Source organism: Rhinoderma darwinii, chromosome 12, assembly GCF_050947455.1.
Source record: "Rhinoderma darwinii isolate aRhiDar2 chromosome 12, aRhiDar2.hap1, whole genome shotgun sequence".
NCBI classification, from domain to species: domain Eukaryota; kingdom Metazoa; phylum Chordata; class Amphibia; order Anura; family Rhinodermatidae; genus Rhinoderma; species Rhinoderma darwinii.
The window spans coordinates 16,024,674-16,096,762 of record NC_134698.1 but is presented as its reverse complement, the minus strand read 5'-3'; the positions used below and the strand labels follow the sequence as shown (position 1 = coordinate 16,096,762).

Below are 72,089 nucleotides of genomic sequence, written 5' to 3'. Positions count from 1 at the left end.
AAGGCGGGGCTTAGTGTTAGCCAGTTTAAAAGGCTAATACTAACCCCATTATTACCCCGGTACCCACTGCTACAAGGGGTATCGGGAAGAGCTGGGTACAATCCGGTACCCGACCATCTGTAGTGACCAACGTAGCAGCAGCAGGCTAGCATTACCAGGGTGGGAAGGGACACGGTTTTTGGCCATTCCCAGCCTCATAATACCAGCCCGCAGCCGCCCCGGTACCTGACCATTGCTACAGATGGTCGGGTACTGGATTATACCCAGCTCTTGCTGATACCCCTGGTGGCGGTGGGTACCGGAGTAATAATGGGGGTTAGTTGCAGCCCTTTTACTGGATAGCACTAAGCCCCACCTTAGTCGTGTACCTCGTAAAACAGACAACTGCCATTACTAAGGTGCTAATAAAGTATTAAAGAACAGAGACATAACTCCCTGTTCACACAGATTTTAGCCGTGGAAACCGTGTTGGAATCGGCGCCATAAAACCTCTGAATTTGCCCCGCATTGATTTCAATGTGATGCAGAGGCGTCTTCTTCCCAGGCGAATTTGGCCACTCGCGGGAAAAAAAAGCGACGTCCTTTCTTGGCGCAGCTTCCGCCTCTGACCTTATGAATTAATTTATTAATGGGAGGCAGAAAAAACCTGCGGCGCTCGTTTCCAAGCGTTTTTCGTGGTGTTTTGTGTCCGTGGTCCTTGCATTAGATTCAATGGGCCCGGGCAAAAACCGCAGAGAAAAAAGCGCAGGCAGTTCAAAACCTACTTAAAAAATCCTGAGGGAATTCTGAGGCAGATTTTTTTTCTACCTGCAAAAAACGGCATAAACAGGGCCTAAGAATAGCGCGGTCTTGTCGCGTTTTTACAGCGTGGCCGAAAAGCACATCGAAAAAGGCATGCGTTTTTATGGCAATTTTTTGATGCGGTTTTCGGCCGCACGGCAAAAACGTGGCAGAACCGCACTGTGAATACACCTTTACAAAATATTTTTAATTGAAATAAAACACAACGCTCAGTAGCCGTTTTATTTAAAAAAAAAAAAAAAAAAAAACAGCGGAACCTGCAACTTTTTTTTTTTAGTAATATGAAAAATAAAAAAACGGACCTACGGCGACAGGACAGCAATCAGCCGACAAATAAGCAAACGCTCGTTCATTGTCTGATCGGATCTTTAAGGCGGCCAGAAAAATTATCGCTAGTTGGCAGTCGTGTAAACTGTAAATGTGCTGCGGACAACATGCAAAATATATGGGGACGAGCGATCACATTGACGACCGGTCCCCATACTTGCAATCATTGCTCTGTTTAAATGACGCAAAGAAGCACCGATCCACATTCTGTATTGTCAATTGGCGCTCGTGTAACAGGCAGAAATTCTGCCCATATAACATGACCTTTTTTGGTTTTTTTACATTATAGTCAAAGGGTGACGTAGGTAAATGTAGGGCTTTCCAGCGAGAAGAAATGTATGGCCTATCTTCAGGATAGACCATCAATATCGGATTAGTGGTGGTCCCTTCAAAACATCGACAGGGGTGCTGAGAATCGGACCCCCACCCATCAAATATTAATGGCCTCCTATCCTGAGGATAGGCCATCAATTTCTTCTTACTGGAAAACCCCTTTAACTCCTTTTTGGTAGATGAAAAAAAAAATGTTAAATAGATACACAAACGGATGCCTAAAAGTCTAAGGCCCCATGCACACGACCGTGCCCGCAATCACGGCCCGCGATTGCGGGCACGGCCGGCCGCTGACTGACAGCCGCATTTTCGGGCCGTGCTCCCATACAAAGTATGGGAGCACGGCCCGCAAAATGCGAAAGAACGGACATGTTCCATAATTCCCGGAACATTTCCACGGCACTGACACCCTTCCGTAGTGCTATGGAAAGGTGTCAGTGTTCAATGAAAGTCAATGGCTCCGTTTTTGCGGTCCGCAAAAACTGAGGTTTTTTGCTGTCGTGTGCATGGGGCCTTACATATACGGGGAAAAAAATGACGTGGAAGTATTAGGCCTCATGCACACGACCGTGGTGTTTTTCTGGTCCGCAAATTCCAGGACCGTGTTCCGTGGAATGTCATCCGCAGTTCATCCGTATGTAATCCGCAAAAATGCGGATGAAAAAAAAAAAAGGACTTTTAAACAGGATGCCAAAAGCTTGGTCAAACCCCCTTTAGAAGGTCACATGATCGCTCTGGAGCCATTTCCTGCTGCATTTTTCCTGATCTTTGCTTTGTGCGAGTTCAGTGAGATTGCGCTGCTGATATAGCTGTGCTCTCTGCTGCTCTCATGCACTCCAGACTTCACGACGACAGAAGTCATTCCCGGTCGTCGCCTAGCAACACTTCCGCAAATCCGCAAACTGCGGATGACACACGGCGGTGTATCCGCAATTTCCACGGGCCCATTGACTTCTATTGGCATGTCCGCACCGCATTTGCGGCCCATAATAAGACATGTCCGGAGTTTCTGCGGCACGGATGTGCGGACATGCGGAGAGCCGTGAAAACACGGATAATGGGTATGGCCACATAGAAATGAATGGGTCCGCAATTAACCCGTGGATTTGCGGTTGAATTGTGGACGCAAAAACACGGTCGTGTGCATGAGGCCTTAGAATGACATACTTTTGTCTAAGTTTGTAGCGTATCCATTAAACGTATATGCTACATGTAGACTCGAAACGTGATGTGAACAGGGCCTAACCCAAACATAAGGTTGGATAGTGTGACCCATTTCATATTTTAATACTTTTACATAGAGAGCCATAACTTTTTTTTATATTTTTTTTCATCGATTTTAGCGGGGTGAGGGCTTATTTTTTGTGGGAAGAGCTGTAAGTTTTATTTTGTAGTACATACGATTTTTTGATCACTTTATATTTAATTTTTTGAAGCGCTAAGATGACCAAAATTTTTTTTACACCGTTCACCTTGCGAGTTAAAGATAGGTATATTGTAATAGATCTGACTTTTACGGACGCAGCGATACCAATTACTTTTGTTTTTTACATTGGCTTGGGGAAAAATGGGAAAAGGTAATTTTTTTGTAACTTTATTTTTATATCTTTTTTACACTCCTGAAAATTCATCTAACCTCTTTTTTATTTTTATTTTTTTTAATTATTTTTTTTACACATTTTATTAGTTCTCCTAGGGGACTTGAACCAGCGGCCACTTTGTTACATGTTGAGTTACTGAAACAGCGTAACTGGCTGAGTTACGCTGTTTCCGTACCTCTCATAGTAGTGAATGGCAATTACAGAAGCAGCGTAGCATGTGAGCTACTCTGTTTCCGTAACTACTATTCAGTTCTATGAGCGTTACGGGAACAGCTTAGCTCCGCGAGTTACGCTGTTTCGGTAACTCGACATGTAATCAAGTGGCTGGGAGAGCACAAAAAGCTAGAACGGGGCTTAGGAAGGCCCGTTCTAGAGATAGGTGGGACCCGCATCTATCTGGCATTTATGACATATCTTGTGGATATGTCATAAATGTCCTTCATGGAAAACCCCTATAAATGCCGCGGTTGCTTTTGGCCGCAGCATTTAACTATTTAAAGGGGTTTGCCATTAAACACATGTATCCCCTATCCACAGGATAGGGGATACATGTGTGATCGCTGGGGGTCCGACCGCTGGGACCCCCAGCAATAAGGAGAACGGGGGACCGAAAGTCACCCAGAGCGCTACATGAGAAGCTTGGACTTCCAGGTTCTACGTCCGACTTATTTGTTCAGCAGCTCCATAGAGATCAATCAATCACGTATGCGCAGAAGAATCCCATTCATCTCTACGGAGCTGCCGGACACCGAACCCGGAAATCCAAGCTTCTCATGTAGCGCTCTGGGTGACTTTCGGTCCCCGTTCTCCTTATCGCTGGGGGTCCCACATATATCCCCTATGTTTTTATGGCACAACCCCTTTAAACGGTCAGGAACAGCGCAATCGCTGTTCCTGGCCGTTAGAGCACCGTGTCAGCTGTAAAACACCTGCAGGGTATCGAGCGGGCTCAGCGCGCGAGTCTGCTCCATACATCATCCCCCCCCCGCTCCATGTAGTGCTGGCACGTCATGGGTCGGGAAGGGGTTAAGCAATGAAGCGGTCAGGGGGCCCGGCGCAGCAGGCTTCCTTGACTGCGGACTAGAAGACTCAGGGACAATTTAGCAAGATTTATTCTTGCTAAAAAAACTGTGTCTTATAGTCCGAAAAATACGGTATAGAGTATTTATTTTGTCCAAAAATCGCCAACAAGCTGCTGATGATGGATCTTATAGTCTCTGTTTAACAGTTTGTGCTAGATTTGATATTTGATGTTTACAGAGCTAACTTTTTAGAGCTTCACTTAGATTAATATTCAGAATGTCATTCCTTTTTTTTTTTTTTTTTTAGCTTTTACAAATGGAAGAAGAACTAAAAGTTGCCCCAAGATCATTTCAAAACCAAATGATGAATAGGATGCGCACATATAAGAAAGTCCTTGCCGAGCTGCAGCGAGAAGCGAGAAATACTAATATTGGATTTACCCCAGATGACAGAAGGAAAGGGTTTTACAGCCTGGAAGACGAGCAGAAGGTGGGTTCTGTGATCGGGTTATATGTAGGTGGACGGGGTCCGGCTATATAGCAGTTATGGGCCTTTGCACCACATTATCTGGCCTGTTTTTATAGTTGTACCTCCCTTTGAAGTTTTACTAGAACCTACTTATTGTTTAATTCCAGCCCTGGGCAAAACCTTGTCTCCATGGCAACCGGATTTTGCTTTTTGCCTTTCATGCATTCAGTTGCTGTGTGTTTCCACCGGGTGCCAAATGCATGGAGCTGTACACTGTCACTGATCGCAGCAATTGGCTGCTTGTATATAGCTTCCTGCCAGCAGAGGGCCTCTTTGTGGGATCAATTGGGAGGTTGGTACCTTGGTGGGGGAAAGACAACTGGGAGGACAGATGGGCTGGGCACCATCCTGCTATGGCTACAGGAAGCGGGTCAGTCTGGGGGTCATCCTCCTGGAATTACAGCAAAAATGGGCTGCTGTGAAGTTATGAGTGGGGCCTATCGGCTGTGACTACTGGGAAAGTGGAGGGGGGGGGGGCGACTGTGACTCCTAGGAAAGTAAATAAGGCCCTACTGTGACTACTGGGAAAGAGCAGGGTGGGGCCTACTGTGACTACTGGGAAAGAGCAGGGTGGGGCCTGCTGTGACTACTGGGAAAGAGCAAGTTGGGGCCTACTGTGACTACTGGAAAAAGGGTAGGGTGGGGCCTACTGTGACTACTGGGAAAGGGTAGGGTGGGGCCTACTGTGACTACCGGGAAAGGGTAGGGTGGGGCCTACTGTGACTACCGGGAAAGGGTAGGGTGTGGCCTACTGTGACTACCGGGAAAGGGTAGGGTGTGGCCTACTGTGACTACCGGGAAAGGGTAGGGTGGGGCCTAATGTGACTACCAGGAAAGGGTAGGGTGTGGCCTACTGTGCCTACCGGGAAAGGGTAGGGTGGGGCCTACTGTGACTACCGGGAAAGGGTAGGGTGGGGCCTACTGTGACTACCGGGAAAGGGTAGGATGGGGCCTACTGTGACTACCGGGAAAGGGTAGGGTGGGGCCTACTGTGACTACTGGGAAAGAGCAGGGTGGGGCCTGCTGTGACTACTGGGAAAGAGCAAGTTGGGGCCTACTGTGACTACTGGAAAAAGGGTAGGGTGGGGCCTACTGTGACTACCGGGAAAGGGTAGGGTGGGGCCTACTGTGACTACCGGGAAAGGGTAGGGTGGGGCCTACTGTGACTACCGGGAAATGGTAGGGTGGGGCCTACCAGGAAAGGGTAGTGTAGGGCCTACCACTACTTTGAAAGTAGAGAATGGACTACTGGGAAAGAGTAGGGTGGGGCTTATTGTGACTAGTGGGAAAGTAAAGGGGGCCTACTGTGACTACTGGTAAAGTGACGGAGCGCTGCTGTGACTGCTGCGGGAGTGGGGCACTGGTGTAATGGCTAATTACTCTTTTCTGAATACGGGAATCGGGGTTTGGTAAACCATAAGTGATGTGTAAAGCCAGGCGCCCACATTGCTGGTTGACTATTTTGTATGTATCCTGACATTGTTCGCTCCTGCAATGAACGGTGTCATGAACTGCCCCATCACCTGTATGTAGAAACACCCGATCTACTAAGTATTACACAATATAGTCCCTGCAATAATACAAATGAATCAGATTCTAGATTTTAAAAAAACTGGGGAGAGTTTTTTAATACTGGCTTTTCAAGCGCCTGTCTTAAATCTCAGGAGCCATGGCGTAAGATGCGCCTCTTAATAAATTAGGCGCATTTTTGGCCGCCTGTGCTACTAACTGGAGTAGATTAGTACTTTTTGGCGTAAATTATTGTAAATTTGTCAGGCTGTGGAAGGCCACACCCCTTCAATTAAGCCCCACCCACTGTTTTGTAAGGTGCCGTAACCGGCCAAATTTTTTTTGCTCAAGTTGCTACATTTGAGGCATTTGTGGCTTTTCGAGACAATAAAACTGGTGAAGAAAGAATTATAAATTCCCCCCCCCCCCACTGTTTATAGAAAATACGATTTTCCCCCGTCTACAGAGTTCAATGGAACCGTCGCTTCTGTCATTTTCGTCGCTCTGCTCCTCTGACGGAGCAGAACAACGAAATGCCGAACGCAGATGTGAACAAGGCCTAATGATATTATTTGGGCACTGCATGACCAGTCTTACCTTTTATAGGGTCTAATAAGTCAACCAACAGAACCTGATGGGGGATACACAATGTGCCAACTATTACACCCCCCAAATTGTTGCCAGAATGAGCGGGAGGAGGGGACTTGCAGAACACGTTTGAAATGTTATGCACTTCTCTAGGGTTTTAGGCCCTGTTCACACAGAGTATTTTGCAGATTTTGACCTGCCTGCACTTTCTTGCTATGGTTTTCGCAACTTTTTTTTAACCCGCGGCCATTGAGCACCGCAAGCAAAAATTGACGCGAAAACCGCTTTTTCTGCCTCCTGTTGATTTTCAATGGGCGGTCAGAGGCGGAACCGCGGCAAGAAAGGACATTCCGTTTTTTTAAATTTCCCCACGAAAGAAAACTCCTTCGCCTCCCATTGAAATTTTTGCCACTGATTCTGACGCGGTTTCCGCATCAAAATCAGCACCAAAAAACTCAGTGTGAACTGGGCCTTAAAGGGGTTGTCCAGGAATAGAAAAACCTGGCTGCTTTCTTCTAAAAACAGTGCCACACCTGTCCATGTGTTGTTACTGGTATTGCAGCTCAACTCCATTGAAGTGAATGGGGCTGAGCTGCAATACCACATTGTTTTTGAAAGAGAGCAGCCATGTTTTTCTAATCCTGCACAACCCCTTTTAATCTTCTTCGGGTGTTTGTGAGGTTTTACTAAGCGGTATGAGATAAGATAGTCTGCTGTTTTTGTTTTTTTTATTCCAGAAACAGCGCCACTCTTGACCTTGGGTTGTGCCTGGTATTGCAGCTTGTAATGTGAATCTCAGTGTTTTCTGTTCCCGTTTTAACATTTCCACTTTTTAGAACGACTGCATTGACTTATTTTTTTACTGGTTTATTGTCCGGATTCTGAACTTATTCGGCTTCTTTCGCACTATCGTCAGCAGACGTTTAAACGGAAAGAAGCGGTTCCGTTACAATCATCATTGATTTCAATGGTAAATCTTTTTAGTTTCCGTTGCATTCACTAGATTTCCGGTTTTTTTCACGGAAGCAGATGTTCTGCAGACTGCGCTTTTGCTTCCGTCAAAAAACGGAAATCTAGCGGACGGAGACAAACGAAAAGCAACTGAAACAAAAATTGAAATCGATGGTAATTCTAACGGAACCGTTGCTTTCCGTTGAATTTTCGATCCGCTCTTCCTCTGATGAAATAGAGGTAAACGTATACTAACCCTAGTGTGAACTTAGCCTAAGTCAATTATTAAAGGGGGGTTCTTGTTTTATGTAAATCATTGTAAAATGAAAAGTTCTGCAACTTTCGTTCATACTTTATTTCAATCACTCAAGATCTGAACATCAGCAACACAGATCTCTCTCCTGTTCTGATACTTTGCTACAATGTATCAGTTCAGGTAAAATGGAGGCCAGGCTGTTCAGCTCACAGTGGATTCTTTAGACTGGATACAATTATATCTACGTCTAGTCAGTTTCAATCTCTGGAAACAAGGTTGTCAGTGACCGCAAGCAGAGATCTTGAAAACGGTGAGAAAGGGAAAGCCTATGTATATTACAAAGTTGCATAACTTTCAATTGACAGCGATTAAGCTTTATTGGCATCAAAGTGGAAACGCCTTTAAGCGATAAAATCCGCTCCGCTAGATCTGTACGTTCCACACATTAACCTTTTACGTAAGCCAATGATCGGGCAATGAGCGCTTGTACAAACGCTCGTTCTCGATCACTGCCTTGTGTAAACAGATCAGCGACAAACAAACACTTATTGGCTGATCTCTGCTTTTACGTGGCCAAAAAATGGTGGCTCGTCAGCAGCGCATCTCTCTGTAAACGGGATGTACTACCGACATGTATGGGGCGGAATCATTGTATTACAGATCGTTCGTCCCTATACTGAACCGTCATTGCTCCACGTGCTATGTCGTCGACTTTCTCTTCGAATTTTAGGCTGCCGTTTATAATTCTTGCGCTTCTTCTGCAGCCGGCATTGAATCCACAGAGGGCGCTTCTCCTTCAAGGCCATGCGAGTTTGAACAGGACCACAGACAGTATTGCTAGATCCCACTGCATAGCTGCGGAAACAGATGCCATTGGCCAAAATATTGTGGAAGAGCTCGGAGGGCAAAGGGAGCAGCTAGAACGAACAAAGGATCGCGTAAGTAAGCACTACGTTATGAAAAATGGCCGCTGAATACATATATATATATATACACTGAATAGCCACTTTATTAGAGACACCCATCTAGTAGTGCATTGGACCTCCTGTGGCATAAATTCCACTAGGTGCCGAAATCGTTCTGCAGGAATATTGGCCCATGCGGACAGGATCTCTTCTTGCGGTTTTCCGCTAAAGTGTCCTACTCCTGTACGGTAAACGGCTGCCATGAAGGGATGAACTTGGTCGGGCACATTGCTGAGGTAAGTCCTACTGTTCAAACGTCCATCCGCAAGTATCAGAGGACCCAAGAGAACATTCCCCACACCATTACTCCACCAGCCTGAACACCTGACAGGAAGGGTTAATCGATTCATGCTGCTTGCACTAAATCCGGACCTTCCCGTCATCACGGTGCCACGGAAATCTAGATTCATCTAAAAAGGTGATGCTTTTCCGCTTCTCGGGGATCCAAATTTTGCCTTTGTTTTCCTTACACAGCAATGGCCCTGAGACTGGTCGTCTTCTGTTATAGCTCATCCATCCTAAGGAACGACTAGCTGTGCGCTCGGACACGTTAGTTGTAGCACCAGTGTTGTATTCGGCGGCAGTCCGCTTGACAGTGCGACCTCTGTTCGGCAGAACGATTCTGGACATCCTCCCCCGACACCTTTCGATTTTCCCATTCTAATGTGAATTCACACTAAAAGTGATCCACGTAAAACTTGATGCTATGCTGCACTCCGGGATCACGTGTCTCCAATCTTGAAAGAGCAGGTGTCTCATAAAGTGTGTGTGTGTGTGTGTGTGTGTGTGTGTGTATTTTAGGTTTTTTTGTGTTCAGCATTGTCATTTTTGGGTTTGGAAACAATGTAGGGCAGATTTCTAAAAACTAGTGCAAAGGAAAAGTGGAGCTATTGCCCATAGCAGCCAATCGGGTCGCAGCTTTCATTTTAAAAAGGGAGGATCTCTGGTTGCTATGGGCAACTGCTCCACTTTTCTTTTGCCTTAGTTTTGATACATCTGCCTATTCGTCTTGGTGCATTCATATTTGTAGGACTGTTCCAGCTATTGACAGAAATATTTGCGTTTTCTTGCAGCTGATAAACACAGGTGAAAATTTGAGCAAAAGTAGGAAGGTTCTGCGCTCCATGTCTCGGAAGTAAGTGCCGACTTTGGTTATCTATCAAATATAGTCCTAAATTTTGTTTTGCGCCCCATTAAGGCCTCGTGCACACGACCGTGTTTGGGCCGTGAGATATGGTCCGTATGTCGGCCATTTTTCCCGGACTGAACACCGTTCAGAGTTTTATAGTTATCTATGATGCTAGGAGTCCCTGCCTCTCCGCGGAAATACTGTCCCGTATTGTGATCGTGTTTTCAGTATGGGACGGAGGAAGGGTCTCCTAGCATCATAGAGATCTCTAAAACTAGGAGCCCGACTCCCTGAACTGTGGTCGGTCTGGGAAATACGGCCAACATGCGGTCCATATTTTACGGACCAAACACGGTCGTGTGCAATGAGGCCTTAGACGTTTTCCGAAATGATAGTGGCCCTTTAACAAAGTTGACATTGCGTGACCGCTGCAAAGTGATTGAGCCCTGTGCGGCTCCAGTAATGTGGCGATCCATGCTCCCGCCAGAATGTGCTGAAACCCATCCGTTTTGGTTTGGCGTCATGTACAATACCTGCTGTTTGTCTATATTATATTTGTCCGAGATAATGATTTTGTGTTTATTTGGAATTATTATGACGTCTTGTTTTGTCTTTTGTAGGATCGTTACAAACAAACTCCTTCTATCCATTATCATCGTTCTCGAACTCGCCATTCTTGGTGGTGTCGTCTACTTTAAGTTTTTCCGTAAAACGTGATTCGCCTTGGCTCCACGCGAAGGACTACTGCTATGAAGTATGAATGTGCCCATATGAGGGTAATACTGTGAATATGTACAGAAAACCATAATCTGCATCTCGCGGTATGTGGATCGCTGCAATATTTTATGATCACCGCTGCAGCTGATGGACCTTTTTGTTCGTTAAGAAGGCGATTGTTATATAAGCAAGTCCCCCCCCAAAGCAGAGGTAAGGTTAAAGAGTACCGGCACTTTCATCAAACTTTTTATGTCATAGAGACATATTAAAAGTTTGGATCAGTGGGGGTCTGGGTACTGAGACCCCCCCCACCGTCGCTGGAACAGAGTTTCAGAACTGAGCGCTTTGCATCTTTGGCTGTAATCGGTGCTTCTCGTCATACACGATCTATGTGATCTATCTTTAGCCTAATACAGAGCATTGGTCGCAGCCGAAGATGCAGGGTGCTCAGCTGAGCGCTTCTGCCCTTTTTTTTGCGACGGTGGGGGTTTTAGCACCCGGACCCCCACCGATCCAAGCGTCTGATAAGTCCCTATGACATATTAAAGGTGTGATGTAAGTGTAGTCACCGAGTAGACATCATGATGTCATACATAATAGCAAAAAATAGAATTAAACGGTTATTTCTTACATTCTAATCACTTATTCTAGTCGTCCTCATTCTTCATCATCCTCCTTTTTCACAATTATTAGATTTTAAGGTCATTTAAATGATGTTAATTATATGATATTGTTACTAATACTTGTAATAGACCATTAAAGAATTGAAACCGCTCTGTAGTTGCATATACGGGATCCTGCTAGGGCACATGAGTAGAGTTTACCGAGTGCCATCGTATAGCTTGGAAAAAGGGGCTCCGTCTACGAGGAATAAACTGAAGTTATGTCAATATCACTAGAACTAAAGTTTAGTTGCAAAGGAAGAATAAAAATGATGTAAAATAGCAACATATATTCATTCTATATTAAATGGCTAGAGCCGGAGTGGCTCACAGGCCAATATAGTCCTTGGCTACTGGATGTTGGATAGGCATCTTTCTCTACCTCTGTGCTATGCTACCAATCCCCTCACCTCAGTGCTTCATCAAAGGTGGAAGCGGTACCATCTCTGCTTGCTGGCTCCGTCTGAGAAATATAGTGTGATTATCCTTCTGTTAATGTTCATCTAAATAACCTAAGAGTTCAGAGGTCTATTCAGTCAAGTTGAAACTTTGTGCATCTTCATTATACGGGTGCATCCACACATAACCGATTTACTACGGAAATATTCCCTGGCAAATTCACACCAAATCGCACATTGGCTTGTGGATTTGCCGCAGTGAAAAAAAATAAAATCATTTTACTCCCCTTACAATCTTTTCCAGTTCCTTGATAACACTAGCCTGGTCCCCCAAACAAACGAGACTCCCCATGCTAGCTAGCTACGCGACCCCCGGCCTCCACCATCATGTGTTGTTATATGTGACCGCTATATGTCATCACTGAGGGCCAGGATACCGAGATCGGTGCTGGACCAGGCTAGCGTTACCAAGGAACTGCCAAAGATTGGGAAGGTGATAGTGTTTTTTTTATTTTAAACTGCTTTTATAAAATTGTAAATTGTCTGGACCTGTACATTTTGCTGCGAATCTGCAGGTAATCCACAACAATTTCCCGTTCTCTTAAGAGTCCGTTGGGTGGTCCTACTCAGTGATTGACAGCCTTCCCTGCATGAGTTTGTATACAGAGATAGCTGTCAATCACGAAGTAGGAGATCGCACAGGCTGTATCTGTATCTACAGAAGTGGAAAGCAGTACAGGAATGAAGCTGTGCTCATTCATGAGAGCCAATGAAGGCGGCAGCTTTCTGGATTCAGAGAACTCAAATCCAGTTCCGTATTACTCAGAGGGACATGCCCACAAGAGCCACGTTTGAAACTAGGAGCAGGCTGCAAACTGCGTACCAGGGCGTGTGGAAATGAAGTCATCAAGATTGCAGCCTCAAACTTGGTGCAACTTTTTTAACCCAAGGTAACCACTAGCATATAAAAAAATATTTTTTTCCTTGTCAAAGGTTTTCCTTAGCCATTGAAAGTGTTATTTTCCGAAGTCCAAAAAAAACCCAAAACAAATACTAAGACCACCCTGGCTTCCAACTAATTGATGCAAGCCATGATCCTGGAACCCCACAGCAATCCACTGCTATCAGAGAATTGGTCTGGCTACATGTAGTAACACATCGCACCCATTCAAATTGAAAAGGGCCCATGAAATCGTTGTCCAGGTAGAGTCCGCCAGAACAGGAGTCCCTTTGTTAGAGGCTCTGACTCCTAGGGTACGGAGTGGTTTGCCAAATAATTCCGTATCTTCCGGGCAAGGATAGGCACAATAATAAGAATACAAGAAATCACAGTCCCAGACCATTTAATTCGTCAAGAGGTTTTATTAGAAATATGTAAATTCAAGCATAGTTTAGAGAGAATATATTCTATATATTCTACTTCTATCTAGTAAGAGTTAGAGACAACGTTCTATACGAGCTATCTATAGACCTTGATCTATAACAGCTATTTGGTCTGAATATTCGCTATAATTCTTCCTGAAATTGAACCCTGACGCAGATGTGAACGAAGCCTAAGCTGACACGCCGCTCTATCAGGTTTAGTTAGATATCTAAGGATTCTTAAGGCCTTGCTGATAGAAGGGTAATACCGGTTTGGCCGCAGCTTATGGCGGCACACCGAGTTCTTGTTCTGCCGTATATTACTTCATGCGGTGCCGTAATTACCGGGTGATTCACCCCAGGAATCAATCCTTCTAAGGAGAATATGTCTGTAATAGGGTATCTAATGGAGCATGCCTTTGTATGAAATCGGAAGCAGATGATTGTAGGGCTATATAAGTAAGTCTATGGGTACCCTATTATGGCGCTGCACAACCGGGTTGTTTGAGGCCATATATGTGCACAGGCTCTTTTTATTTTTTATTAAAAATTTTTTAACCAAAATTAGAACTATCCCGTCAGAAGGTACAAGGAAAATAATTCCAAACCTTTTTGTGGAGAATGTGTTCCTCTCTTGTGGATCATAAATGTATCCAAATTGGAATCCTATTGCACAAAACAAGGCTTAAGGGCTATAGTGTCCAACCTGCGGCTCTCCAGCTGTCGTGAACGTACAAGTCCCAGCATGCAGCAGGAGGAGAAGAAAAAACCGGTCGGATTCCACACCTGTAGGGGAATTCAGTAGGATCGTCCAGTTCAAAGAATATATTTCTCATACAAACCTTATGAAACAGAGTGTTGGCCGTTGACTATAACATGCATTAGTGTAGCACCAGGTAATGCTCGTCATTAAAAGTACAGTCGGTGGATTTGGAACATAAGTTCTATATCCAATGTGGATGTCTTCTCACAGAACACCATCTATATAGTCCAGGAAACCCTAGTGGTCAAACAGTAGATTTCAGTCTATGAAAAGTTGCTGCATTGCATCTTCTAAATAACATTTCCAAGATTAAAACACTTCACCAGGCAACCAGGTTAAACATTTTTGCAAAAATAGTAAATAAAGATGCTTCCCCTTTAAATTAAATGAACCTAAAAAAAAAAATCAAGACGGAATATTAGTTTTAGAGAACCTTTACGTATTCGTACCATTCGTAGAAGTGAATATGATGTCACCGCTAAGGTGCGCTAGGCCAGCAATATCCGTTTCTATATAATAGTGTGCTCCAACCAACTAGAACATTGGAACGTCTCCATATGACGCTTTGTTACCCCGTTTTCCAAAATATTGACTTGCTTGTACAATTGGTCTATTTATTACAGTCACTGGCCAAAACGATCGTCAAAAGTCATAACGCAGCCCGTTGACATCCATAAGTGCTTTGCGTTTTCGGAAGTCACAGTACATGGTGCATCCTCCTCTCCTAAATCCGTATCTGCTCTTCATTATCTGATTCGCCAGGCGTGGGCAGCTCCGCTATAATCCTGTGAGCGCATTCTCTTGTCTGGCCAAGGCTCGATGCCACCACGTCCACCGCTAGACTGGCGGTGGCCTTCACTTCATCAGAGGTCGCTCCAAGTATAGGGTTAACTTCTACCAGATCAAGAGCTGAAAGCATTCCTAAAGATAAATCGTACATAAAGCGTTACGTAGAGTAGAAGAAATGGATATCCTGCAGCTTCTACGTAAATAGATGGCGTTCTGCATCTTACATTTTACCAGAATTACTTGTGGTTCAAGTTATAGGCCGTGACTGCTCTAAAATGTTCAAATTCGCCACGGTAAATTGTGCATTAACCCGTTAGTGACCGCCAATACGCCTTTTAACGGCGGCCACTAATGGGCTTTATTCTGATGCATAAGCCTTTTTACGGCGCTGCAGCGGAATAACTAAACCGAGCAGGGAGCCGTCAAATCTCCCTGCTCTCAGCTGCCAGATGTAGCTGAGGGCTGGGGGTGTCCCTGCTCGACCGGGTGAGATCGATTATAAGTATCGATCTCGCCCGTTTAACCCTTCAGATGCGGTGCTCAATAGCGTGCACCGCATCTGAGTGGTTTTGGAGAGAGGGAGGGAGCTCCCCCTCATCCCACCGACACCCGGCGATAAGATCGCCGAGTGTCTGTATCTCCAATGGCAGCCGGGGGCGTAATAAAGGCCCCCAGGTCTGCCTGGAATGAATGCCTGCTAGATCATGCCGCAGGCATGACCAAGCAGATGCCTGTCCGTTTTAAACGGACAGGCAGTAATACACTGCAATACAGAAGTATTGCAGTGTATTATAATAGCGATCGGAGAATTGCATATTAAAGTCCCCTAATGGGACTAGTAAAAAAGTAAAAAAAAAGTTTAATAAAGTCAATAAAAAAATAAAATGAAAAACCCACTTTTTTCCCCTTTATAAAATGCTTTACTATTAAAAAACCAAAATAAAGTAAAAAAGTTACACATATTTGGTTTCGCCGCGTCCGGAACGACCCCGACTATAAATCTATTACAGTATTTAACCCGCACGGTGAATGGCGTAAAAAATTGAATAAAAAACTATGGAAAAATTGCTGTTTTCTGTGAATCCTGACTTGTGATAAAAAGTGATCAAAAAGTCGCATCTACTCCAAAATGGTACCAATAAAAACTACAAGTCTTCCCGCAAAAAAAAGGCCCTCATACAACCGCATCGGCGAAAAAATAAAAACGTTACGGCTCTTCAAATATGGAGACACAAAAACAAATAATTTTGAAAAAAAAGCGTTTTTACTGTGTAAAAGTAGTAAAACATACAAAAGCTATACAAATTTGGTATCGTTGCAATCGTAACAACCCACTGAATAAACTGATTGTGTTATTTATACCACACGGTAAACAGTGTAGATTTAAGACGCGAAAAAGAGTGGCGAAATTTCAGGGTTTTTTTTCTATTCCCCCCCCCCCCCCAAAAAAAAAAGTTTATAAAAGTTAATCAATAAATAATATGTACCTCAAAATGGTGCTATTAAAAATACAATTTGTCCCGCAAAAAACAAGACCTTATACCAGGGGTCTCAAGCACGCGGCCCGCGGGCCGCATGCGGCCCCTGGGGCTGTCATCTGCGGCCCGCGGGACACAGAGCCGCTAGTATCGGCTCTGCTCCGAGACTCTGGAATTCCCTGACATCGCTGTCCAGAGCCGGAGTCCCGAGCAGAGCGCTGGTGTCGGCTCTGCTCCGGGACTCTGTGGAATTCCCTGACATCGCTGCCCATATATGGACAGTGTGTCAGGGTCTTGCCCAGAGCGAAGCAGAGCGCTGGTGTCGGCTCTGCTCCTGGACTCTGTGGAATTCCCTGACATCGCTGTCCACATATGAACAGCGATGTCTGGGGCTTCCCCAGAGCCGGAGTCCCGAGCAGAGCGCTAGTACAGGCTCTGCTCCGGGACTCTGGAATTCCCTGACATCGCTGCCCATATGTGGACAGTGTGTCAGGGTCTTCCCCAGAGCGGAGTCCCGGGCAGAGCGCTAGTACAGGCTCTGCTCCGGGACTCTGTGGAATTCCCTGACATCGCTGCCCATATGTGGACAATGTGTCAGGGTCTTCCCCAGAGCGGAGTCCCAGGCAGAGCGCTAGTATAGGCTCTGCTCCGGGACGCTGCGGAATTCCCTGACATATCTGCCCATATATGGACAGTGTGTCAGGGTCTTCCCCAGAGCGGAGTCCCGGGCAGAACGCTATTATCGGCTCTGCTCCGGGACTCTGGGGAGCCTCTGACATCGCTGTCCATACATCGACAATGATGTCAGGGGCTTCCCCAGAGCAGGAGTCCCAGTGATGTCAGGAGCACAGCTGGAGTCCCAGGAAGAGCCTACTAGCGCTCTGCCTGGGACTCCAGCTCTGGGGTTGCCCCTGACATCTCTGTCCATATATGGACAGTGATGTCAGGAGCAGAGCTGGAATCCCAGGCAGAGTGCCAGAAGCGGCTCTGCTCCGGGATTCCAGCTCTGGGCAAGCCCCTGACATCACGGTGGCAGCCTCTGCAGAGGGCACGGTGGCAGCCTCTGCAGAGGGCACGGTGGCAGCCTCTGCAGAGGGCACGGTGGCAGCCTCTGCAGAGGGCACGGTGGCAGCATCTACAAGTGGGTGTGTGGCAGTATCTGAAGAGGACACTGGCATTATCTAGGGGTGTGTTGCATTATCCACAGAGGGCACTGCGGCAGCATCCACAGAGGGCACTGCGGCAGCATCCACAGAGGGCACTGCGGCAGCATCCACAGAGGGCACTGCGGCACTATCTAAAAGGGGCTGCCCAATCTTGACATGTGTCTGCCAAACGCTGCTAACTGAGCCGCCGGACTGCATTTAGCGACACTTAGGCTGGGTTCAAACGACCATGTTACGTCCGTAATGTACGGAACGTATTTAGGCCGGAAGACCCGGACCGAACACACTGCAGGGGGCCGGGCTCCTAGCATCAAAGTGATGTACGACGCTAGGAGTCCCTGCCTCGCTGCAGGACAACTGTCCCGTACTTTAATCATGATTACAGTACGGGACAGTTGTTCTGCAGCGAGGCAGGAACTCCTAGCATCGTACATCACTATGATGCTAGGAGCCCGGCTCCCTGCACTGTGTTCGGTCCGGGTCTTCCGGCCGAAATACGTTCCGTACATTACGGACGTAACATGGTCGTGTGAACCCAGCCTTAAACTGGAAAGCTGGATTGTTGAAATAAGCACGTGGAGAAATATCTCAAATTTTAAACCTAGCGCTATTATTATAGTAATGTAGTATTATAGTAGTTCAAATAACAAATTGATTAACAATAATTTTGTATTGTATCAAATTTGAAAGTAATGCGGCCCGTCAACTTCCCATTTTTTCTATATGCGGCCCACTTACCTGGCCGAGTTTGAGACCCCTGCCTTATACAGCTATGTCGACGCAAAAATAAAAAGGTTAAAGCTCTTGGAATGCGACGATGGAAAAACGTAAAAAATGGCTTGGTCATTAAGTAGTTAAAATAATAATAATAATTTTTTTTACTCATTTTTGACTTCTTTTTCAGCTCATTTTCTCCTCTATTGTTTGTATGTTGCTACGCAGAAATCGCCAAGAAGCTGCTGTTAATTTATCTGATACACAAGCCTCTTGGATCCATTAACAGCTTATTTGTTGATGGTTTCTACGTAGCAACATAAATACCGCAAAAAAAAAAAGACACAAACGTGTGTGTGTGTGTGTGTGTGTGTGTGTGTGTGTGTGTGTGTGTGTGTGTGTGTGTGTGAAGCCTAAAGCTACACGCACACATTGTGGAAATTAATGCGGAAAATGGGCATAAAAAAATGCAGATAAACGCAGGTAATTCCAAAGGTAAAGTTCGCACTTAATAGTGCAGGTTTTTTTCTACGTTTTTAGGTGCGGATTTTACATTTTGATGTGGATCCTCAACGTGTAGATGAGGTTACTTGAAATCTCCTTTAGTTTGCCGGTACTGTATTACGCTGCGGATTTGCCACAGGAAAATATGCACGGCAAATCCGTACGTAATACGTGTCGTGTGCATGTACCCGAAGGCTGGAATCCGTTTTTGATGTTTTTTTGCGCCAAACAAAAGAGGAGAGAAGTATCAGTCTTTCCTTTATACGTTTCCTTTCCTTTGTATCCACTCCAGGCTTTGACTAAAAAAAACTGCAACGAAAAACTGGAGTGTGATTTGACCCTAAGGCCGGGTTCCCACGGGTCGGATACGTTGCGTAAAAATCACACAGCGTATCCGACCTGGAACTCGAAGCACCTTCACTCTGAAAAATCGCACCAGTTTTTCGGACGGAATTTCTGCTGCGTAAAAAAGCGCTCATACTTACCCCCTCCCTCCTTTGAAGCTTGAAGCTCGCTCTGGCCTCCCTGGATGACGTTGCAGGCCATGTGACGCTGCAGTGGTCACATGGGATGAAACGTCATCCCAGGAGGCCGAACTGCAGGAAGAAGGAGGGCGTTCTGGGTAAGTGATTTATTTTTTTTTCTTTCCGGAATCGTGATTCTTGCGGGGTAAACGCAGTGATTAAGCTGCAACACTGGCATTCTGTTCCCAGTTTTGCATCCCTATAGAATTCAATGGGGAAAACCCACAACGGAAAATCAACAACAACGCAACGTAAATTGACATGATGCGGAATTAGATTCCGCACCGCAGGTCAATTCATTAACGTTCGCGCAGCGTGGGCATTTCCAAATCTCATACACTTTGCTGCTACTGTAAATGCTGTGGAATTTCCGCGCAGAATTCCGTTGCGGAAATTCCGCAGCATTTACGCTACGCGGGAATCCGGCCTAAGGCTGAGTTCACACAGGGCAGATATGCTGCGTAATAGCACGCAGCGTATCTGCCCTGTGCGCCGCAGTGAATTCTGGGCAAAAAAATGCACTAAACCCGGTATGGCTGCTTCAGAAAACTGCAGCACTTGCTGTCTTCCTGGGATGCCGTTTCATCCCATGAGACCGCTGCAGCCTTTGATTGGCTGCGGCAGCGGTCACATGGGATGAAGTGTCATCCCAGGAGGCCGGCCCTCTGACGTCATCCGGGCTGGTTTCTTGGGATGACGTTTCATCCCATGTGACCGCCGCTACAGCCTGTGATTGGCTGCAGCGATCACATGGGATGAAGAGTCAATCCAGGAGGCCAGCCTGGAGGAAGAAACAAAGACTCCTGGGTAAGTATAAGATTTTTTTTTTTTTTCTGAGTTGCGTTTTTTGCGGCGGAATCGCTGCGAATCTACCGCAAAAAACACAACATCTGCTATTTGTTGCGGGTTTTACCTCCCCATTTAATTCAATGGGGAAAACCCGCAACAAATAAGCCGCGTTTACGCAAATACCATTGACATGCTGCGGAATAAAATTCTGCACCGTATGTCAATTTCTGAGTGTTTTCTCCGCTCGTTATTTACGTAGCGTGTGGTTGTGATTTGTTTTATCTCATCCACTTTGCTGCTACTGGATTTGCTGCAAAATTTCTGCAACGAATTGCGGAAAACCTACAGTATTTACGCAACGTGTGAGCTGGCCATTCAGCTGAATTCAAACACGCAGGTCATTTGGTGCAGTTTTTTTTAACCAATGCTAGGAGTGGATACAATGTGAGGAAAAGTATACAGGAAAAAGTGATAATTCTCTCTTCTTTTGTATCCACTCCTGACTTTTAAAAAAAAAAACTGCATCGAAAACTGCATGTGTGAATCCCGCCTTGTGTATTTATTTGTTAACCAGATTATTAACCTGGTTCAATAATACACCTAGTCACACGTGATAAAAAGATCTGCCCACCTAGTGTAAACGTATTTATGGGATTTACGGATACTCACCAGTATTATGTATTTCTTCTGTTATGTATATTCCTTCCCTGTATGTTAAGCCGCCAATTACTGGGGTTCCTGTAGCTGGTGCCAAGGTGGGATCAAAAGCATCAATATCAAAGCTTAGGTGAATCTCTCTCTGTCTCCTATTATGGTGTAAATAGAAAAAAGAAAAACATCAGATCAATTCTAACCACTTCTGCATTGTCGACAGGAAAATCCATAAGGCTGTGTTCACACAGGGCAGATACGCTGCGTAAAGGTATACAGCGTATCCGCCCTGGTGGCCGAAAATCCCAATAAAACTGTGCTGCAGTTTTTCGACGGTTATGTCCTCTGCGGAAAACCAGAGAAAAAAAAAGAAAACGTGCATACTACTCGTCTGACGTCCCGCAGCCCGGATTCCTGGGGTGACATTTCATCCCATGTGACCGCTGAAGCCTGTGATTGGCTGCAGAGGTCACATGGGATGAAACGTTATCCCAGGATGCCGGCCTGCACGAAGAAGCACCGAATTCTGGTTAAGTATGAGATTTATTTTTTTTCCGCCGCAAAAATCGCAACATCTGCTATTTGTTGCGGGTTTTACCTCCCGAACATATAGGGTATGTTCGCATGCTTAACAAAAACGTCTGAAATACGGAGCTGTTTTCAAGGACATGCACTCCTTTTTACGAGGCGTGTAAAAAAAAAAAACGCCCCGTGGGAACGGAAGGCCGTTTTTCCCATTGAAATCAATGGTCAGATGTTTGGAGGCGTTAAGCCCCTGCACTTTTAGCCGTTTCTCAGGACGTTTACGGCTGAAAATAGACCGTGTGAACATACCCTTACAGAGGTATTCTCTCCTAGAAGCATTACACCCAGGGAAGAATATCTACAATATATGCCAGTGTACTAAGCCATAGGGACTCGGCGGGCCCCCGTACAGGCACTCTGCGCACAGCTCTACCTGCTAAGTAATATAATCCAATGTATACTGATCAGGCCACATCCCATATATACTCATGAATAAATCCACATTTACCTTCCCAGTAGCTGATCAAATGTTCGTTCCATAACTTTCTGGATTCCAATGCGATCAATTTGTCTCATTGAGTAGTATGTGATATTATACTTCTTCAGGATGAACCTAAAATGACGCAGTATATTATGTTATTCTAGATAAGTCGTATAAGGTAGAATGAGGCGCTATGAATTCCATTTTTACATTGATTTCGTTAAAAGAGGATATCCATCTCCAAGCTACTATAGCTCCTGTAACGTACAAAAACCTACGTCCTGGGCCAAGCTACCATCAATTAAAACTACAGGGTGTCTGTCAGACGTCTACTGGTTATAATGGGGACACGGCATAGATCCAAATGTCCACATCTTGACGCTATTCAAGGCAACTATACTTGGACAGCGCCACTCTGTCCATAGGCTGTGTCTGGTATTGCAGCTCAGCCTCCTTTAAGTGAATGCAGCTAAGCTACATTACCAGACAACCCTTAAACAAGCGGTTTTGGTTTTTTAAAGAAAGCCACCATGTTTTCTAATCTCTTTTACGTTTTTTTTCAGCTATCCGCTGAGATTTAAAGGGACAAACCAAAAGAAAATTTTTGAAATAAAGTCTTCTAATAAGGACTAAAAAATGATTATAGTCCTCGTTGTGGGTGCAAGTTTAACTTTTTTACTCTTAATTTATCATCTGATAGACACATAGATACAGAAGATACAATTGGTTTGTGGCCCCCAGTCCCATAGACTTTGAATGGAGTGGAGGCACGCGTGCTTGACTGCCGCTCCATTCAAACTCCTTACTGTGGTCGTGCGGGTGAGGAGGAATGTGGGACTCAGGACCACCATTGTACTGATCGGTTGGGGTCCCAGCAATCATATATCTATCCCCTATTTTTCGGGAAAACCCCTTTAAAAAATATATATATTGTTCAACTCACTGTTCAGCTGGATCAAGATCTCGCAAGCCGATGTACACAATATCCGATGTAGAAATACAGGGTTTTATCCAAGAGAAACCAGGAATTAGAGGCACCTACAAAATAAATACACTTCTTGAAACAAATATTTTTGAGACGGTGCTGAACTTTTACCTTTAAAGTGAAATTTCTAAGGCCCCATGCACAGGAACGTAAAAACGCCCGTAATTACGGCACGTTTTTACGGGCCCATAGACTTCTATTAGCCACGGGTACCTCCCCGTATGCTTACGGGAAGGTGCCCGGGTCGTTGAAAAATATAGAACATGTCCTATTTCAGGCCGTAATTACGGCACGGGCAGCCCATAGAAGTTTATGGGGCTCCCGTAATTACGGATGACTACGTGTGTGCACCCATAATTACGGGAGCGTTGCTAGGCGACGTCAGTAAATAGTCACTGTCCAGGGTGCTGAAAGGGTTAACCGATCGGCAGTAACTCTTTCAGCACCCTGGACAGAAACTACCGATCACAATATAGATCAGCCTGTAAAAAAGAAAAAAAAACATACTTACCCAGAACTCCCTGCTTCTTCCTCTAGCCCGGCCTCCCGGAATGACGTTTCAGCACATGTGACCGCTGCAGCCAATCACAGGCTGCAGCGGTCACATGGACTGCCGCGTCATCCAGGGAGGTCAGGCTGGATGTCAAGAGAGGGACGCGTCACCAAGGCAACGGCCGGGTAAGTATGAACTTCTTTTACTTTTACCTCTGAAAGGGCTGCCCCTTCTCTCTATCCTGCACTGATAGAGAGAAGGGGCTGCCGATTAGTGCAGTGGAATTTTGCAGCGAAAACGTGCCTGTAAATACGGGTGCAATACTGGTGACACCGGACCCGTATTTACGGGCACGGGTCCGTAAATACTGGTGCAATACGGGTCGAATACGCGTGACTAAGGGCCCGTATTTATGCCAGTATTTACGGGAGGGAAAAAATAAGTTTGTGTGCATGAGGCCTAATTCATAAGTGCGTACGTGGGGGAGGGCAGAGCAGGAAGTGTGTGAGGTGCAGCTTCAGCCACTAGCTGCAGAGCAGGAAGTGTGTGAGGTGCAGCTTCAGCCACTAGCTGCAGAGCAGGAAGTGTGTGAGGTGCAGCTTCAGCCACTAGCTGCAGAGCAGGAAGTGATGTCAGAGAAGGGGGCGTTGTTTGGGCTACTTCTGCCGTACAGCCCAGTACTTATTGCCTGTGGTGTTAATGACCTATAGTATATGCAGCGCTTTGAAAACTGCCATATCGGTACTAGAATTAAAAAATTAACAGCCCCTCTATATGTTAAATGACCCTAGTAGCTCCGTACTAATTATAACATTTGCCCAGAGTTTCACTTTAAGGTATGTACATGAAAAGAGACACTTTTTCTTCGGCTACATATCTATTCCCGTGGCAGCGGACTAACTTCCTAAGCCAAGCCAGAAGTCCAGATTAGCTGCTGTCACCAGGGGAATTAAAGTCTCGTTTTCAAAATGATGAATCATCTGGCAACCACTGAAAGAAATGTATTGAAATCGATGGGACGCCTACAATCCAGGACTGCTTGACATTTGCTGACTCCCTTTGTGTCTTACTCAGGCGACAAAGATCTGGCTGGACACAACAGTTATGTGTGAACGAGCCCATAAATGTAAGCATCATCGTGTAAAATGTAAATAATAATGCGAGGCGGTAGTCCTACCTTGTCCTGCAACTCCTTCAAAAGAAAGGACACCGGCTGGCCATGGAGATTTCCTGATGACGTTGTCAGTGGGGTGTTGATATCGGCATGTGCATCCACCCATATTACACACAGGTCTGGATAATGTTCAGCATGACCACTTATAGAGCCAAGTGCCAAACTGAAAGACAAAGCAGAGGGATGTTACAATACTTTACATAATAATATATACGCTTCACTGCCGTATTGACCCAGTAAGGACCCATCATTCCTGGTCTCAAGGATATTTACAAATGTTAGGTGCCCTTGACCAACTGCATGGCGTCTGTAATGTTGATGACCAGCTATAACCCCCAAAGGACATTGGGGTCGCAAATGCAACGTGTCCTTGTTATTACAGTAACAGTATTCTTCTTACCCACCTTGCTCCTGACACTAAATGGCGTCAAGACTAAATGCTACGCCCGGAGATGAAGATGACCCGATTCAGGAGCGAGAAGGGTAAGTATAGGAATTTTGTCGTCTGGGCCCTGTATCTAAGCTTATCTTATGTGATACTGTCTGCTGGGCCTGTATCTAAGATTATCTTATGTGATACTGTCTGCTGGGCCCTGTATCTAAGCCGATCATGTGTGATACTGTCTGCTGGGCCCTTTAAGCCTGTCATGTGTGATACTGTCTGCTGGGCCTTGTATCTAATTCTATCATGTGTGATACTGTCTGCTGGGCCCTTTATCTAAGCCCATCATATGTGATACTGTCTGCTGGGCCCTTTATCTAAGCCTGTCATGTGTGATACTGTATTCTGGGCCCTGTATCTAATTCCATCATGTGTGATACTGTATTCTGGGCCCTGTATCTAATTCCATCATGTGTGATACTGTATTCTGGGCCCTGTATCTAATTCCATCATGTGTGATACTGCCTGCTGGGCCCTGTATCTAATTCTATCATGTGTGATACTGTCTGCTTAACTTTTCTATCTAATCCTTTAATGTGTGTGATACTGTCTACTGAACTGCTGTATCTAATCCTACCCAGTGGTGGAGTTATAGGAGTCATAGTCTTTTAGATATATTCTTTCTTTCTTTCTCACTCTCTCTTTTTCTCTTTCTCTCTCTCGGGCGCGAAATGATCAGCTTTAAAAAGAAAAACATGATTTTGTGAGATTCTGTCACGAGATGTCTACGCTATTTGTGTCTATGTGTAGCCACCCAGTGGCTGTGATGTGAATTTCAGCTTGTCAAGTGTTTTGCCAGCATGTTGCGATATTATATTTAAATTATTTTATGAGAAATTGAAGTCCCTTAAATGTAAGATAAGAGTGGACACATCTGTAGAAGTATCCCGAGCACAACTCTATTTGGGGATGAGCCTTGAGATACTAAACACAGCTCCACAAACATTTATTACTGAGTATCTATTAAGATGATAACCCATGATTAATATGGACGCTTCTGTTCTGTTTTCAGCACCACCCATGTATTAATATTATTTATTCATAATCTTCGTGATGTAGCAGAACAAGTATTTCACCCGCTCCACGGGACGCCATTACATTGACAATGGAAAATATTCCTAAAAAACATATACAAAAAACGTCTTACTTGGTTGGAGTCAAATGTTGGTGGAGAAGAACGACCCATTACTAGAGGTTATACCGAATGTAGCAGAACCCTGTTCCTCAGACTAACCTGTGATCTCCTCCCAGCGTTACACAAGTGTGACCAGCGCCAATCACTCTGTTCACCTCTTTAGCCAACCTCTGACAGGCAAGTCCGACTGTACGCGGATATTTAACTGTGTTATTATACAGTTTGTCATCAGGAACCTGGACAAAGTTTAGATCTCCGACATCATACACACTGCATCCTGGAAAACAGAAGGGAGGCTTGATCGCAAGTAGACACCTATGCCTGGAAGACCCCCAACCTCCTTGCATCATAAGTTCAGCATGGTGGATCACTTCTGGAGTCCGAATAAGACCACAGGCATTTAAAGGGGTTGTCTGGGCACGGACAACTGATGACCTATCCACAAGATAGGTCATTCGTATATGATCGATGGAGGTCCGACACCCGGACCCCGCACCGATCAGCTGCTCCGGGCAACGGATGTCCATGCTGGAAGCAGGTGGCTCCAGTCACAAAATAGCAGCCGCGCTGCAGTACTTTTCAGGGGAATAGGAGCGGAGTTGCTGTTCTGCAGCATGGTCGCAATGCAGTGGTCGAAGCCATCTGCTTTCCGGCTCTGGAGGCAGCCGGAGCAGCTGATCGGTGCGGGGTGTAAGTGTCGGACCCCCACCGAACATATACTGATGACCTATCCTGTGGATAGGTCATCAGTTGTCCACGCCTGGACAACCCCTTTAAGCTTTTGTGGTTCTGTACAACTCGGAGTTTTTACTGTACCTCCGTATGCCCCCCCCCCCATGTTATATGGAATCCGTCAGAAGAAAAATGTACAGAGATATTCTCAGACAAAGCGCCATAGGGCGGCACAGTATTACAACAGATGTACTCGAGCATTTATTTTACTAACCACACTAAAAAAAAGAGATTATTTTTTAATTATAAGTAGATTCTTACCAATGCCTGACAGTCTTTCAATGAGTCCAGCACTTCTGATCGCAGCTGGTCCATGTTCTACGCCTTGCCATTTCTGAAATAAGGTGCCGAATTTTAGAGCAGTGATACCACAAACCATAACAGGAATTATTTATGTATGTATTTATTCATTTATTATACTTTTTAATAACAATGAAGTGTAGAAACAAAATATGTTGCTGACTGGAAACCATCAACAAGTAGGCTAAATGATGCCGCATGATCTTATTATGACATGTAGATACCTGATGCTTATTAATACATGAATATTTAAACATCATTATAAAATATGAATACCAAATAATCGCAAATGGCATTCATGTGCCAACGAGGACAACTGCAGGGCGTATCAATGATCCAATCAGACCGGTACACAATAATTGACATTGTCTAGTGTAAAGTATATCAGCCAGTACTGGATGGACGAAGACAAGACCGTACAATACAGCTCGAGCATCAGCCCAGTCTCTGGTAAGGGATAATGCAATCAAAGGGGTTGATCAGGGATCGGCAGGCGTTCCCTATGTACAGTATAACTCGCCGAACCTGAATCCGCTTCTTATTATTATAATTGTTAATAAAATGTAATAGATACGTCCAGTTACATTATCAGCTGCGTGATCGTCCGGCCTAATTACAAGAGACCTACAGAAAAATCGAATGTGTCATTAAATTTAAAAAAACGCAGTTTAGTGGGAACTGTAATGCTTCATTTCGCCTGCAGTGGTGCTATAGCGCAATTAAACACTTGCTGCAGGGTTCCCCCACATAGAGCACCAGGGATGTTGATATTAACCCATTCCTTGCCCAAGACCACCTATGTTGGTATTAGTTATTTTAATCCACTAGACCCCAGGGATATAAGATAATAGAAAGTCCTTGTGTGAAGCCACGCCCCCAATATCACGCCCCTTTTTAAACGGTTGGTATTTTTTATATCCCTTTGTCATGAACCCCCTACCTAAAACTGTGTTTTAAATGGGGTGTTCATTTAATTAGCTTTAGATTTTTAAAGTAAAGGCCGTTTTACGCGGACCAATTATCGGGAAAACGAGCGTTTATGTGAACGCTTGTTCCCGATCGCTGCTCTGTGTAAACAAACGCTCGCTCATCGACTGATTGCATCGTTTATGCAGCAAGAAATATTATCGTTGTCGGGAGCACATCTCCCTGTGTAACCGGAGACGTGCTGCCGACATGATGTAAATGTATGACGACCAGCGATCATCGCAACGATATACATTACTGATCATAGCGCCTTGTGTAAGGCGCAAATGAGCACCGATCAACGAGCTGTCTTGTTGATCGGCGCTCGTTTACACGGCCCATGTCGGGCTGTGTTAGAGGACCCTAATTATATACATACTTGCCAACCGTCCCAAATTTGCCAGGACTGTCCCGAATTTACAGAGTGTAAATTTCGGGTGAAATTTTTTTCGCAGTGTGTGGGTGAGATTTATTACATCTCACCCACTTTGCTGCTACTGTATTCTGCTGAGTATTTTCCGAGTGATGGATGACAGCATTCACATATAGTAGAAATGGAAGAAGTGACGGCGGGGTATCTGTAAAGGAGGCTTCTGTCCGCTGTATATAATTATAACCTGAACTCCGTGCCCTCTGTCTTCCAAGAGCCGCTTAGCCCTGAATGGAAGATAAGTTTACATAGAAGACGTAGTGTGATAAGCTGAAATGACCTTACTATGTAACAAACTGCAAAATACCAAGAAGAGTTTAACGGGACAGCACATTTCACAGCCCTACACAAGATATAAGAGAGTAATGTGACATCTCACGACAGCCTACAGTCTCCGGTGACATCAAACATTCGGTCAAGTAGAGATACTCAGTCCACCACCACTGAAGTCAATGTAAGCGGCTTAGTCCTCAGAGCTTATTTATTATATATTCAGTACTCCTTTTTAGGGTTAAGATTTTGAGTTTTGCCCTGAACCCTGGTGCTCTTATACCCACTACAGCCATAGGCTGGATTCACACGAGCATGTTCGGTCCGTAAAGGACGGAACGTATTTCGGCCGCAAGTCCCGGACCGAACACACTACAGGGAGCCAGGCTCCTAGCATCATAGTTTTGTACGACGCTAGGAGTCCCTGCCTCTCCGTGGAACTACTGTCCCGTACTGAAAACATGATTAAAGTACGGGACAGTTGTCCGGCAGCGAGGCAGGGACTCCTAGCGTCGTACATAACTATGATGCTAGGAGCCCGGCTCCCTGTAGTGTGTTCGGTCCGGGACTTGCTGCCGAAATACGTTCCGTCCATTACGGACCAAACATGCTTGTGTGAATCCAGTCTTACTTTCCTCTCCGTTACTTCTGACCGTGAAGCTTATCCACTGACGCAGCGGCTCGGGGTAGGCAACCTTTTTTGTATGGAATGCTGGTTAAAAAAACAATAAAAAAACAATGATGTAGTACTCAGTATGCCATGCAAACATGAACACCCATGAACAGCTACTGAACGCCAACTGGGGAAGGGAGGGGGGTGCACATAGGAGAGACCACGGCTACTAAACACCAGCTAGGGGGAACTGCACACAGGACAGACTCCGGCTACTGGACACCAGCTTGGGGGGGGTATGCCAACAAACCATTCCCCATGTGCCGGCTGTAACACCGGTGCCCCCTGGTCTATCTTATCTGCATGTTGTTATATTACTCCCTGTTATCAGCCATTTCAGGCTGGTGAAAGACCAACTAGACTTAAGGGCCTTTTACACCGGCCGACAATCTGGCGGTGCAGCGAGCGCCGAACACAGAGACATCGTTGATTGGCACTCGTTTGCTCCGGTCACACGGAGCTATGGATGGGGACGAGCGGTCGTTACTCCGATCGCTCGTCCCCATACATTATTATCATGTCGGCAGCGCGTCTCCCTGTTTACGATAATATTTCACTTTTTTAAAACAATACGACCAGCAGATGATTGATCGTTTGCTTGTTCATCTGCTGATCGCTGCCCTCTTTACACAGGGCAATCATCGGCAATGAGTTCCATGAACGCTCGTCTGCCCGATAATCGCCCAGTGTAAAACCCCCTTTATTTATTAGGATTAGTGACAGCAAGTCCCAACAAATATCTGCCCCCATGATACTAATTTATCTGACATATTTACAGTATTCACATTCAACAGTTTCTGAATTCCTTAAAAATATTAGATTGTATATGGTATTTGATAACCATTTTTTGGGTATATTATGACATTGACGTGTTGAATATTGCTTTTAGTTCCATTTATATAGACACTGTCAAAACTTCTCGGCTCATTTACAGATGTGTTAACCCTTATTTTTGCTTAAATGTGGTTCAGGACAATTTCTCATGTAACCATTTTAATACAATATCTCAACATGCTGGCAAAACCCTTGACAGGCTGCAATTCGCATGACTGTCTTTTTTCAAAGCTGTTTATCTCGCGCCACACATCTCAGGATATGTTGAGATAAGAGAAAAGGTATAGAAGGACACACCTGTACAGGTCAATCATTTTTGGCACAACTAGAATGGAATGGTTGTGTAACATTAGAAAAAAAAGAGTCTGCTATTTTTTGTGAAACTGTGCCCCTCTTGCCTATGGGCTATGTGTGGTATTGCAGCCCAGCCCCACTCATTTGAATACAATAAGAGAAACAGCTCATGGATGCTGTTTCTGGAAAAGTAGCAGAAGTTTCTAATATTAGATGGTGGACTAGTTATATAGAACTAGTTCTTCCTGTCTGAAAATGTCAAGTTCAGAGGCTGGAGAGACTCAGGATATATTACCTAACACACATTCCATCAGAAGACCCATATCAATGACAGTAGTTTGCCTTCTGAAAGGGTCTGATCTCATTGCGTCGTCCATTTATGTTCAGCGTATAGGTGTGCGCTGAACCTATACCCTGACGTATGCCATACGTCACACATGCATACCGTATTGTATGCTGTGGGAAGCCTCTGCTTCGCTGAAAAGCATAGATGGCTCAATATGAGCTCATACACCAACTGCTCTGATTTCCGAGAAAAGACGATCCGGAACCAAGCAGCTCAGCGCTCACCCAAGCGCTTCTGCCGCTTAGTTTTAGCGATCGGTGGGGGTCTCAGTGCTCTGATAGGGCTTTAGAGAGTTAATTGTTAATTATGTCTTATAAATGGGTCACTTGGTCATACGGGACACTGAAATCCTGGGCCCACCGCTGGTCTTCTGGTGTACCAGGCCGACTACGTTACGCAGCAAGTTCTTTTGACTACAGGGTTTCAAACTCTGCTAAGCGAAATTAAGATAGATAGATATGAGATAGATAGATAGATAGATATGAGATAGATAGATAGATAGATATGAGATAGATATGAGATAGATAGATAGATATGGGATAGATAGATAGATATGGGATAGATAGATAGATAGATAGATAGATAGATAGATAGATAGATAGATAGATAGATAGATAGATAGATAGATAGATAGATAGATAGATAGATAGATAGATAGATAGATGTACCAGGCCGACTTTACATTACGCAGCAAGTTCTTTTGACTACAGGGTTTCAAACTCCGTGCCAAGCGAAATGAATATGCACCAGCTGTTTTCTCTGCCGGCATTGACTGTGACTGTGAAAGTACCAGTTACAATTGTGCAAGTTCTATATTTAGATGCATTAGCACCTGCATCATAGGAAAAGAGGTTCTGGAAATAGAACATTTACTGTGAAATAAAGTACTGTGTTGGGAGAAAATTCAGAAAAGCCCAGAACTTCTAATGATATCAACTCCTCGCCCATCTATAATCGAGCAATAAGGCCATATTTCTATAAGAGGTCTATACATTACACAGACAAACCTGTAATACTTCATTTCTCCTGCGGTGGTGCTATAAGAAAATTGAACACTTGCTGCAGGGATCCTCCACAGATCACAACTGATCACTTGTGGACCCAGCAGTAGGACACCCTGAGATCAGCCTATTATCAGTGGACTATTTCAACAAACAAAAGATTGTCCACAATAGACAATCTGTTTAAAGCAGTCTACTGAATTCATGCAAGTGTTCCTACTACAGTCTATGAATCCATGTCTGGAGCTGCCATATTGTAAAGTAGTGGTCCCAATCTGAGTCCCACCAAAAAGGACTGATGTAATACTGATGTAATATCTGCCCCAGCCTGGGCTATCATGAACTAGGGAATTACAGAAATAGCAACTCCCGAATATATCCTTATTAGGGTTATCACTTATTATACAAGATGCCATTCCAATAATGAAACAGGGAAGGAGCGCAGAACTCCATCCAGGCTGTCACCAGATACTGCCTGTTTTATGGCAACCTGTGCAAATTGCTCCATGGGCAGCATACAGGCTGATGCAAGTGGTGGTGGACTGTATTCTGCAGATTGGTTTGCAGGGCACTGGGGGAGAATTTCAATGATAGATAGATTAGATAGATAGATAGATAGATAGATAGATAGATAGATAGATAGATAGATAGATAGATAGATAGATAGATAGATAGATAGATAGATAGATAGATATGAGATAGATAGATAGATAGATAGATAGATAGATAGATAGATAGATAGGTAAATAGATAGATAGATAGATAGATAGATAGATAGATAGATAGATAGATAGATAGATAGATAGATAGATAGATAGATAGAGACAGACATGATAGATAGATAGATAGATAGATAGATAGATAGATAGATAGATAGATAGATAGATAGATAGATAGATAGATAGATAGATAGATACAGACAGATAGATAGACAGAGACAGACATGATAGATAGATAGATAGATAGATAGATAGATAGATAGATAGATAGATAGATAGATAGATAGATAGATAGATAGATAGATAGATAGATAGATAGATAGATATGAGATAGATAGATAGGTAGATAGATAGATAGATAGATAGATAGATAGATAGATAGATAGATAGATAGATAGATAGATAGATAGATAGATAGATAGATAGAGACAGACAGATAGACAGAGACAGACATGATAGATAGATAGATAGATAGATAGATAGATAGATAGATAGATAGATAGATAGATATGAGATAGATAGATAGATATGAGATAGATAGATAGATATGAGATAGATAGATAGATAGATAGATATGAGATAGATAGATAGATAGATATGAGATAGATAGATAGATAGATAGATAATACAATGTGAATGTTTCTTCAGTTTTCTTCTATTTTTCAGCACCAGGAGTGAAGAAGGAGGAGGGGGCTACTCCATTGTATCCCATAAGTGTCTTCTACTCCTTATCCCTCTAGGTGTGAACTGATCCTTGACATGTGCGACATTTCAGGTCATGGCTGCACTGTTATCTTATGTAAGCTGCTCTGCATATATAAGCCACATGTCAGGACTATACATTATACACCACTGATCTCCAGATAGAGGGCTAGCAATCCTATTATAACTTGTATCGTTATTAGTGATGATGCGGCTATTGATCACATTAGGGATGCTGCGATTAATGACGTCTTACCTGACCCTTGGAGAACGGAGCCCCTATAATGGCTATGGAGTGCACCCGTTTCTTCTGCACGTTCTGGGTGTTGATCGTCTTCTTGAACAGCTTGAGGATGCCCGATCTGAGCGACATGTCGCAGGTGATGGAGAAGACGAGGATGCGGCGGGATCCAGGACCCTCGAGTCTCTTTTGTTACCTACTTGACCCAGCAAAATCTGCTGACAGCGGTATCGCATTGGCGACTACATGACACGTCTGGCCCCTCCCACTCGGTGACGTCAGGGGGGATGTTACCAGTCAGCCAATCCGGATGGCGCGATGCGGAGGTGTGTGGGACACTGCCCGGCTCACGCCCCTCTGCGTAGTAACCGTGGTGTCTGCGGCCAGAATAAGCCGGCGGAGGACGGTGAAATACTGGAAAGTTTCGTCATAACCGTCCCCTAATCGCCTGCCATGTGTGAACTGAAACTAATGATTCACCGAATTGGTGACTAATCACAGAACAATCACCCTGTCGGTGACGCAAATTGTCCGTGTTGCTGGTTGACCTGCTGCTCTTATGGCTTGAGGTAAAAGTGCTATTTGCGCCATTTTTTTTTTTGGTATCTACGTAAATTTGTCACGGTGCTCTATTTGCGCCGTTCACATTTGCGCGCATTCATAACAAAAGTCGCGACACTGCCGGATCCAACGACTGATGGACCCCATTGTCTTATAAAGGGGGTCTGTTGCGGCTTCGTCGTTATTTCCGTAGTTTTGACGGCTAGAATATCGCTGCGGGCTGAGCTGTTCGGGCTTCGTTCACATTGGCGTTCTTTAGTTGGCGGATCTGTCGCACGACGGATGATAACTGCACCCAATTGACCCCTAACAGGGTCCTGTGGTAGTGTCCGTCATTTTACCAAGAAAAAAGCGTGGCATGCTGCGCTATTTATTCCGTCAAATGTGATGAAATCTGCGACGGAGGCTCCGTGGACAATCTAAGTGCAGTTGCGCACGACCGAGTGCCACTCGGGCCGTTTTCCCCGGCACCCGAGTGGCACCCGATAGTTTTCACGGACCCATCACTTTAGCGGGTGAAAACGGACCCAACTTTCTGATCCGTGGAAAGACAGGACATGTTCTATCTTATCACGGACATGATCCGGCCGGCGTAATTGCGGATCAAAGTACGAATCCATTCATTTCTATTACCCGCAAAGGCGGGTGACTGTCCGTGCCCGTGATTACGACTAGGGCCGTGTGCAGGCGGCCTGACAGAGCTGCTGATAGGGGCTCAGGTGCTATATATGTAGCAAAATGTATTTTCTTATTAAAGAGGACCAGTCCCCTCTCCTGACACGTCAGTTTTAGTAAATACTTGTATTACCCATGAAAAATTATTTTTTTTAAACACTGCATTATGATGTTCCTCTGTTATTCCTCCTGGAAATGTATGAATCAATTGTCAACTGGTTATTACCATTCCACCCTTGGCAAAAGGGCGTGTCCATACACAGTCTGACAATGTCCAATCAGTGTTGTCGCTGTCAGGCTTTCTATTGGCAAGAAAAACGGTATTGACCAGTTGTCAATTTATTCAGACATTTCCAGGAGGAATAACAGAGGAATGGCACTATGCAGAGTTCGAAGAAAAAGATGCTTTGTTTACTAAAAATGACACGGCAGGAGAGGTCACCGATCCTTTTTAACCCCTTAATGTCCATGCTTTCTTTTTTGTTTTGTTTTTCTTGTCGCATTCCAAGAGTGATTACTTTTAAGGGTTTTTTGTTTTTTGCGGAATGAGTTAAATTTTTTTAATGGCATCTTGTGTGTGTACAAAAAATATATTGATTAACTTTTATTAACTTTTTTTGGGGAAGGGAATTGAAAAAATTAGCTATTCCTGCGTTGTTTTTTTGCACTTTAAATGGACGCCGTTCACTGTGCCGTGCCAATAACATTCTACCTTTGTTCTATTGGTCGATACGATTACGGCAATACCAAATATTGCCGTTTTTTTATTTACTATTTTTGTACAATAAAAACACATTTAAATAAAAATGTTTTTTTGTTTTTGCATCGCCGCTTTCCAAGAGCCGTAACTTCTTTCTTTTTCTGTCGATGCAGCCGCATGTGGGCTCGGTATTTGCAGGATGAGGTGTAGTTTTTATTGGTAGCATTTTGGGGTACATGGGACTTATTGATTAACTTTCAGTCGATTTGTTGGGGGGGGGGTGGAAAAAAAATCAATTCCGCCATTGCTTTTGCGGGGTTTTTTTTGTACGGCGTTCCTCACGCAATTTAAATATTGTAATAACTTTATTGCTCGGGTCGTTACGATCATGGGGATACCATATATGTGTATTTTTATTTGTTTTTTTTTACACGCTTAGGAAATAAAACCACTTTTTATGGAAAAAATTGTATTATTGTATTTTTACTGTGCACTTTAACATTTTTTAATAAATCTTATTTAACATTATATCATTTTTTTTAGTCTATGTACGCCACTACACAATGAGATCTTCTGATCACTGATATAATGTTTCAGTAAACTCAAATTACTGAACCAAATCATTACTGCATGTCACATACCCCACAACTTTCCAGTATTGCAAGGAGGAACAACAGATGGGGCGCAGAATTATTTTCCCATTAAGCCACGCCTCTAACTCCGACCATACACACCCAGTTAACCCCACACAGTATAATGCCCCCATAGTGGTCTTCACACCGTATAATGCATCTAATGCCCCATAGTGCCTCCTACACAGTATAATGCCCCCATAGTGCCCCCAAACAGTATATTGCCCCCATAGTGGTCCCCACACCATATAATGCATCTAATGCCCCCATAGTGCCTCCTACACAGTGTAATGCCCCCATAGTGGTCTCCACACCATATAATGCATCTAATGCCCCCATAGTGCCTCCTACACAGTATAATGCCCCCATAGTGGTCTCCGCACCATATAATGCATTTAATGCCTCCATAGTGCCTCCTACACAGTATAATACCCCCCTAGTGCCTCCCCACACACAGTATAATGCACCCATAGTACTCAGCACACAGTATAATGCCACCATAGTGGCCCCCACACAGTATAATGCCCCACAGTGCCCCCACAACCTATAATGCCCCATAGCTGCTCCTATACATTATAGTGTCCGCATAGCTGCCCCCACACAGTATGATGTCCCATAGCTGCCCCCACTTAGTAGAATTCGCCATAGCTGCCCCCCACAATTGCCCCCCCATACCCAGTATAATGCTCCCATAGTGCCCAATTAAAAAATAATACTCACCTAACCCCGTTTCCATGACGATTGGAGGAGATCCCTCTGCTTCTCCGGTCTGTACTATATATGGCTTGGTGCAGAGAGGCGCGATGACGTTGCTGAATCGCGCCTGCCTGTGCCAAGCCGCTCACTGCTGGCTTTACATAGTTGACAGCTCCCTGCTCCACCATTGAATTCAGCTGCATCTGCTTTCTGAGGATGCAGATAGAGTTGAAACCTGGGCATGCCTCGGGTCGCCAGGGACAGCTGGACACCGCCCGGAACCTGGGACTGTCCTGCTGGCTTCGGTAAGGTTGGGAGGTATGGGAGGTCAGTGTAAACCTAACAAGCAGTCTCTGGCACGGCCTAATAGGCATATAGTCATAGCAATCCTTTGTTAGGCCCCTGGCTGCCATGGCAACCCGTCGGCAGCCACTTAAATGCCGTGGTCGCTATTGACTGTAGCATTTAAGGGGTTAAACAACCAGAATTGGATGTTTCACTGTCCTGGTCGTTGCAGCGGGAGCCTGGCTGTCAGTCACAGCAGCGCTTCCGCGGCGATCGCTCGCGCACAGCTTCTCCATCACGTACGCGCACGTCGCAATGCCGGAAGGGGACACTTCCCGTAATGTGCATGTACGTGATGATGCGAGAAGGGGTTAAAGGGGACTATATATCACAAGTCAGCCCGGTAGTCTGCATGCACCTGTCGCAGTATTGTGGCCGAATTATTTATACCACCGCGAGGTAGTTTCTGATCGTTTTTCATGTCGTTGTTTGCCTGCGGCCCTTGGATTAACTTCAATGGCTAACGGGCGAAAAAACGCAGTGAAAAAAACGTGGAAAAATACGTGCAGGCAATTCAAAATCTGCCTCAAAATTCCTGAAGGAATTCTGAGGCAGATTTTTTCTGCCTGAAAAAAACTCTGTGAACAGGGCCTTATATGTTCACACGGAGTATTTTGCAGGTGGAATATCTGCCTCAAAATTCCGTTTGGAAGTTTGAGGCAGATTTTCCTCTCCCTGCACGCCGATTTTCGCGGAGTTTTTCGTGGCGTTTTTCGCCCGCGGCCATTGAGCGCCGCGGGCATAAAACAGCGCGAAATACGCTTTCTCTGCCTCCCATTGAAGTCAATGGGAGGTCAGAGGCGTAAACGCCCGAAGATAGGGCATGTCGCTTCTTTTTCCTGCGAGGCAGTTTTACTGCTCGCGGGAAAAAGACGCCGACGCCTCCCATTGAAATCAATGGGAGGCATTTTCGGGACGTTTTTGCCGAGTTTTGCGACGCGGTTTCCGCGTCAAAAAACTCGGCAAAATACTCCGTGTGAACCCAGCCATTAGGCCCTGTTCACACAGAGTTTTTTGACGATTTTTTTTGACGCGGAAACCGCGCAAAAAAACTCCTCAAAAGCCGCCGAAAATGCCTCCCATTGATTTCAATGGGAGTTGGACGAGTTTTTTTACCGCGAGTAAAAAAAACGCGTCGCGGTAAAAAGAAGCGTCATGACCCATCTTGAGGCGGTTTCCGCCTCCAAAACCCCATTTCAATCAGTCAGAAAGAGGAAAAAAAAACCTCGACGAGTGTTTTGACGAGTTTTTGTCAAACCACTGTGCAAAAACCTACTGGACCAGTTTTTGCAGGAGGAATTTTCCTCCTGCAAAAAACTCAGTGTGAACACAGCCTTAGAGTGTATTCACACGCTGGCACATTACTATAGAGGTTTCTGTGTTGCCACATTATTATGGGGTTCGTGACACTTGTACATTGTAATGGGGGCTTCTGTGTCTGGCTCATTATTATGGGGTTTGTTAGACTGACACAATGTTATGGGGGCTTCTGTGGCTGGCACATTATTATGGGGTTTGTGAGACTGGTACATTGTTATGGGGGCTTCTGTGGCTGGCACATTATTATGGAGTTTGTGAGACCGACACAATGTTATGGAGGCTTCTGTGGCTTGCACAGTACTATGGGGTTTGTGGGACTGGTGCATTGTTATGGGGGCTTCTGTGGCCGGCTTATTATTATGGGGTTTGTGAGACTGGTACATTGTTATGGGGGCTTCTGTGCCTGGCACATTATTATGGGGTTTGTGAGACTGGTACATTGTTATGGGTCTTCTGTGGCTGGCACATTACTAGACTGGTACATTATTACGGGGGCTTCTGTGGCTGGCACATTACTAGACTGGTACATTATTATGGGGGCTTCTGTGGCTGGCACATTATTATGGGGTTTGTTAGACTGGTACATAGTTATGGGGGCTTCTGTGGCTGGCACATTACTGTAGAGGATTCTGTGACTGGCATATTATAACGGGTTTGTGAGACGTGTACATTGTTGTGGGGTCTCTGGCACGTTTTGGGGCACGTGTGACTCACTCTCTTGCAGTTTACGTGAGAACTTTGGGGCCACTGCATGAAGTGCTCCATATATATATATATCCATTTGGAGTGTCCCGCTATGGGAAGGGGTAATTGTAACATTGGGAATGTTGGAGGGCGGCTATAATCTATCTGTGCACCTTTTTCTTATCATTTTGACATTTTTGCAGACATCAGTTGGCATAAAGACACTTTTTATACATTTGCCCAAATGGATCGTGCGAAACACCATGGAAATGAATCTAATGATCTCCATAAATCCCAGGCTAATGGTATTAGTGGCTCAGAGGCCACACACATGAGATCACCTTGTAACTCTGCTACATCCATGTTCATTGTATCATAGGGTTTATACAGGGATCGACATGCAAGGGTTTGGTGGGGGGTGGGGGGGGGGGGGGGGCAATAATCGTCCGTGTGCAGATAACATCTCATATTTGTGACTGATCAGTGAGTGAAAGGAGGACAGATTGTTCTGCAGCTGTTTCTTGTACTCTGTCCCTCCCAGAAGAGACGCCGGTGCAGGTAAACAACATGATTCCAGCCGGAGCTCAGCATCCATAATTAGTAATCCTATTTAAAGTCTATTTGTATAACCATGACCGTGCGATCTGTAGTGGTAAATAAGGATGTTTGTTACATCTCACAAGTGGAGGCGGGTTACATGGCTCTTTAGAAAATGCCATTTATATTTTAGTAAGTATTCCCCATGAAATAACAATTCTAGAATAAATTATTTTAGAACTCTGCGTTGTGCCGTTCCTCTGTTATTACTCCTAGCAATGTATGAATACATTCTCAACTGGGTGTTACCATTCACCTTGTCAAAGGGGCGTGTCCCTACACAGTCTCACTCTGTCAGCACTGATTGGACATTGTCAGACTGTGTAGGGACACACCCCCAGCTGGTAACACCCAGTTGTCAATTTAGGTCTAAGTTTCTAGGAGGAATAACAGAGGAATGGCAGAAATGGGTGACAGGGACTCGACCTATTTTGGCTTTTAGGACGCAGCGATTTTTTTAATGTGTTTTTATTGCCGCTTTCCAAGTTTTTTACAGAGTGCTGTATAAATGACATGTTAATGTTATTCTGCTGGTTAGTACGATGACAGCGATGCCAAAGTTATATATATATATTTTCATGTTTGAATACCTTTACACAAAAAAAAAAAATCATTTGTTTTTATGTCACATTAGTTTTTTATTTTTTTGCCAACGAAGCTGTTTGAGGGCTCTCTTCCTGCCCCAGTTGATGTTTTCATAGTAACATTTTGGGGCACATAAGACCTTTTTTATTCTTTTTTATGTGAGATGGGATAAAAAAAAATCTGCAATTCTGGCTTAGTTTTTCTTGTTTTTTCTTTATAGCAGTCACTGTGTGTGTTAAATAACGTGATCATTTTATAATTCGGGTTACGGACACGCTGATACAAGTATCTGTGCTTTTTTGTACTATAGTTATAGTAATCTCCGATAACGGCAGGGTATACAGTCATGGCTTCCCTCTCATTCCTAGTCCCCAGCATGGCTCCCCTCTCATTCCTAGTCACCAGAATAGCTCCCCTCTCATTCCTAGTCCCCAGCATGGCTTCCCTCTCATTCCTAGTCCCCAGCATGGCTCCCCTCTCATTCCTAGTCCCCAGCATGGCTCCCCTCTCATTACTAGTCCCCAGCATGGCTCCCCTCTCATTCCTAGTCCCCAGCATGGCTCCCCTCTCATTCCTAGTCCCCAGCATGGCTTCCCTCTCATTACTAGTCCCCAGCATGGCTCCCCTCTCATTACTAGTCCCCAGCATGGCTCCCCTCTCATTCCTAGTCCCCAGCATGGCTCCCCTCTCATTCCTAGTCCCCAGCATGGCTCCCCTCTACTTCCTGTATATATCTTTTTAGTGGAAGCAAACTTCTCTGCATGCCCCTGTGCTGCATTACCTGTGTGTTGCCTTTATAATCTTGTAGGCTATAAATTAGAGAGAAGGGTCTGGGCGGTCTGATAAATCCTTGATAAACAAATAAACTGAACTAGGTCACTTATCTTAGATTATGTTTCACACACTGCAGTCCTGATTCAAGGGGAAAGATTCCCGTACTGTTGACTGCCAAAAGTGAGCTGGAGGAGGGCTGGTGGAACAAATAGTGGGGGGGGGGGGGGGGGAGACACAACTTGACAGGGGCTCTATGTAGGGTGGACAGCTCTGCGGACTATAGGTATGTATGGGATCTGTGGAGGTTTAGTGGGGGGAGATATAAAAATAAATTATTGCACTAAGGCTGTTGCTTGTACAGAGCACAATCACTCACCATGTTGCAGTGTTGGTTTCGGCTTCTGGCTCCTACAGTTGTATGCACCGACACCGCACGTGAAGGAGTTCAATTTTACCATTGGATTTAATTTACATGCTTTAAATCAAATCCAATAGATGGCGGACTCAGTGCTCAGAAGCGAGCAGGTGGCACACAGAAGGTGACAGGGAAGGGGGCTGAGAAGATGGCAGAGAAGAAAAACAACTTAGTCTATGGGGCGTGGGCAGCGGTTGGCAGTCTGCAGACAGTGGAAAAGAAAAACTTCCTATAAATGCACTGAAGCTGTCGCCGGCCTGTACAGAACGCAGAGCAGGCTGCAACTTTAGGAGCTCTCCCTGGCCAACGTCCTACACTGGCCCTCCACAGTCTAAAACAATTGCAGCAGCTGCCTGACACGGACGCATCGCTCACTGTATAGAAAGACTTATTCTGCTACACAGGGCCGGCCTTAGGATAGATGGCGCCCTGTGCGAAATGATCTTTCGGCGCCCCACCCCCATCATAAAAAAAATGCCCCATAAAAAAATTATAATGCCCCTTTAGTGCCCCCATACAGTATAATAATAATATTTAATAATATAATATATTACAACCCCTTCAAGGACACAGTATTTTGAACTCTAATTGTGTCCACAATATTATGCCCCCTGTAGTACCCCTACACAGTATAATTTCCGTTTAGTGGCCCATACACAGTATAGTGCCCCCTGTAGATTTTGCCATACAGCCTCCCTGTAGACAGTGCCATAATCCCCCAACTCCCCCTTGTGGACAGTGACTCCAAACAAAAACAAAATTGTACTCGTCTTGGCCCCGTTCCCACGACGAACTGAGTTGCTCCACAACAGGATCCTTGCGTAGCCTAGTACAGAGTTTCCCAACCTTTTCGGACTCGAGGCAGCACTTGAAAAATAAAATGTCCTCAGGGCACCCCTACCAAAAACTGTTTATAAAAAGAAAGAAAACGGCTAAAAACAAACACAGCGTTTTTTGTAAGGCAAAAAAAATCTGCCTCAAAATTCCGTCAGAATTTTTTTGGGGCGTTTTTTCTTAAGCCGTTGAAGCTAATGCAAAAGACGCAGGCAAAAAAGCACCACACGAGCGCTGCAGGTATTTTCTGCCTCCTATTAATTTCAATTCGAGCTCAGAGGTGGAAACTACTTGATGACCATCAGCCCCCCACTCACAGTAAAATGACCATCAGCCCCCCACTCTCAGTAATATGACCATCAGCCCCCCACTCACAGTAAAATGACCATCACAGATTCCCCCTGTATATAGTGCCACACAGCCCCTAGAAGGTAGTGCCACACAGTCCCTTGTAGGTAGTGCCACACAGTCCCTTGTAGGTAGTGCCACACAGCCCCTTGTAGGTAGTGCCACACAGCCCCTTGTAGGTAGTGCCACACAGCCCCTTGTAGGTAGTGCCACACAGCCCCTTGTAGAGAGTGCCACACAGCCCCTTGTAGGGAGCACCACACAGCCCCTTGTAGGGAGCACCACACAGCCCCTTGTAGAGAGCGCCACACAGCCCCTTGTAGAGAGTGCCACACAGCCCCCTTGTAGATAGCGCCACACAGCCCCCTTGTAGATAGCGCAACACAACCCCTTTGTAGATAGTGCCACACAGCCCCCTGTAGAGAGTGCCACACAGCCCCCTGTAGAGAGTGCCACACAGCCCCCTGTAGAGAGTGCCACACATCCCCCTGTAGAGAGTGCCACACAGCCCTCTGTAAAGAGTGCCACACAGCCCCCTGTAGAGTGCAGCAGCCTAGTAGGTAGTGCCACAAATCCCCCTGTTAGGGAGTGCCACACAGCCCCCTGGTAGGAAGTGCCACACAGCCCCCTGGTAGGAAGTGCCACACAGCCCCCTGGTAGGGAGTTCCACACAGCCCCCTGGTAGGGAGTGTCACACAGCCCCCTGGTAGGGAGTGCCACACAGTCTCCTTGTAGGTAGTGCCACACAGCCCCCTTGTAGGTAGTGCCACACATACCCCTTGTAGGTAGTGCCACACATAGCCCTTGTAGGTAGTGCCACACACCCTGCAGGCCCCCTGTAGATAGCACCCCCTTCCTGTAGATAGCGCCACTGTAGCTCCCTGAAGGAGCGGAATCCCCCACGTCTCTATCCATATATGGACAGTGACATTAGGGGCAACTCCTGAAGCAGTATCCCCGACCACAGTGTTGCCGACGCTGTGACCGGGGATTCCACTCCAGGAGAAGCTCCTGTCGTCTGTGTCCATTAAGCTGTGGTTGGGGATTTCGCTTCAGGAGTTTCTCCTGATGTCACTATCCATATATGGACAGAGACATCAAGCGGAGCGCTCCAGGAGTGGAGTCCCCGACCACACGGGGATTCCGCTTCTTCAGGGAGCTACAGTGGTGCTAGTAGATAGCAGAGCAGGGAGACAGGGCCGGCCTTAGGGGTGTGCGACCTGTGCCTTTGCACAGGGCGCTTCACTCCAGCAGGTGGAAGGGGGTGCTGCGCTGGCTCCCTTCCCTTGCTTGTTTCAGAAGCACCCGGGCCCGGTGACTCAGCCACGCCTTTCTGCCCGGGCGCTTCTTCACTCAGTGGTGTTGCTACCAATGTAGCAGCCATAGCGGCTGCTAGCGGCGACACCGGGCATGAGGGCGCCGGCACTGCTAGCAGATGCTGCTTCAGCGGTAGCGACGGCACTACAGCAGAGCAGGGAGGTATCTCCCTGCAGGGCCGGCCTTAGGTTGGATGGCGAAACCAAAAGTTAACCACTTATAAAGACACGCACATACTGGAACATATACACTGCACATAAATAAAGGCAGATATTTAGACAAACAGGCAAATTTCTATATAGTAAAAGATAATCTTGCAGCACTCCGGTAAGTAGTAGAAAAAACGGTGATTTATTCAATCAACATTAGGTAATACAACATTTCAGTCCTACTATAGGACTTTTCTCAAGCATACAGATTCACAGCAAACTATATAGTGTACATCAATTAGCATAATCAGTCTCATTGGAGTAATCATTAAAAGTGAAGCATACAAAAAAGACACGATCGACTCATGATGAAGGTATCAAAAAAATACAATTGATATAGAAAGTGCATAAATACCAATTATTAAAAAATACATGCAAGAGAATATCAACTATATAAATACGTAATTATCATATTATTGAATATCGTGTTGAGGGTTGGGGCTCCAGGACCACTCACCTATCAGAACTCAGAAATCATCATTGGTCTTAACGAACACCGGGTGTAGTATAATGGCACGCTTAATCCACATAGCGTTCTCAGAATTCGAGAGCGCGTGCGTAATATGACATTATCAGAAATATCATGTTGCTATGCAACACAGAGGAAATTATGTGCGTTACGTAACCTCCAAATCCAGAAAGCGTATGCGCCAAGTAGCGATAACGGAAGTGTCCTTTTTGTCAAGCAACAGGAGGTATCAAGAAAGCGTCATGCTGTTCCATAGATTAGGCCTCCAGTGCGCATGTCAAGGTCAATACCGACGGCATCTAGTGTTGTCTATCAACCGGCTGCCATTTCAAGCGGATGTAGAAGACATAGGATAAATAAACGCTGTAATGCAAAGCATATATTGATCTGTGAATCATAAAGGTAAAAAACCGCAGCTGAATTAGAACAAAGGGGTAAACAATGCAGATATATTAACATATTGACACACTCAGTGGATGATTGTTTGTCGAATTAGTTCCTTCATATTTCAAAAGGTCCGATGTATTTGTAGTCCGCACGTGGATTGAAGGCCTCTGGCCACTCTTATGTGGCCAGTAGATCTACAATCCGGGTTCAAATATTTGTCTATATATATATATATGTGTGTTTCTCAGTCCGTGTAGATAGGGTGCAATATTTCCGTTCAGACATGTGACCAGTGTCCCTAGATACTTAGTCGAAGAATTCCAAAATACGAGACAGCACTCCACAGTTAGTGAAAAAGTGGATTTATTCACCACATATTTTTATATACTCATTCTGTAATATATACATACATACAGGTAAATATATAGACATACAGATATATATATATATATATATACATACCGTGTATGTATATATATATATATATATATATATTATACATACACAGGAACATATACAAATACATAAAAGGCACATATATACAAGCACAAAGACACGTTCACATACAGACCAATATATACCCACACTGGCACATATATACACAGTGCAGATAATATAGTAGATTTCACATGCAGATAACACAGTGATAACTCTCTGGGTAAATGTAAACACACACAGAGGCATATATATATATATATATAATATATATATATATATATATATAAATATATATATATATATATATATATATAAATATATACACACAAAGTGCAGATAATGTAGTAGATGTTACCTCCAGTCCTATGTAACACCACTGATAACACACTCTGATAACTATACTCACAGGCACATATACACACACAGGCTTCTTGCAGGACAGGCTGTTGGAGGAGCTTCCTGTTCTTCTCTTGCTCCTCGGCTCTTATTTACTCCATGTGTGTAACTAAGAGCAGAGGATAGAGTAGAGGCAGAGCCCAGTGGCGCCCCCTTCATGCTAAGAGGGTGCAGCGCCCTGTGCACTCGCACAGGTCACACCCCTAAGGCCGGCCCTGGCTTCTAGTCAGGATGATGTGGTCGGTGCGACCTCTTGGATAGGAAGACTTGAGGTGAGATCTCTAGTTTGGCTTCGCAGAATTTATCCCAGAAGGGATATAATTGCCTCTTACGATTTGAGTTTTATCAGAAACGAGGCACACTAACATCTCTTTACTGATCCAGTACATCTATAGCATATACCAGGAATGTATTGGGGGTATTGGTACCCACTATGCCGCACCGCCGTAGCCGGGAGGCGGCTGGCCAAACTACAGGGAGCCCCAGAAATACAAAGTCCCGCACAAGGGTACCTGGATAGTCCAGACAGTGGCTGCAGTTCTGGCACGGATGGAGGCGGGTGCAGCAGGTAATGCCAGGCGTGGCGGATGACCTCAGGTGCTGCAGGTTGCGCCAGACGTGGCGAATCCCTCAGGTTGTGGCAGAAGACACTGGACGTGGCAGAAGACACTGGACGTGGCAGAAGACAGTGGACGTGGCAAATGACAGCAGGTGCAGTAGACACGACTCCAACACTAGTAGGTACAGGAAAAAGAACACAGCACGGGATACAGGAACAGGTAACGGCACAGGTAACAACTGGAATGGGAAACACTAAGGGACCATTTGCAACACAGACTTGGGATAAACTAACAACGCCCAGACAAGGATCAGACGGGTTGGGGCCCTCTTATAGTCCAGGAAATCATGTGTGTTGATGATAATGATTTCCTACATGTGCGCGCGCTGGCCCTTTAAGAGCGGGCACGAGTGTGTGTGCGCCCCCTACGGGACACATCGGACCGGAGCGGAAGTGAGCGCTGGCATCTCCACAGATCCACCCTACAGCATGGGGGCTTTGTGACTGACATTCGGGCCATTGGTGGCAATGTGACTTTGATGACGCCATTCTGCCTGGTATGAAGGACATAACAGGTGTTATGAGGGCATTGTGACAAGCATGTGGCATTATGGCTGGCATGGGGTCTCTGTGGCTAACATGGGTACAATTTTGTTGGAAAAGAGGGAAGAGCATTGTGGCTGTCAAATGGAGAAGTAAGGGCATTTTGGATTTCAAGGGGCATTGTGGTTGGCATAGGGACATTTAAAGTTTGTGGTTCATATTAGGCTGGCATAATAGGCATTGTTTCTGGGCTAAAGTACGTTGAGGTTGGCATGTGGGCATTGTTTCTAGGAGATGGAATATAGCGGACTTTGTGGCTAGCAAAGAGGTATTGTAGATGTATGGGTGCGTTCTTGTTGATATAGGGGCATTTAGTGCATTGTGGCTGTCATGAAGGGCATTGTGGCTGACATGGTCGCATTGTGGCTACTAAAATGGGTAATAAGGACATTGCTGTTGTCATAGGGCATTTTGGCTGTTGTAGGGGAATATTGGCTGTTATGAGGACATAGTTCCTGTCGTGGGGCACTGTGGCTGCCATGTGGCCATCCATGGAATTGTACGTTTCATGGGGAGTTATGACTGGGATTATGGACATTGTGGCTGTCATGGGATCATTGTGTATTTTATTGGTGTTTAGTGAGTTTCATGAAAGTATTGTTACTGGCATGATGACTTTTTTTGTCTGTCATTGGGCATTCTAGTTGTCATAGGGGCATTGAGGGTATTTTGATTGTCATGGTTACATTGCGGTTGACTTAGGGGGCTTTGAAGGCAATTGTGGGTTGGATGAGGGACACTGTGTACATTGTAGCTGCGATATGGGATATTGGTGATTTCATTGAGGCCTTTTGGCTGTCACGGGGCATTGTGACTATCATGGGTTTGTGACTGTCATAGGACCTTTGTGGTTGGTTGTCATTGTGGCTGGCATGGAGGACAACATGGCTATTATTGGGGGCATTTTGCCTTGATTAAGGGACATAGGTGTCATGAGGGCATTTTGGCTGGCAGGTGACATTATGACTGGCATAGGGTATTTGTGTCTGTCAAGTGGACCTTGGCAAAAAGGGAAAGTGTGGGCATTGTGGCTGGAATGAGAGGGCATTGTTTCTGTCATAGGAGAAAATGAGGGAATTTTGGCTTTCATGGGAGCACTGTGGCTGGCATAAGGGCATTAAAGGTTTGTGGTTGTCATTGTGGCATTTAGCTGGCATAACAGACTTGACAGCATTGCTTCAGGGATAAAGTACATTGTGGCCCCATGTGGCCGACTGTTAATTTCATGAGAGCCTTGTGGCTGTCATTGAGGCATTGTGGTTGACAAATGGAGAATGGAGGGCATTGTGGCTTGTATAAAGGGCACGGTGGCTGTCATAGTGGCATTGTGTCTGATATAAAGGACATTGTGGATTTCATGTGGGCATAGTAACTCTTAAGGGAGCATTGTTGCTTACATTGGGCATTGTAACTGTCTTGGAAGCATTGACAGCAATGCTGTGGTCATGGGAGCTTTGTGGCTTACATGGAAGCTTTGTGGCTGTCATGAGAGCATTGTAGTTTGCATATGGGCATTGAGGGCATTGTGGCTTGCATGTAGGACATTGTGGCGGTCATTGTGGCTGAGAGAAGAAGTATTATTGGCAATTCTGGAGGGATAAAGTACATTGTGGTCAAACACAAGACAAGTCCACGCGAGTTCTAGAAGACCCATGGGTTGGACGTCCCTTTGGTGGTACAGACCACATGTACAATTACAAGGCTATGTGACGTTCTGATTGTGAACACTGTACTCATGCACTACGGCACTTTATTGTTATGTTCGGTTCCATCATCTTGAGCATTTGGAGTCATTTCAGTATCCTTGTAAAACCCTTATTGTATTTGTATATACCACACGGTAGTGTCCCATTTTGTTTCTGTGGGACTCATTTTTAACTGTTATTTTAATGCATACCTAATAAGATATTGTTCTTATTTTATTCCTGGCCTTCCAGCACTTGTGTGTTTTTGTCATGGGTCTGATCATATTTATTGAGAGACTGACCGTATATGCACCTTTACATACTCACCGCAGTATAGCTGCTGTGTGTACACACACCCTTAGGCCGGGTTCACACGTAACGTAAATACTGCGGATTTTCCGCAACGGATTTCATTGCGGAAAATCTGCAGCGTATTACAATAATCAACACATATACTCCAAAAGCAGTTCTGTAAAGGGCTGGGAAACGTTTATAGCACCAACATCCCCCCCATAATTTACCATATAGACAGCTCCATAGATACATAGACAATACGAAAAAGAACCAGAGCATATAGCCAACCGTATGAAAAAGTACAACAATTTTTATTACAGTTTTGCTGGAGCAAGACAGTTATGCTGGATAGCATGTAAGAAATATATTTAAGGCTGTGCTAGATAACTGCAAGTTTTTCATTCCAACCCAAAGTGAGGATTCAAAAAATTCTAAGCTCAAATCCCTGTAAACATATATAAACTTTTAGGAAAAAGGAAAAGAGGAGAAAGTGTCAGTGCATGCAGATTTAACTTGAGACAGCCTTACCCATAACAGCAGACAAAGTATTGCTCCACCACCAGACCCCAACGCGCGTTTCGCTATAATTGCTTCCTCAGGGGGTGTGTAGGTTTTCCAAAACGTTCTGATTATGTATTCTGCCTGTTACTGCGTCTGATCAGCACCGTATTCTCTTCTATACTCTGCAGAGTGTCCGTATAGAACTGGTATCTGACCACTATATGGTCACTGTATGACAGTATTATTGGTTATTTTGGTGTCTGCATAGTAGTAGTATACGCCTGTCCCTGACCATGGGACTAGGCGTTTCTATGTTGGCTTTTATTTTCCTTCTTGTGTTGATGTCTTATACATAATTAAATGAGTGGCGATGGGTGTGACCAAAGTAAAACAATGGTCGCTGCTATTTTTCCGCGTTATGAGGGTGACGGGGGTGATATTGTATAAGGGCTGGTGGGGTTTGTGTGTAAGAGGACTGACTAGTTTGGCTGCTGAGAAATGATCTCTACAGAACAGGAAGTGTCCGTCTGATATGAGGTTCAGTGGCCAGAGTGAAAACTGCAAGATTTTAGGATTATTTTGTTTAAATATAGATAATAACATGGAAAATTTTAAAAATAAAAAATAAAAATCACCAAGAATTCTTAAAAAATATGTTTAACTACAAATTTGATTTAAACAATAGCTCATTGTCTGATGATACATTCATTCCCTTTAAGGGTTAAACTACTAGTGTAAAGCAGAGTGTAGACATGTCATATAGTGTTATGTAGGGGAAGGGGCTCACAGGTGAAATTTGCTGATTATGGATAGGGACACACGCAGAGTTTTCAGGCATTTTTCGGGGTGTAAACGCCTGAAAAGCGGAAGCCGAACGCATCCAAACATCTGCCCATTGATTTCAATGGGAAAAATTGTGTTTCGTTCAGACGTTTGAAAAAACGGCACGTAAAAAAACGCTTTGTAAAAAAAAAAAGTGCATGTCGCTTCTTGATCCGTTTTTTGGAGCCGTTTTTCATTGTGTCAATAAAAAAACAGCTCCAAAAAACGCATCTAAAAACATTTGATGCTTAAAAAGTGGCTCAAAATCAGAGGCTGTTTTCCATTAAAAACATCCGTATTTTACAGCCGTTTTTACTTTAGCGTAAACAATGTTGATTTTCTAATACAGATTTAATTGCAGAAAATCCACATCGTATTACAGTAGCAGCAGAGTGGATTAAATTTAAACAAATATGCTGAGAAACCGTTTCATAAATTGACCTGCGGTGCGTTTTTTTAATCCGCAGCCTGTCACTTTATTCTGCGGAATCGCTGCTCTTCTGTTTTGTTTTTTTTCCATTGAATTTAATGGGGGGGGGGGGGGGTAAAACTCGCAACAAATAGGCAAATGTTGTGATTTTTGCAATGGAAAAGCTGCGATTCCGCCTGCAAAAATCGTGAATCCGAAAGAAAGTGTTTTTTTTCTAACATTATTTCCCCAGTGGAGTTTCCAAACGAAAAACTGCACCAGAATTCGGTGCAGTTTTTCTGGCGAAATTCCCTATGGATACTCTTATGCAGCGTATCCCCCCTGTGTGCCCTTACCCTATACGTTACATACATCCACTATTCAGGAGGGGAGGCCTCGCAGCAATTCATTAATAATGTGAGAGGCCAATGTGGTTACTGTTGTGATACCGCCATAAATAGGGAAACCGCCGCTTATCTCCTATCAATCACATTATCTCACCCGTCCAGTATGATGAAGACACTAATAGAACATTAAAACGTGGATATTGGGAGAAACTTTATTTTTACAATTAACTCGCTGACAGAAATAAAAAGACTTAAACTGCGGCCGTTTCAAAGAAACCAAATCAGGCCATAAATCCGTAATGTCACTATTTTTCTGTTTGAGATGGAATAAATAATTTCCTTTCCACACATATATTTATATATATATATTTATCTCTCTCTCTATGTATATGTATATGTATATATATATATATATATATATATATATATATATATATATATATATATATATATATATATGTATATAGATATTACATATAACAGCTTGTTGCTTTATTACAACAAACACAAAATCCGTCATTGGTTTGGTCCGAGCGTACCCTTGTAGTTTACCTAGTGGTACAAACCAGTTGGCAGCTTCTGATTGGACGGTTTGAATGATCCCATCCTCAGAGTTCCTCTGCACCAGCCGTCTCCATAGAACTGCAGGTGTCAGTTGGTGTCAGTTGAGCGGATAATAGACAGCGAGAGACATGAGGTCCATGTAAGAGACGATGTTTAGGGCCACCTTAGGGGTCTGCGACCTGTACAAGTGCACCGGGCGCTGCACCCTCCCAGCATGTAGGGGGCACTACTGGGCTCTGCCCCTATTTTGTCCTCTGCTCCTCGTTACACACACACGGAGGAAACAAGAGCCGAGGAGCAAGAGCAGAGGAGGAAGCTCCGTCACAGCCCGTCCTGCAAGAAACCTGTGATCCTGTCAGCAAGAAGAGATGTAAGTGTCTATGTGTGTGTATGTGTCTCTGTGTTTGAGTGTGTATATGTTCCAGTATGTGTGTGTATATGTGTATATATGTGTATATATGTCTCTATGTTAGTGTGTATATATGTATGCCTCTGTGTGTGTTTATATATGTGTGGGTATAGTTATCACTGTGTGTTTTCTGTGGTGTTACATAGGACTGCAGGTAACACTACTTCATTATCTGTAATCAGAGAGTTATCACTGTGTGTTATCTGTGGTGTTACATAGGACTGCAGGTAACTCTACTACATTATCTGCACGGTGTATATATGAGTATGTATGTGAATGTGTCTTTGTGCTTGTATATATGTGCCTTTTATGTATTTGTATATGTTCCTATCAGTGTATTCGTGTGTGTGTGTGTGTATATTCCAGAATGTGTGTATATATATTTGCCTGTTTGTCTAAATATGTCCCTCTATTGTACCAAAAAGAGAAACCACAGAGTCTATAAGTCAAAGGGTAAAACATAAATTTATTTCATACATTTTAAAAAATCAGTACATAAACTATTTAAAAAATGAATCTCCACAGATAACAGAAAGAGACCACCAAACATAAGACAGTTATCATACGAGGGTTCAACTATCAGTCATATATCCACATATACGTTGTTATAAAGTGTAATACAAAGGTGCATAGTGCAAAGTAAATATTGAACATTTATGTGTCTGGTTATACACCGCGTTAAAATGTTATTTTTCGCTGATTTTCCTAAATAGTCGATGCAAATGACAGTCAGTATAATCTTCAAGCATCAACCGTTGCAGTATAATGCGAATTGTATTGAACAAATCTCCTAATGATAACAGATTTTTTTTTAGAAGTAAAAAACTCAAAATGCTTCACATTATTATGCACAACAGAGATCAAAACATTTTAAAGGTTGTAAAGAGAACTAAAATGCTAATTTGTTGAATTTGCAGCATCAGGAGGTCATATTTACAGAAATCAAAAGCGCTTTCAATCAAAAAAAACTTAGCAGGCCAAGTTACATGTTAACATAGGACCCCTTCTTTGATATCACCTTCACAATTCTTGCATCCATTGAATTTGTGAGTATTTAGACAGTTTCTGCTTGAATATCTTTGCAGGATGTCAGAATAGCCTCCCAGAGCTTCTGTTTTGATGTGAACTGCCTCCCACCCTCATAGATATTTTGCTTGAGGATGCTCCAAAGGTTCTCAATAGGGTTGAGGTCAGGGGAACATAGGGGCCACACCATGAGTTTCTCTCCTTTTATGCCCATAGCAGCCAATCACACCGAGGTATTCTTTGCAGCATGAGATGGTGCATTGTCATGCATGAAGATAATTTTGCTACGGAAGGCACGGTTCTTCTTTTTGTACCACGGAAGAAAGTGGTGTGTCATAAACTCTACGTACTTTGCAGAGGTCATTTTCACACCGTCAGGGACCCTAAAGAGGCCTACCAGCTCTCTCCCCATGATTCCAGCCCAAACATGACTCCGCCACGTCCTTGCTCACGTCGCAGCCTTGTCGGGACATGGTGGCCATTCACCAGCCATCCACTACTCCATCCATCTGGACCATCCAGGGTTCACGGCACTCATCAATAAACAACACGGTTTGAAAATGAGTCTTCATGTATTTTTGAGCCCACTGCAACCGTTTCTGCTTGTGAGCATTGTTTAGGGGTGGCCGAATAATAGCTTTATGCACACTTGCAAACCTCTGGAGGATCCTACATCTTGAGGTTTGCGCGACTCCAGAGGCACCAGCGGCTTCAAATACCTGTTTGCTGCTTTGCAATGGCATTTTAGCAGCTGCTCTCCTATTCCTATTAATTTGTCTGGCAGAAACCTTCCTCATTAAGCCTTTATCTGAACGAACCCGTCTGTGCTATGAATCAGCCACAAATCTTTTCACAGTACGATGATCACACTTAAGTTTTCTTGAAAAAGCTCAAAAAACAGCCGTAAAAAAAGCCGCGAAAATCGCGAGTGGCACAAAAAACGTCTGAAAATCAGGAGCTGTTTTCTCTTGAAAACAGGTCCGTATTTTGAGACGTTTTTGACTCTGCGTGTGAACATACCCTAAGTCTTATGTGAGGCTTATAAAGTGTATCTTAACTTTTAACATATCAAAGTGACATAGCAGAAGTTTTGATCAGTGGGGGTCTCAGCACTGAGACCCCCACCGACTGCTACAACAAAGCTGCAGAAGCACTTGGGTAAGTGCTGTGCCGCTTGGTTCCTGATTGGCTTTCTTCGGAAAGTTGAGCGAGCGTTGTACGGGCTAAATAGAAAGTCTGAGTCTGTACACCGTTTGCTCAACTTTCCGAGGGAAGACGATCAGAAACTAAGCAGTACATCGCTCACGCTGCCGCTTCTGCTTCTTCGTTTTTGCAATCGGTGGGGGTCTCAGTGCTAGGACTCCCACCGATCAAAACTTCTGACATGTCACTGACAGGTCAAGTTTTTTCAAAAGTTTAGTTACACTTTAAGGCCCCATGCAAACGACTGTAAAAAAACTCCGTAATTGCGGACCGTAACACGGTCCTCAATTACGGACCCGCCTGGTTCTATTGGCTGTGGACACCTTTCCGCATCACTACAGATTGGTGTCTGTGTCGTAGAACCATGCCGTGATATGGATCATGTCCTACTTTTCGTTTTTCATGGGCCGTGCTCCCATACTGTGTATGGGAGCACGGCCCGAAAATGCGGCCCGCGGCCATCGGCGGCCGGCCGTGCCCGCAATCGTGCCGTGATTATGGGCACGGCCGAGTGCATGAGACCGAAATGTTGATAAAATTCCTATAGAAAGTATTATCACTAAGTAAAGTAGTTGTGATAGAAATAATTTATACAGTTCTGATAATAAAGTGATTTTAAGTTAGATTTCCCCGGTCAGATGCAGTTTGGTTGCGGATTGCAGAAGAGTTTTCTTCTGGAGTTCTTGTTCTTGGAGGATATTCTTTTGGACATTTGGACGTTCTAACAGTCAGTTGTCTACCTCTGGCCATACAGTAATGTTTCATCTATTAAAGACGAGTGTGCAGCTTAACCCCTTCGGGACCCAGCCTGTTTTGGCCTTCAGGACCCAGCCAATTTTTTTTAAATCTGACATGTGTTACTTTATGTGGTAATAACGTTGGAATGCTTTTACCTATCCAAGCGATTCTGAGAATGTTTTCTCGTGACATGTTGTACTTTATGTTAATGAAAAAAATTTGTCGAAAATGTTGGTATTTATTTCTGAAAAACACCACAATTTAGAAAAAAATTGCAAAAATTAGCATTTTTCTAAATTTAAGCGTATCTGCTTGTAAAACAGATAGTAATACCACACAAAATAGTCACTAGTTTACATTTTCCATATGTCTACTTTATGTTTGCATCATTTTTTGAACGTCCTTTTATTTTTCTATGACGTTACAAGGCTTAGAACTTTAGCAGCGATTTCTCATATTTGAAAGAAAATTTCAAAAGGCTATTTTTTCAGGGACCAGTTCAGTTCTGAGGTGGCTTTGAGGGCCTTATATATTAGAAAATCCCCAGAAGTCACCCCATTTTGAAAACTGCACCCCTCAAGGTATTCGAATCAGCATTCACAAAGTGTTTTAACCCTTTAGGCGTTTCACAGGAATTAAAGCAAAGTAGAGGTGAAATTTACAAATTTTATTTTTTTTGCCGAAATTCATTTCTAATACATTTTTTTTTGTAACCCAGAAGGTTTTACCTGAGAAACGCAACTCAATATTTATTGCCCAGATTCTGCAGTTTTTAGAAATATCCCACATGTGGCCCTAGTGTGATAAAGCACTGAAGCACCGGCCTCCGAAGCAAAGGAGCACCTAGTGGATTTTGGGCCTCCTTTTTTTTAGAATATATTTTAGGCACCATGTCAGGTGTGAAGAGGTCTTGTGGGGCCAAAACAGTGGAAACACCCCAAAAGTTACCCCATTTTGGAAACTACACCCCTCAAGGAATTTATCTAGGTGTATAGTTAGCATTTTGACCAAACACGTTTTTTGCAGAATTTAGTGGAATTAGGCAGTGAAAATGAAAATCAACTTTTTTTCTGAAAAAGCATAGAAATGTTACATTTTTACAAGGAATAAAGGAAAAAAGAACAACAACATTTGTAAAGCATTTTCTCCCGATTACGGCAATATCCCATATGTGGTAATAAACTGCTGATTGGACCCATGGCAGCGCTCAGAAGGGAAGTAGCGCCATTTGGATTTTGGAGCACGGATTTTGCTGGATTGTTTTTCGGTGCCATGCCGCCTTTGCAACGCCCTGGAGGGATCAAAATAGTGGAAACCCCCCAAGTTGCCCCATTTTGGAAACACCCCTCAAGGAATTTTTCTAGGGGTATAGTGAGCATTTAGACTCCACGGGTCTTTTGCAGAATTTATTAGAATTAGGCGGAGAAAATTAATATCACAATTTTTTTCCACTAAAATGTTGCATTTTCTTATTTTCACAAGGGATAAAGGAGAAATAAACAACCAATTTTTGTAAAGCAAATTCTCCCGGGTACGGAAATACCCCACATGGGGTCATACATTTTTTTTCATTAGAAATAAATTAACCCTTTCAGGACTGATCCATTTTTTGCTTTCTTATTTTCGTTTTTCACTGCCCGCCTTCCAAGAGCCATAACTTTTTTATTTTTCCGTCAGTAGAGCGGTGTGAGGGCTTATTTCTTGTGGGAGGAATTGTAGTTTCTATTGACACCATTTAAAGTGCCATAAAAAGTACTGGGAAACTGAAAAAAAAATAGGAAAATATAGGAATATAGGAAAAAAATCGAAAACAGCGATTTTGGCGGTTTAAATTATTTAAGTTTTTTACGGTGTTCACCGTGCGAGTTACATAATGGTATATTGTAACAGTTTGGCCTTTTACGGACGTAGCGATATCAATTCTTTTTTTACATTACTTTTGAAGAAAAATGGGAAAAGGTTTTTTTTTTTAACTTTAAACTTTTTTCTCTCTCACTACTAATAACTTTAATTCTTCTACACATTTTATTAGTCTCCTTAGGGGACTTGTACCAGCGATCATTGGATCCGCGGGTACAATATGCTGCGATACTAATGTATTGCAGTATATTGTTATTTTTACAGACTCCTGTAACAGCGCGATCGCTGTTCCTGTCCGTTAGTCCCGGGTGTCAGCTGTAATACACAGCTGACACCCGCAGCGTATGGATCGGGCTCAGCACTTGAGCCCGCTCCATACATCACCCCCGCACCATGACGTGCTATTAAGTCATAGTGCTCAGAGGGGTTAATGCACAGCGGATGGTGTGAATATTGCAATTTTCCACTGATATGCCATTTTAGTGCATAATATGTTGTGCCCAGTTTGTGCCCCTGAAGACAAATACCTCATAAAGCGTTAAGCGGGTTCTCCCGGGTATGGTGATGCCATATATGTGGGCACAAACTGCTGTTTGGGCACGCTGCAGGGTTCAGAAGGGAGCGACGCCATTTTGCTTTTGGAGCGCAGATTTAGCTTGGTAGTTTTTCTGTTTTGGGTTTCACTGGTATTTTAGTTTATAATGTGAGGACAGTGGCGTAACTACCACTATAGCAGCTGTAGCGGCTGCTTCAGGGCCTGCGGCATGAGGGGGCTCGTGTCGCCCGCCGCCATGGCTGCTACAGCGCGACACCACTTAACACTACGGCAGAGCAGGGAGATATCTCCCCGCTCTGCCATTAAACAAAAGACATGTATCCCCTATCCACAGGACATGTATCCCCTCTCCACAGGATATCCACAGGACAGGGGATACATGTGTGATCGCTGGCAGCGATAAGCAGAACAGGGGACTGAAAGTTCTCCATCACAAACCTCAGACTTCCGGGGTCTGTGTCGGCAGCTCCGTAGAAATGAATGGAGTGCCGGTCGCGCTTGTGCGCATGCGTGACCAGCGCACCTTTCATTTCTATTGAGCTGCGCAGACGCCGGAAGTCAGAGGTTAGTCATGGAGAACTTGGGGGACTTTCGGTCCCCCGTTCTCCCTATCGCTGCCAGCGATCACACATGTGTCCCCTATCCTGTGGATAGGGGATACATGTCTTTTGTAGGACAGGCAGTAGGTCGCATTTTTTTGGGAGGGGGGACGCTGTATGGCGTTCCCTGCAGGGGGGGGCTGTATGGCGTTCCCTAGAGGGGGGGAGCTGTATGGCGTTCCCTACAGTGGGGCTGTATGGCGTTCTCTATAGGGGGGGGCTGTATGAGCCCCCTTTGTAGATAACGCCATACAGCCCCCCCTGTAGAGAACGCTATACAGCCCCCCCCTCTGTAGATAACGCTATACAGCCCCCCCTCAGTAGATAACGCCATACAGCCCCCCTGCAGAGAACGCCATACAGCCCTTTCTGTAGACAACGCCATACAGCCCCCCTCAGTAGATAACGCCATACAGCCCCCCCTCAGTAGATAACGCCATACAGCCCCCCCCTCAGTAGATAACGCCATACAGCCCCCCTCAGTAGATAACGCCATACAGCCCCCCCCCCTCAGTAGATAACGCCATACAGCCCCCCCCTCAATAGATAACGCCATACAGCCCCCCCCTCAGTAGATAATGCCATACAGCCTCCCTGTAGATAACGCCATACAGCCCCCCCTGTAGATAACGCCATACAGCCACCCCTGTAGATAACGCCATACAGCCCCCCTTTAGATAATGCCATACAGCCCCCCTGTAGATAACGCCATACAGCCCCCCTGTAGATAATGCCATACAGCCCCCTTTGTAGATAACGCCATACAGACCCCTCTGTAGATATCTAGAAAGGGGCTGTATGGCGTTATCTACAGGGGGGGGCTGTATGGCGTTATCTACAGGGGGGGCTGTATGGCATTATCTACAGGGGGGCTGTATGGCGCTATCTACAGGGGGGCTGTATGGCGTTATCTACTGAGGGGGGGGCTGTATGGCGCTATCTACAGGGGGGGGGGGCTGTAAAAAAGCACTATCTACAAGGGGGGGTTGTGTGACACCCAGGGGAGGGGGGGGCCCCAGTCAAAAGGTTGCTATGGGGCCCAGTCTTTCCTAGTTACGCCCCTGTGTCAGGGTATATGTAATCTGTGCGGAGAACATCTGGGCATAATAAGAGGGTATAATAAATAATGGGGTAAATAAATAATAATTTATAGATATGTGGCCGGTGTCGCACTGATAAATGGCGCCCGATCTTATCCGCTTTTAGAAAACACTGCACATTTTGCATCGCCATATTCCTGGGAGCCAGAACTTCTTTATTTTTTCACCACCGGAGCTGTGTGAGGGCTTATTTGTTGCGGGACAATCTGTACTTTTCATTGGTACCATTTTGGGGTACATGCGATTTTTTTGATCACTTTTTATTACATTTTTTTGCAAGCCGGGTGACCAAAAACAAGCAATTCTGACAATGTTTTTTAGTTTATTTTTTGCGGTGTTCACCGTGCACTATAAATGATGATTTTACTTTATTCTGCGGGTCGGTACGATTACGGCGATACCATATGTATATAGGTTTTTTTTATGTTCTGCAGCGTTTGCGCAATAAAATCACTTTTTTATAAAATAATTTATTTTCTGTGTCACCATATTCTGAGAGCCATAACTTTTTTATTTTTCAGTCAAAAAAGCGGTGTAAGAGCTTGTTTTTTTGCGGGACGGGTTGTAGTTTTTATCGGTATTATTTTCGGGTACATGCAACTTTTTGATCACTTTTTATTCTCTATTTTGGGAGGGGTGGTGACCAAAAAATAGCGATTCTGGTGTCGTTTTTTTATTTATTTTTTTGGGGTGTTCATCGTGCGGGAAAAATAACATGATAGTTTTATAGCTGGGGTCGTTACGAACGCGGTGATACCAGATATGTGTACTTTTTTTAACGTGTTCATTTTTTTCCTATAATGAAAGGCTTATTATAGGAAAAAAATGCAGTGTTTGTTTATATAACTTATAACTTTTATTTTTACACTTTTTTTAAAACATTTTTATTACTTTTTTCACTTGTCCCACTAGGGGACACTTAGACTTGCAGCTCTGATCGCTGCTGGAGTACATTACACTACACACGTAGTGTAATGTACTCCAACTGTCATTGTGACGTGACAGTCACACTGACAGGAAGCCTACGACGACCACCCTCGGGGTGGTCCTCATAGGCTTCTGTACATGGCAACCCGGAGGTCATTGTCTGACCTCTGATTGCCGTGACAAGCATCGGTAGCCCCCACGATCACTTCGTGGGGGCTACCGATGTGCTTCAAACCACTTAAATGCGGCGACGGCAATCCGTCGCTGCATTTATGGGGTTAATTGCCGAAATCAGCGGCGATGGTCCGCTGACCGGCAAGACTGGAGTGTCAGCTGTCGGGGACAGCTGACCTCCTGGTTCCCGGACACTGTCAGTTAGGACAGTGTGCTCCGGGACCTACTCCGCAATAGTACGTCCTGATGTGGGAACTAACTCCTCTGCAGGACGTACTATTGCGGAGCAGCGCGTGAAGAGGTAAAGGGGTTTTTCCATCTTAGACATTTATGGCATGTCCACAGGATGCGGGTCCAGCTCTGATGTATGCCATAAATGTCTAAGATGGGAAAAACTCCTATAAAATGCCCCATTTGTGGAAGGGTAAGGAAGGACACTCTACTGGCTGTCAGATCCACCAAATTAAAGGTAGCGATGAATGGGGTGATAAATGTTGCAGCCAGACGCCCCTTACATCCCGGCTAGTAACAAGATATTATCATTATTTTAGGTGTTCCTGATTTGGAAATCCCTATGTGTAATGACAATGACGTTATCGAGCCCAGTATATTTTGTTCGTCACAATCTTTCTGGTCCATGAAAGTCTCCCCTGAAATAAGGCTCATTTTTGTGGGGTTTGTGTGGGCAGGGTTTTAATATTTTTGCTGTGAGTGGCGCAGTTTAGTTGACGCGTCTCCTTTTCTTTTCCTCTCTAGTGATTTGGCCTGAAGTCACAAGTCAGTGTCCGGCTATTTTCACTGCTAGTGATATCACTTTGTGTCATAACTTGGCGCATGTGAGGTCTCTATTGAATGTGTAATATTTTTCCTGTTGGATGATATTAGATATACGGTGTCCTCTCTAGGCCACACTTAGGCCCATGTTATAAATGTGATGTAAATGGTCCACTGAATAGATTGTAGAATGGTTTTCTGTGTCATACAGATGTGAAGGAGAGCGCTAGTTCTTCTAGACATCTGATCTTTCGTGTGATTGGTGAATTATTTAGGGACTGTGGTAGAAACAATTCTAAGATACTTGTGGCTTCTAGTCAGGGTGGGGTGGTCGGTGCGACCTCTTGGATAGGAAGACTTGAGGTGGGATCTCTAGTTTGGCTCCTCAGAATGTACCCCAGAAAGGATTCAATTGCCCCTTAAAAATGATTTGAGTTTTATCAGAAACCAGACACACTAACATCTCTTTACTGATCCGGTACATCTATAGCATATACCAGGAACGTATTATAGCACCTCTTTTTTTTTTTTTAGGAGTCTATAAGTGAAGAGAAGAAAAATATAGAATCCTCCAGTCAGCGGCAATGGAAGAATCAGAGGACTGGTAATTAATATTATTAGTAATTACTGATAATTATCAGGCTGGTTTCTAGCTCTGGATTACTCAGAGGTGTAATTCCCAAGTGCAGGGTAAGATTTGGACAGCGATGCTACTGCAGTCCTAGTAATTGTAGCAGACGCTGAAATAGTAAATTAGAATCACTCGGAAACAACCACCGGTTCCCGGGTGCATACCGTCTTCTACAGTGATGTGACTGCGCATGAGCAGTAGCGCACGCTGAAATACAGGTTTAGAATAAGCACTTGGGAACAGTCGCCGGTTCCCGGGTCCATACAGTTTTGCTGAAATGCAAGTTTAGTAGAAACACTCGGGAACAGTTGCCAGTTCCCGAGTGCAGGCAGGGATTTGGACGGCGCTTCTGCTGCGCATGCGCAGTAGCAGCTACAGGATTGTAGTCACACCAAGCACTGAGAAATAATCGGAAGTTCCAGAGTGCAAACGAAATAAAGCGCGTTCATGAGAACATTGAAAGCGACCACAAAGCCATACTATGGTCGGGATGTGTTTTTTCCCGACCATAGCCAGAGGAATGCGTTATGGTCGGATCCAAGGCCAACCAGTAACACAACAAAACTTGTGACAGAGGCGCGGTAATAATATATCTTTATAACAGGACATCTTAGAAAATAACATGTAATTGTACAAATGTAGAACTGCCATTTATGGACACATTTAACTGTATTTTAGTCCGTGGGAAAACCCCTTTAAAGATCCAATTGTAGCAAACTGTCAGCTGCGAGAAATATCAGGCATGTTCCTGGATATAAACAAGAATATTCCCATACACTGACCCCAAACAGATATCTTAAAATTGCTGAGGAATTAGAAAGTTGCAGAACTTTTCATTATATGAAAATTAAGCATCTAGTTACAGTAAACCGGAAAATCCCTATTATATTGAGATTTTATAGAGATCAGTGGTAAAATAGTGGCCACTCGGGGGCACAAATATGGATAACCAGGCCTGTACCTCTAGTTGTGCCTGTGACAATGCATCACCCCCATCTTATTCTTAAGGACCATGAAGGGTTTGAGCTTCTACATGGACCTAACAAGCGATCTGCTGGGGTCACTTATCTACACATATTCAGGGCGGAGGGGTTGTAAAACGGTGGTGCCTTGCTGGGGGCTCTACTACATAAATATCCTGCAGACTGTCCGGAAACAAAATGTACTTCTCAGTCGTATGTATATATGTATGGAGCATGTCCTCACTGTATATACTGTACTCCCTCTTTACTGTCCTCATATATACTGTATATAATGTACTGTTCACTTATATGTATATATGGGACGTGTCCTCACTGTATATACTGTACTCCCTCTTTACTGTCCTCATATATACTGTATATAATGTACTGTTCACTTATATGTATATATGGGACGTGTCCTCACTGTATATACTGTACTCCCTCTTTACTGTCCTCATATATACTGTATATAAGGTACTGCTCAGAGATATGTATATATGGGACAGGGTCCGCTCTCTAATAAGGTGGTATTGATAAAAAATGATCTCCTACTATACATTTTCCTGTAATATTATAATAAATATAGGATTTTTTTCTTTCTAAACAGACTCCGCTCCCACTGGACAACATGCAGGGCTCCCATGTTACGTCATCGCCATAGAAACTGTTTGGTTTCCAACCATCGCAGAACGGACACGTAACCGGCAACTGAAAGCTCCTCCCAATGTATTAATGTCACTTCTGTATGGACAGGTAAGATTTGTCTATCCCCTTCAAGGGGTTTTCCCATGAAGGACATTTATGACATATCTACAGGGTATGTCATAAATGTCAGATAGATGCGAGTCCCACCTCTGTGACCGGCGCCTATCTCCAGAACGAGGCCCCCTAAGCAGTGGCGGATTAAGTAGGCCATAGGCCCTGAGCTGTTACCCAAACATGGGCCCCCCGCTTCTCCACCGCCGCCCTGCCGCGCCGCAACTATTGATAACACTACCTTTTTGTGCATGCATTAACAGATGAGTGTTATGATTCCCCTTGTCAAAGTGCTGCGTCCCTACATACTGACAGTATCACACCATGCAGGGACACATCCTCCTGACAAGGGGAATGGTAACACGCATCCTGGACTGCACAAAGACTTTTTGTGAAAGACAAGGATTTCCTATAATAAACATGTCAGGAGAGATGACAGATTCTCTATAAATCTAGTGACTCACAGAATGTAAAGTAAAGCAACACATACAGAGTGCCCCCTTTAGATAACACCACACACAGCCCCCTTTAGATAATGCCACACACACAGCCCCTGTAGATAGCGCCACACACACAGCCCCTGTAGATAACGTCACACACACAGCCCCTGTAGATAGCGTCACACACACAGCCCCTGTAGATAGCATCACACACACAGCCCCTGTAGATAGCACCATACACACAGCCCCTGTAGATAGTGTTACACACACAGCCCCTGTAGATAGCATCACACACAGCCCCTGTAGTTAACATCACACACAGCTCCTGTAGATAGCATCACACACACAGCCCCTGTAGATAGCGCCACACACACAGCCCCTGTAGATAGCATCACACACAGCCCCTGTAGATAGTGTCACACACACAGCCCCTGTAGATAGTGTCACACACACAGCCCCCCTGTAGATAGCTCCACACACAGCCCCTATAGATAGAGTCACACACACAGCCCCTGTAGATAGTGTCACACACACAGCCCCTGTAGATAGTGTCACACACACAGTCCCCCTGTAGATAGCTCCACACACAGCCCCTGTAGATAGTGTCACACACACACAGTCCCCCTGTAGATAGCTCCACACACAGCCCCTGTAGATAAAGTCACACACACAGCCCCTGTAGATAGTGCCACACACACAGCCCCTGTAGATACCATCACACACACAGCCCCTGTAGATAGTGCCACACACACAGCCCCTATAGGTACCATCACACACACAGCCCCTGTAGATAGCGTCACACACACAGCCCCTGTAGATAGCGTCACACACACAGCCCCTGTAGATAACATCACACACAGCCCCTGTAGATAGCGTCACACACACAGCCCCTGTAGATAACGTCACACACACACAGCCCCTGTAGATAACATCACACACAGCCCCTGTAGATAGCGTCACACACACAGCCCCTGTAGATAGCGCCACACACACAGCCCTTGTAGATAGCGTCACACACAGCCCCTGTAGATAACGTCACACACAGCCCCTGTAGATAGCGTCACACACACAGCCCCTGTAAATCGCGCCACATGCATCCCCTCGTAGATAGCGCCACACACACCCCCTGTGAATAGCGCCACACACAACCCCCTGTAGATAGCGCCACACAGCCCCCTGTAGATAGCGCCACGCGCACCCCCTGTAGATAACATCACACACAGCTCCTCTAGATAGCGTCACAAACACAGCCCCTGTAGATGGCATCTCACACACATCCCCTGAAAATAGCATCACACGCAGCACCCTGTAAATCGGGCCCCCTCCGGTGCTAGTCGCCACCGGGCTTGAGGGAGCCCATGCAGCCTGGCCCATAAATGTTATGGGCCTGGCAGCCATGGGTCCCCTGTGAGCCTTGGGCCCTGGGTGGCTGCCCGAACCATCCTAACGATGATCCGCCGCTGCCCCAAAACCTTGTTCTAGCTTTTTGTGCTCACACTGCTTCCCGGTTACTTCCTGATTACATGGTCGGGAGTTACGGAAACAGCGGTGAGTGCCTCGAATTTCTACCTTCTATACATATATATATATATATATATATATTGATGTGCTCAGGACTTCACCCTAGGATCTCCCCTTACTAGTAATAAATGCCGTGCACCTGCATTTGGGATTTCAGATCCTTGCTGTCTTTTTGGATTATTTATCAGTTTGTTTTCTGTACTTTTACAGATAGTGCCAGAAGCCCAACTACGGATTTTAGAGCCAGAGAACAGTCATGGCTGGTTAAAGATGACTCTACAGCCACAGGTGTTGGCAGTCAGAGAAATATTAGGGAGCCACAAAACTCCTTCAAAAGCCTTGTAAATAACAGAATGAAAGTTTGGTGGAACCGATCATTCCTAGCAAATTATCCCCAACGGAACCTTATACCGAGGGGGTTACGCATACAAGTTTTCCCATCATTTCCAATTGAAGATGTGAATTTTACATCAAAATGGGACTAGAACTGCAGTGCGTGTTCATTTAAAATTATGGAGCTTCTTATTGGACTCAATAACACATCATTAGAAAACATGGATAACGAGCTGGAAAAGATCCAGCAAAAATTAAAAGCAGGGATGTCCAAAGAGGAGTGTGAAACATTTAAAACGCAATTGGATCAACAATGCCTCGTGTGGGAAAAAGAAATTGAGAGTGCAAAAACAAATTGATATGTGATAATAATGATTTTCAACAGAAGAAAATATATAGATGGAATCGGAGACAAAGGGGTGAATCACTGAGTCTTTCCTCTTCTATGTGATCTTTGTCATCACAGAGCGGTCACCATGATATGACATTATGTAGTAGCGTGAGTTCTATACGTGACTTCAGTCTGAAATCAGTCGTCCAACAGTGGGAGAAAAATGAATAAGGGATTGGAACAAAATCCAAGACATCACAAGAAGGTAATTAACATTTCTAAGCATCAATTATCTATAAGTGACATCACACTGTTGGAAAAACGCTTGACCTTTTCTCCCGCCTCCTGTTTTGATCTTTTCTCAGCAGTAAAAGATCTGAAATTATTTGCACAATCCTTGATCTTTAAGAAATGGTATTTTAAAGAAGAAGACGATTTATTTGTGACAGTTGAGGAACGAGAAACATTGCGAATACTTGAGGAACTCTTTAACCAAGAAGAGGGAATATCAGAAGGTAAGATTCCTGACTGTATTAGAACCAAATCTACTAAATTCCACCCCCCCCCGTTGTCTATTTGCCCCGCAGTAGATCCTTTTTGTCAAATTAGTTTCTGAAGATTAGCAAAACATTCCAAAGAAGATTAAGAATGACAATCTGACGAGTTGAGAGAGAGAGAGAGAGAGCGAGAGAGAGAGAGAAAGAGGAAGGAGAGAGAGAGAAAGAGGAAGGAGAGAGAGAGAAAGAGGAAGGAGAGAGAGAGAAAGAGGAAGGAGAGAGAGAGAAAGAGGAAGGAGAGAGAGAGAGAGAAAGTGGAAGGAGAGAGAGAGAGAGAAAGAGGAAGGAGAGAGAGAGCTTGGGGAGGATTAAATCATGGCCAATAAAGGCGGAAATGTGGTATTTTGGCCACGCCAGATGTATATTTATGAAGCAAATCGACAATTAAAAAACTCCACTTGTTGTAAAAGATTAATATATTAACAATTCTTTATTATCCTTTAGAGCAAAGATGATCCACATTCTACAAGATGGTATGGATGCTGGAGTCATCTCCAAATCCCTAATGAAGGCACTGATTGTGACTGAGCCAACGATACAGACGCTTTATCTACTACCCAAAATTCATAAGGACCCTCCAGGTAGGCCAATTATGTTGGGCACTGGGGGGGGGGGTTAACTGAGAAGGTGTGCAAATGGGTCGACCACCATTTAAAACCACTGGTGGAATGTCTACCTTTGTATTTGTGTGACTCGGCAGATTTGTTGTTGAAAATTGAACGGATTCATTTGGATGACAGACATATTTTGGTAACTTGTGACATTGAGTCACTATATACCGGCATCCAGGATACGGATGGCTTGCATACAGTGGCCACCGTTTTGCACATGAGCAATATGGGAAAAACTTTTCAGAGTTGTTGCTAACCCTTTTGGACTTTGTTCTCAAACACAATTTTTTCACGTTCAATGGGTCCTTCTACCTGCAACTCCAGGGCACGGCAATGGGGGGCAGCCTGTGCACCCTCATACGTCAACCTGTTCCTGGGGCTGTGGGAGAGGGACCTATTCCTGCCAGATCATGAGATATCAATGATCTGGGTCCTTTTCTGGGCCCATTTCATCGATGACATCTTTATGATCTGGCAGGGGACTTCGGATGAATTAATGGAATTCATCAGTGTATTGAACTATAATGCACGTAACATTAAATTAGCATGCAAATGGAATCATATTGAGATGGATTTTTTGGACATACTAATTAAAAGGAACCATGAGGGTTGTTTCCAGACAGATTTGCATCGTAAAGAGACATCAGCAAACTGATTGCTTCACGCCACGTCTTCACATCCTCGTGTCACCATCGAAGCTATACCAACTGGACGATATCTGTGTGTTAAGAAAATTTGTTCAACTGATGAAGATTTCAAATACCGCTCGACTGAGTTGAGAGAGAGATTTGCTTAACAGGGCTGCAGCCGCCGCAATATTAATAAAGCCCATTGACGACCACGTGCATAGCTCCCCCTCGTGCACAGCTATTACAAACTGTGACTAAAAATAAGGAATTTCTCCTAAGGTAAGATTTACGACCATGTATAATTCACGTTGGTCAGAAATGAGGGACACCTCAAACAAATTTTGGGCTGTGATCCTCACTGATCCAATTCTACAGAAAGTACTACCAAATTATCTTGCTATGGCACCGCGTGGAGCGCGTAATTTACGTGACACAATAGTTCACAGTTACCTAACACCGGAACAACTGGGTAAATGTTTTGGAAAGATTGGACCTAAGTGGGGTTGTAACCCTTGCGGCGACTATATTAGTTGCCCTAATATTGAACGCTCTCAAGATTTTGTTGACTCAAGTGGGTTGAAAAATTTTAAGATCACATGTCCAATTACATGCGGCACTACGGGTGTGATCCATCATGCAACTTACCCTAAAATTTATATTGGCATGACAACCCGAGAATTGCGCATTTGCGTAAGAGAACATGTTAGAGACATTGAAAATGCTCAACAGTAGAGTATATGGAACAGCTGAAGACTATTCCAAAACATTTTCACCTACATCATGCGTGTAACTCTAGACTTGTGAGACTGAAGGGAATAGATCACATCAATACTGATCTGCGAGGAGGAGATGTAAAAAGAGGCTTTTGCAATCAGAATGCAAGTGGATATGGAGGCTTAAGACAACACAACCAAGGGGTCTCAATGAGAACATTGGTGTTGCTGCATTTCTCTGACTGCTACCAAAGCTTTTAGTTGGGTATTTTTGATTTTATGTTCTTAATTTGATTTTAATCTACATTTCTTTATTTATGTATACAGATTAGATATATGGTTTACGCTGCCTGTGTTGACTATGTCAACTGTGCAATTTTCGGGTTGTCATGATCTTCATCCTCAACAATGATGCCCTACTGATGATCTTCACAAAAAATAGAAAAGAGGGCTCTGTCTGCAGATCACTGCATATTATATTCTGCACCTTAGAGGCTTGTTGTATTAGTATTAGATATATCGACATGTAACTAATATCTGCTTAGTGCATGCCACTTGTTGTCCATTTTATTCTTTGATGTATAATACACACGTTGTTTTCTTTTTTCATCGCACATACCTATTCACACTATTTTTGTAAAGGATCTGCCAGGCACAGCTTCGGGGTTAACTCCCATAGGTAATCAGTCTGCACCTGAATCTACGTCTCTGAGACTGACTCCATCTTCCACCACTCAGGATGGCAGGCTTAGGAGTGGGAGAGCCTATCGCAGCCTGGCCAGACGGAGCTAGCTCCCGCCCTATGTCTATTTATACCTGCCTTTCCTGTTCCTCCTTTGCTTGTGATTCTTTCCGTGTGGTTTCCTGGCCCAGCTACAGCTCATAACTATTTGATCCTGCTTGTATTTTGCCTTCCGGTATAATCATTTCTTCTATTGATTCTGATTTAGTCTCTGAAATTGCGGCTGATCAAGGTTCAGCTCCCGGGAACCTTCCTGAGGACAAGCTGTTTGTTCCCCTGCAATACCGGCTAAGGGTACTTAGGGAAAATCATGACTCCGCACTATCTGGTCATCCAGGCATCTTGGGTACCAAACACCTCATTGCCAGAAACTATTGGTGGCCTGGGTTGCCTAAAGACGTTAAGGCCTACGTCGCCGCTTGTGAGGTTTGTGCTAGGTCCAAGACTCCCAGGTCCCGACCAGCGGGCTTACTACGTTCGTTGCCCATTCCCCAGAGACCTTGGACACATATCTTCATGGATTTTATCACCGATTTGCCTCCATCCAAAGGCAAGTCGGTGGTGTGGGTGGTAGTAGACCGCTTCAGTAAGATGTGCCACTTTGTGCCCCTCAAGAAACTACCCAACGCCAAGACGTTAGCTACTTTGTTTGTCAAACACATCCTGCGTCTCCATGGGGTCACTGTCAATATTGTTTCGGACAGAGGGGTACAATTTGTTTCTTTGTTTTGGAGAGCCTTCTGTAAAAAGTTGGAGATTGATCTGTCCTTCTCCTCTGCCTTCTATCCTGAAACCAATGGCCAAACGAAGAGGACTAATCAATCTCTAGAACAATATTTAAGGTGTTTTATCTCTGACTGTCAATATGATTGGGTCTCATTCATTCCCCTCGCTGAATTTTCCCTTAATAACCGGGTCAGTAACTCGTCAGGGGTCTCCCCCTTTTTCTGTAATTTTGGGTTTAATCCACGGTTCTTCTCCGTTTCACCTGGTAGTTCCAACAATCCCGAGGTAGAGGTCGTTCATCGGGAACTGTGCACAGTCTGGGCCCAGGTTCAGAAGAACCTAGAGGCGTCCCAGAGCGTACAAAAAACTCAGGCTGATAGAAAACGTTCTGCTAATCCCTTGTTTATGGTCGGGGATCTGGTGTGGTTATCGTCTAGGAACTTGTGTCTTAAGGTCCCGTCCAAGAAGTTTGCTCCCCGGTTTATTGGGCCGTATAAGGTAATTGAATTCCTCAATCCTGTCTCCTTCCGGCTGGAGTTACCCCCATCTTTTCGTATACACGATGTGTTTCATGCCTCCCTCCTTAAACGCTGCTCCCCGTCCTTGGCTCCCTCGAGGAAACCTCCTGTTCCCGTTCTCACCCCTGAGGGGGTGGAATTCGAGGTGGCCAAGATTGTGGACAGCAAGATGGTCCAAGGCTCCCTCCAGTACCTGGTCCATTGGAGAGGATACGGTCCTGAGGCGAGGACTTGGGTACCCGCCCGGGATGTTCACGCTGGGGTCTTGGTCAGGAAGTTCCACCTTAGTTTCCCCAGTAAACCAGGTCCACTTAGAAAGGGTCCGGTGGCCCCTCATAAAAGGGGGGGTACTGTAAAGGATCTGCCAGGCACAGCTTCGTGGTTAACTACCATAGGTAATCAGTCTGCACCTGAATCTACGTCTCTGAGACTGACTCCATCTTCCACCACTCAGGATGGCAGGCTTAGGAGTGTCAGAGCCTATCGCAGCCTGGCCAGACGGAGCTAGCTCCCGCCCTCTGTCTATTTATACCTGCCTTTCCTGTTCCTCCTTTGCTTGTGATTCTTTCCGTGTGGTTTCCTGGCCCAGCTACAGCTCCTAACTATTTGATCCTGCTCCATACTGACCCTGGCTTACTGACTACTCTCCTGCTCTGCGTTTGGTACCTCGTGCACTCCTGGTTTGACTTGGCTCGTTCACCACTCTGGTTGCTCACGGTGTTGCCGTGGGAAACTGCCCCTTTCCCTTTGCTTTGTATTCCCTTGTATGTTTGTCTCGTGCACTTACTGAGCGTAGGGACCGCCGCCCAGTTGTACCCCGTCGCCTAGGGCGGGTCGTTGCAAGTAGGCAGGGACAGAGTGGCGGGTAGATTAGGGCTCACTTGTTCGTTTCCCTACCCCCGTCGTTACAATTTTATTTTTAGTTTTTTATTTAATTTCTTTTTTATTTTGTCACCATACATTTATTACTTTTTCACTCTTTTACTTACACATGTTCTACATAAACAACACTTTATTGTGTTTAATATCATTTCTTACCTGTCACTTACCTACTATGTTCAGGTTGTGTGCACTGGATTATTCCTTTGGGCACGTACATATTGGTCTTTTTTCACACATTATAATTGATAATAATGTTCCACGCTTGATTACTCCCTACACGTTGACACTCTTCATCACACATCACTTTGTGTCCATATATTTATATGTATTTGTATGATACATGTGCAATATATCTGTATAACTATCTTGTCTCTCTGTATTTTGGGTTTAGCCTTGCAGACATGAAGTGTATCGCTATTGGACTGCCCGTACAGGGTTAATATCCTTCTGAATGCTTTTCATGCCTTCAATCACTGGTTGCATTCTGATTGGTTGTGACAGACCCGCCCCCGAATCATCACCCATGGCGCGCTGGGTTGCTGACACACGTGACCGCGTCAGGTGACGCGCTGATGTGTTTCCGCCCCAGTGTCTCGTTGTTGCCGTTTCCGGAGACTGGCCATGTACTCGACCACATATTGCGACCAATAGTAAACAATGAGTGTATTGATTTGATTTATGGGCGTATATATATATATATATATCACCTGGATATCTTTATGCACCATTGGCTAGCGTTCATTTAAATACTGTGTGTACTATCAGCACCACCCCCAGATGAAGGCATTTAGTGGCGAAACGTGCGTCTGGGTGGGCATTCTGGGTTGGTACTCCTGAACAAACTTATTATGGGTTTGTTATATCCCTCCATACTTGTTTGAATAGTTGATTCATTTTTGCTCTTACTTATGCGCTGACTGCTTTTTTGTACTGT

At 44.5% G+C, this 72,089-nt stretch overlaps 2 protein-coding genes and 2 long non-coding RNA genes across 5 annotated transcripts in view; 3 read left to right on the top strand and 1 right to left on the bottom strand.

The window, feature by feature from the left end:
* The window catches only part of VTI1B (vesicle transport through interaction with t-SNAREs 1B), a 14,493-nt gene extending 2,991 nt beyond the window's left edge, over positions 1-11,502 (top strand). The window contains exons 3-6 of the mRNA XM_075844718.1: positions 4,392-4,574; positions 8,682-8,855; positions 9,956-10,017; positions 10,632-11,502. Of these exons, the coding sequence (XP_075700833.1) occupies positions 4,392-4,574; positions 8,682-8,855; positions 9,956-10,017; positions 10,632-10,728 (516 nt within the window). The 3' untranslated portion in view covers positions 10,729-11,502. The remainder of the gene's footprint in view (positions 1-4,391; positions 4,575-8,681; positions 8,856-9,955; positions 10,018-10,631) is intronic.
* A 1,628-nt stretch (positions 11,503-13,130) lies between these two features.
* ARG2 (arginase 2) lies at positions 13,131-33,655 on the bottom strand. The gene is made up of 8 exons (XM_075843319.1): positions 33,287-33,655; positions 26,757-26,829; positions 25,863-26,040; positions 24,190-24,349; positions 22,478-22,572; positions 21,562-21,666; positions 20,547-20,683; positions 13,131-14,834 (listed from the first exon to the last, which is right to left on the bottom strand). The coding sequence occupies exons 1-8, from the start codon at positions 33,401-33,403 to the stop codon at positions 14,638-14,640; spliced, it is 1,062 nt and encodes a 353-aa protein (XP_075699434.1). The 5' UTR covers positions 33,404-33,655; the 3' UTR covers positions 13,131-14,637.
* A 17,962-nt stretch (positions 33,656-51,617) lies between these two features.
* LOC142665255 (uncharacterized) lies at positions 51,618-65,599 on the top strand. Of its 2 annotated transcripts, none has more exons than XR_012851451.1 (3): positions 51,618-51,807; positions 63,004-63,149; positions 65,324-65,599. It is a non-coding gene; the product is annotated as an uncharacterized LOC142665255 (long non-coding RNA). The 2 variants fall into 2 exon arrangements; XR_012851452.1 differs by lacking the exon at positions 51,618-51,807 and adding an exon at positions 61,333-61,407.
* Positions 65,600-66,855: 1,256 nt separating this feature from the next.
* The window catches only part of LOC142664725 (uncharacterized), a 6,456-nt gene continuing 1,222 nt past the window's right edge, over positions 66,856-72,089 (top strand). The window contains exons 1-2 of the long non-coding RNA XR_012851360.1: positions 66,856-66,915; positions 67,565-67,853. This is a non-coding gene — a long non-coding RNA (uncharacterized LOC142664725). The remainder of the gene's footprint in view (positions 66,916-67,564; positions 67,854-72,089) is intronic.

Bases quoted from the DNA above. Each gene is read 5' to 3' on its own strand.
- ARG2 (XM_075843319.1), bottom strand. From the start codon at position 33,403: ATGTCGCTCAGATCGGGCATCCTCAAGCTGTTCAAGAAGACGATCAAC. The intron at 26,041-26,756 runs GTAAGAATCTAC...TCTGTTTTCCAG, and splicing joins TGAAAGACTGTCAGGCATTG to GATGCAGTGTGTATGATGTC. The intron at 14,835-20,546 runs GTGAGTATCCGT...ATTTATCTTTAG, and splicing joins AGAAGAAATACATAATACTG to GAATGCTTTCAGCTCTTGAT.